This window comes from Lycorma delicatula, chromosome 1 (assembly GCF_047948215.1).
Source record: "Lycorma delicatula isolate Av1 chromosome 1, ASM4794821v1, whole genome shotgun sequence".
NCBI lineage: Eukaryota > Metazoa > Arthropoda > Insecta > Hemiptera > Fulgoridae > Lycorma > Lycorma delicatula.
Window position 1 is genome coordinate 251,406,693 of NC_134455.1, and position 66,535 is coordinate 251,473,227.

Here is a 66,535-nt window from a genome sequence, read left to right on the forward strand (position 1 = left end):
TGTACAGGAGATAAAGCTGAACAAGTGGTAAAAAGTCTAAGTAGACTGTTAAAAACTACTGGACCGTGGGCCTCAATTAGGAAATTGTTCTCACATGTGGTGAATTCTATATTGTTATATGGTGTGACAGTGTGGTACAGGGCTCCGAGAAGTGACAGTAATAGGAGGTACTTAGAGCGAGTACACAAAAAATAGCGTTACGAATAGCATATGCCTATTTTTCGGTGTCAACTAGAGCATTGTTTGTAAATAATGGCGTGTTACCTTTACACAAGATGGCTCGAGCTTGGGTAAAAATTGATGAAGGCATGAATAAGGAAGACGCACAACATGAGTTAATAGAGAGTGGCAGACAAGGTGGGTCACCTCACAAAAAGGTGAATGGACCCGGCGTTTAATAGGTGAGATCGGGCTGTAGATTGGGAGGAGATTTGGTGAGCTGAATTATTGGTTCAGCCAATTCCTGACTGGCCATGGCTCATTCCGAGCCTACCTGTTCGTTAGACACAAGGTAGATAATCTGGGGTGCCAATATTATGGTCAGAGGGACACAGCTGAACATGTCTTTTTCCAATGCGTTAGTTTGTAAAGAGAAAGAAGATGATGTATGGTGATTACTGGTCAGACAGACATAGGCAATGTTATTGGAGTAATGCTATCAGACAGTGATAAATTCTCCATGGTATCCAGATTTGTATACAGAGTGCTGCATAGGAAGGTGCAAGATGCAAGGGGGTGAAAGACAGCCTCTCACGGAGCTGTTGTTCGTCTGTGTTTACACAGATGGTCGGTGGTGTTGAAGCGGGGGGGACTCTGGTAACCCATGAGCAAGCGACAAGTAGTACCAGTATCCCAACTGAGGTATCGAGTGACATACAAGTATGTGAGTATCAATTTCAAGATGAGTATAGTTGCAGTTCTAGATTGAAATGCAGTAGTCAGAAGTGTAATCAATAGTCCTTACAGCACTCAGTGGAGCCGTCATCTGTCTGTGCTTGCACCTGTGAAGCTGTGGGACTCCTGGGCCTCCCTGCTTTGGCACCCCCAGGATTGTGCTATACTTAGATGCAAAACTGACCCCGGGTGGAGAGCAACGAAGTAGGAGTTTGAGACCTGTGGAATGCATCTTATGACACCTTGAATATGACTGAGATGCCGGAGGGCACATTCTTGATTGGATATGCGGCCAGTCATTTCTGCTTGTAGTGCCGAACTTTGTCGCTCAAAGTGAGCCAGGTGATGGGGGAGGGTACATCATGGATGACAGATCTCAACTCCAACTAGCCCTTTTGATGAACAAGACTGTCATGATTCCTAGAAGAAGAGTCCCTACCATCGTCCTTATGAAAGTGAGCTTTGCGAGATCTGCACAAGCAGTTTGGCGAGGTACCTAGGGGTGACAGTTGACAAAAAATTCACCATGTAGGCTCATGACCAGAGGGGCATGCAAGAAGGCGATCTTAGTAAACTGATGAGAGTCTAAACCTATGATGAGAAGGATGTCAACTTTGTGGGGCAAGATATCAGCGAATGTCCTGGTGGTTAGGTAGTACTGCACTCGCATGGCCTCTGTACAGTAGAGGCTTTAATGGTTGATTGTTTGTACAGATGATATCTAAACACGTTGGTGTTGTCTATGGTGATTCCTATTGACTTGTTTGCTTGAGAATGCAGGGAACTCTACCAACTCAGCCAATAGACTAGCAGAGCGGTGGTAGCTGGGATGATGGACAGGGTAGCAGAGATGGCATGTTGCAGTAGCAGGGATGTGAACAGTCATTCCATTAAAGACCTGAGACGTTGAACACAAAGTGAGGTGAATTTTTATCCCATCCAGTTTGAAACAGGAAATGGCTACTTCCACAAGTATCTTCCCATAAGCTGAAAGTTAGCATCTCCCTTCCTTGCTGGTACTGTTACAAAGAAAATGATGTCATACTTTTTGATTGCATCAAGTATGCCCTGGGACAAAGGGCACTATATATATTTAGTGTTAGGGTAAATTTTCCCATACAACACTGTCCAAACAATATTGAAGAATAAGTTAGTTTGGAACTCTGTATCAACCTTTAGGTCCTGAGATGTAGCAATTTCAAAAACAGGAAGAGAGCTGCTTAGCCGATTTCTAGATGGCTAGGAAGATGGTAAGAAAAGGAGGGTTACTCTAAGGCAACAGACAACAAGCTCCAGACATAAGTAATGCAAAAATGGTTCCAGCCCAGGGAAAACATGGGTGAAAGAGATGAGTAAGAATCCAACACAACCAGGCAATACCACTATGCCTGGTTACCTTTGAAAGATTTTTTCGCTTCTCAAAAAAATGTTATAAATTAATGAATCGTGTGATATTATTGTCAATTTAATTAACTAAAAAAAAATTAACAGAAAATATATATCAAATATAATTTGTGTTTGTACTCATATGTAAACATTTATAACTTAATTACGTTATTAAACAGACATTGAAAACATTATCAAATGGAAAAACCAAGAAAGTAATAAACTAAACCTCACATGTACTCAAAAATAAGTTGAGCAACTAAGTAATAATAGTTTACATCAAATTTGAACAATAAAATGATAGAAAAAGTAGACCAGAGTTGTCTCCTAGAAAACAGTAATAATTCATTACATATTGTGGAGATTCAGAATTTTATATAAAATGTTATTCACTCCTTGCCCCAAACTAGATTTTTGAAAAATTGTGATACATGCTCTTTTTTATTTTCAAATAAAACACCAATTTTCACAACACAATTTTCAGCTTTATATAGTTATATGAAAAACTCTGTTATCTTTCCTTTGCCACCTATAAATTGTATTTTTAATAAGTGGTGAAATCCATTTAATTTTATTTTCAATTAAGAGGCTAAGTGATTCAAACTTGCTTTGAAGAGCCATTCAGTCAAGACATTTTTTTTATCCCTATGTGTACATTGCAATTTGTTCCACTTGTGAACAGTAACCAACCCCATTGAGATGAGGATGATATACGAAGGTTATTTTTTTTCAAGGTCCAATCGGTCGCGAAATAAAAACCCGTGCAAAAATTGGATGAACCTTTGCGCATATGTGTTGTGCAGTGTCACTTCGTTTAGTTCTGAACACACAGCTAGCACATAAACATGTCTACAATAATAGCATCTCCCGCCAAGTGTGAAGTGCGTGTGGTAATTCAATTTCTTCAGGCTGAGGGGTGTAATGCAGCTGAAATTCGTCGATGAATAAGTAATGTGTATGGTAAAACTTCAATGAGTGACAGCAAAGTGCGACAGTGGTACAGGAACTTTAAAGCAGGACGTACAGATGTTCATGATGCAGGCGGTCAAGGAAGGAAGCGAGTATCAACCAATGATCTTGTTGAGCGAGTGGATGAGGCAATTCGAGAAAATTGTCGGTTCACAATTTTTGTATTGAGTGATTCGTTTCCTGAAATTTCAAGGTCAGCTCTCTACACCATTGTGAGTGAGAGACTTCAGTACTGCAAACTGTGTGCGAGATGGGTTTCCAAGATGCTGTCCCACCATCACAAAACAATGAGAATGGATGCCTCCCTAATATTTCTCCAGTGCTACCACAATGAAGAAGATTTTTTGAACAAAATTGTCACAGGGGACGACACATGGGTCCATTTCGAAACTGAAGAAACAAAAGAACAATTCAAAGAGTGGATGCATTCTCATTCTCCCAGTAAACCAAAGAAGTTCAAGCGAACCTTCTCCATCAGAAAGTGTATGGCTACTGTGTTCTGGGACCGGAATGGAGTTCTCTTGGTAGAATTCATGAAACATGGCACGACCATCAATGCAGCCTCATACTGCGTGACTCTTCAATGTCTACAAAGGGCAATTCAGAATAAACAGAGAGGAATGTTGTCATCAGGCATTGTCTTTCTCCATGACAATGCTCGGCCGCACACTGCAGCTGTAACAAAGAAGCTCCTGCAGTGTTTTCGTTGGGAAGTGTTTGATCACCCACCATACAGCCTGGACTTGACTCCATCCAATTTTCACCTCTTTGCTCACATGAAACGCTGGCTAGGAAGACAACATTTTGGCACAGACATCAAGCTGCAGACCAGTGTAGAAACATGGCTGAAAACACAGGCAGCTCCGTTCTATGACGAGGGTATTGGAAAATTGGTACCACGCTACGACAAATGTCTAAATCGGAGTGGCAACTATGTAGAGAAATAGCATAACTATGTAAGTACTTATAACAAATAAAAAATTTTTTATTTTCACTGTGGTTTTAATTTTGTGACCGATCAGACCTTGAAAAAAAAAATCCTCGTATATGACATGTAAATGAGGAGGTGTGGTCTTGTACATACTTGGGGTGACCATTCCTGAGATTTATACACTAGTGTCCACTGTCTAGTATTCAAATATGTGTAAAAGTGGCTTACCTTTACGAGGTTAAACATTTATATATTTTGTTGTATACATCATTCTAATAGACTTTTTTTGTGAAAGAGAAATGTTATATAATCTGTACAGAATAGCTGATTACTTGCTATTATGAAAACATAAACTATGAATTTCTGGGAAGGAATATGTTATCATTTTCATTCAGCATAGTATTCAAATTCTACAATTTAATTTTAATTATTATGCACACATTTAAACAAAGTTTATTCTAATAGTTTTGTAAATATTCTTAACAATGAACATTGTAAAACATAAAAATACAATTCACTTTAGTTAATATCAATATCATTTGAAAAATTTAAACCACAGTACAGCAAGCCCCTGTCAAATTAATTTGGATCTAAGGTATAACAGAAAAAACTAAAATATTTATCAGCAAATTAAAGCATAAAATTGGTCTAGTCAAGTTAGATGGACTACACTAAAGAACAATTGATTAAAGTGTGCACATAAATACAAGCAGTTACATAATTACATATTATTGTATCCATTTGTTTAAACTAGAATGGACAGATATAATCCTCAATACTGGAAAACTATCTGTAATAGCAGCAACTATAGTTGGTAACAGTGACATGCAAGGCTTCATTCAACCGCTCTTTGTCTTAATATTTCATGTTTACTGTCAGTACTTCTAAATCAGAGTACACATTTTAGTTTTCCTTTTAGAACAATCATATGAAATTCTACAAAAATATTAATTTCTCACCAATGGAATTTATTAACAAATCTGTAATCTGTGGTTTGCTTATTTCCTTGACATGCTTTAATTTATTTAATTTCTTTTAGCGCTTTCCAATTTTTGTTTAATGTGTAATGTATACAATTTAAAAGTTTTTGGATAAATATGACAATATTGTTCATGAAAATGAGTACTCAGTCAATGACAGCTAGAAATTTTTGATGCACGTGGGCTTCATAATAAAATCCTTAATTTTTTCTTGTGCAAGATAAAATACATATATTTTTATATTTTCTGTGACTTAAAAAAAAATATATATTTAACAATTTTAAGCAATACTGTTTTATGCAATCACTAATAAGATTAGTTATTAATTTATATCAGAATTTGAACTTTAATAAATGAATGTAAAAGAACAGGGCATGAACCAACCCCTGATTTTTAATTACATCTTTGGTTCCAAAATACCTTGATTTGTATGTACAGTCAGATTTATGGTAGCTTAAAACCAAGTTTCATCAAAGTTTTATTATAAGTACAATTCTTTAGTCTCATGGTTCAAATAATTAGGTAGTCTGAAGGAATACACCAAAACAATATTAATAGATATTACTTGTAAAAGTTTAAACTCAAATGAAGTGCAGTGTTCAAATGGGTAGCTTGACTGGTGATTGGCTTCCTATGAACTAAATATACTGGTCATTATATACAATTCCTTTCCATTGCACTATTAGTAGTGCCAACAATTCTTTTTTTTTAACTTTTTGGAAAAATTAAAGTTTTGACTTTCCTCAAAAAGTTTTAATATATTCCACAACCAGGATTTTAACATAAATCAACAAAATATTTATTGACATGAAATAATTCCAAGCCTTCTCAGAAAATGAAACCTATTACTATATTATTTTTTAATCTTATGTAACTATTATAACTTATGTAGACTGTAGGTCAATTTACAGTTTGGTGATCAGTTATCCAGTCTCAGAAAGTTTCTAACACAGTGCCATTAATTTTAACATAGTTACTGGAAATATACTGGTGGATAGTTATTCAAATTTAAAAAAAAATATCTATTCCTTTAATTATTACATTGTCATTGCCATCATCATGTAAAAGCAACTATAATTAAGCAAACTGCATTATAAATGGTACCAAACTATACACAAAAGGTAAATGTAGATCTTTATAATGACTTAGAAGCACTGACAGCACATAAATAAAATTACGCAATAAACAGACCACTGATTTTTATTTATTATTTCAAATATAAGTTAAAAGAATGCCATTTATTAGTCAATGTTTGAGTATGTCCCTGTCAAAAGACAAGCAAGTGCACCCCATATTCTGTATATCAATGGAAGCTGCCCATTACTGGTAACATATCATTAGGGGGATATTGATGACAGTAGCTTTGATGTGGTCCTTAAATCCCAATATAGTGGCACAAAATGTTTGTTAAGTCGTCTGGCTTGAGGTACTTCCATAAGAAAAGTTCAGAATATGCTAGATCAGGGACTGGGCTGGCAAGAGATGTTATAATGGTGAGAAATCTATCTATGTGAAAAGGTTTTTCACAAAAATTCCATGCATATGGTTGTGAGGGTGATGACAGGAATGAAAGCATTCAAGCAGCATTCTTAAATTACTTTTACTAGTGACAGTTACAGAAATTCCTCATCTTCTGCTAAAAAATGTGGCCTGGTAATTCCAAAGGAAACTACTCCACACCACAGGTGGGAAGGGCACTCCCCTTCATAATTACATCTTTGGCCTACATAATTGATGTATCATTCTAATAACGCAAATTTTGCTTATTTACAGAACCATATAACTCACAGCTGATATAAGCAAAGTGTGTAACATCTGTGAATTATTTTAAAATATTTCAGACAAGGATCTGCAAAACTATTCACAAGTAACAAAATCATTCAGACTTAATTTCTTGCACAATTTGCAGTTTGTAAAGATGAAAATGAAGATCCTGATGCTAAATTTTTCTGAACAAACAATTGAATATTTACAAAGCTGTAAAGTGTTACTGAGCATATTTCTAGGCTACACAAGATTGCAGCACAAACATTTTCAAAAATTTCTAGTGGCCACACAATACTTTTACTCTCTCTTCATGGTTACAAGGAGATACTGATAATGTCAACAAAAAAAAAAATCCACCTTGCAATGTTGTGATCATCTGGCACATTCCCAAGGTGTAGCAAATTAAAATGCCACCTGAGAATATATGCTGCATAGCAACTACAGAATCATTATTTTTGAAATAAGTTTATAGTGAAAGCATGATCTCAGCAGTCCAGCTCTCCATATTGAAGATAAACAAAATGGCAGCTCATAAACAAAAGGATGCCGTGTCCTCTCCGGTGCATTGATACATTATGAAATTGTAGTACATAAGTCAAAATATGCTATGAAAGCTGCTGCACGTGGTTCACTCACTAAGAACTTCAAATATTTTTGATTCAAGAATTGTAAGTTTGTCACACTTATTCAAAAGAAAGTAGTACACTGTAATTTCTATAAATAATAAGCACAAAAAAAATTAGAAATCAGCAATGGAATTAGAAATAAGCAATAAAAAAAATAATTTCACAAATTATCCTTTCATTGTTAAATAATTTTTCATAACAATAATTTGAATTGCTGATAAGATGAAAAAGTAAGCAGTTTCAAACAGAAGTAACTAGAGTAAGAAGTAATTTCAGTAAAAATTTATATTTTAAAATAACTGATATCTGACAAATTTTCTTTTATGTAAATGAATGATACATTTTTTAAACACTAATTAAATGTAATGGTTCAATAAAAAAAATCATAGTTATGTAATAAGTAATGAAATTACAAAACTAGAAAATAAATTTTATGCAGAGTAAAAAATTTTACAGATCAAATAAACTAATAAAAATTTATTGAACGTATTGAATAACATTTGGAGTTATCCTTAAGCATACAAACATTTGGAGTTATCCTTAAGCATACAAATTCAAATGGCTAGACAATCTATGATTAAAATAATTTCACAAACTTTAAAATTACAATAAAATTATGACTTAGGTTCTAATGTATTTTTCAGTTCTCCGGATTCGTTGAGTTCTTTGATAATGTCTAATCCTCCAACCAATTCTCCTTTTACATACACTTGAGGGTAAGTTGGCCAGTTTGAATATGTTTTCAATCCTTGGCGTACTTCTTCATTTTCAAGTATATCAAATGTTTCAAATGTTACCCTGTTTAACAATTAAAATTACAATTTTTATTACAATCCTCATGTTTATTATAATTTTCATGCATATAATAACAAATAATCATCCTCTTATAAAGATGAGATTAGAATTATTGTCCAAAAACAGATATTTACAATTTAGGAGAAATAGGAAGCCAGGGGTTTACCAGATAGGTACTTCTGCAGTTAGGATTATTGTGCAACCACTGGGCAAAAGAGTCTCACAAATGGTTCACCCCTTATCAAATAACATCAAGAGTTCATTGGATGTACAGAAAGAGGATGTAAAAACGCACTCCAACCAAAACTGGTAGAACTCTTCACAATTATGATCTAGATAATTTTAAGTTTCTTGCAGAAGAATAACAATAATTTATAAGTTTCCTTCTGTCAGTAAATTACATGAGATAAATTTATTAGTTTTGATCAACTTAAAAAAATAACAATTTTGTAATTTGAGGAAATTTAAACAATATTTTTCTTTAATAAATTATAACAGATCACTCCAGCAAAAAATCTAATTTAAGGAAAACAATGTCACATGCAGAAGTAAAATAACAGAGATTAAAGATTTCAATTATGACAAACTACATAAGTAAGAAAAGTTACTAAATAGAAAATATAAAATAATTTTACTATAAATGATAATAAATCTAGATTAGCTATTAAATTTTAGGTACAAAAATATAACGCATTTTTAAAAACAGCTATGGCAATAAGATCGGCAAATTTTACTCATAAATGTGAATCATTTAGTGAATCTGATGTAGCTAAATGTGAGATGGATGATTATGATTTATATTTAAAAAAATCAAATTTATTTAATTAGGGTTTTGTAGCAAATAATAGCATGTTAAATTATATAATAAAACTTCCAAAGATGCAATAAAATCATTGGGTAAACAGCAGATTGGGATATACCTCTGTAAAAAACCAGCTTGAGGCTATTGCTTAATGTTGCAAATGTTTTATCAAATAAGTACCTAACCACTATTTCTTTTGATAATTTAATCTCATGAGAAAATTTGCTTTTGAGAACCTTTAAAGTATGTAGAAATATCATTATTTAAGGAGGGCTTAAAAGAAGAACCCTCCTTAATTTTCTGAAAATTATCATCTTTTAATTTTTTACGATTCCCAGAGGTTGTGGTGGTGATCTGAAAACTGTGACAGGCAGTTATATTGTCTTGTATAGGTTGGTAGGATATTGTCTATGGGGAACAACAGTAAAGCTAAAAATTAATACAAAGGTGATAAGGCCATTGTGCATAAGATGGAAGGAATCTAATATACATTAGACTCCTATAAAAAAGCCAACAAATCTTTCACATGAAGATGGAAGATGTCTAATAAGAAACAGATAGTGTATAGTAATACAGCTGGCAGTAGGTGAAAAAATGCTCTTAGGCATGGTGTTTTCATAGTACTGAAGGCTAAAATATAAGGTCAAGGGATTCCTGCAGGAAATTTGCAGATACTCCATTGATTTAGTCGCCATTGTCATAACAGGGAAAACTAATCAAATGCAAGCTGGATAAAAATATGTTGTTAGGAGTGAATGAAACAGAGGGGAAGGATGCTGGAAGATAAATAAGTAGGGATGGTTTTGAACTTTATATTGGAGCAAGAAATAAAAGTATTTTTCTCTCTACCCGTTGTACTAGTTTTTATTAAAAAAAAATATATATATAACTAGTTTTTTTAGTCTATGATTATCGGAACCATGATAATATACAATGATGTCATGTGTGCATTATTAGCAACCAACCCATTACATTGCTTCTTGGATATATTTTTCCATTTGTTTTTAGATAATATTCTATGGTTTTTAAAGTGTATGGTTTAATATTCTGTCAGAGCAGTATTAGGCAGACCTTTTAGGTTATAATTTAATATAATAATTTCCCAAACAAGCTTCTACATATTCATGTTAATTTTTTTTTCTTTTCTGAGTAATAGTTTAATTTGAAATAAAAATTATAAAAATTTTAGAAGGTAAATGGTAATTAATTTTAATTTTTTCAATATAAATAGACCTAGCATTAGTTATGAGTTATTAGTAGATGGCTTTCATTAGAATACATAACTATGTTTATAAAAATTACAATTCATGAACATTAGAACAACAGACTGCTTGACTGGTTACTAGAAACCACCTCAGATTATTTACTGGTATTTATCAAACCCACAAAAAGTGGCTACTTTTGATTCTTATATGTATTTCTTAAAAAGATTACAAATAAAAAATGACTTTGAGCAAAATGACTTGTCGGTAAATAAACATCAAAAGTCACAAGCTGAGTAAGCATTCTGCTGTTTGTGTTATTTTTTACTGTGACTTACTGAAGAAAATGAGTTAAAAATAGTGTGTAGTGCCAGCGTGCACAAATATGTCAATAAAGACATCGCAAAAACTATTTGTATATGTTCCAATGCAAAATATAGTGGATAATTCAACTGTTTTCTTCTGTGAAGACCACTTCGATAAAAGTAAACATATTATTATTAATGAGTATTTATTGTAAAGACATATTTAGATTATGGATGGTGTAGTTTACCAATCTGTTTGAGGGTAGAATTCAATGTTGTCTTACTTAAGGGGAGTCCTGAGTCAGGCCCAACTGATCATTTAGGTGCTCTACTACTCTTAGCTTAACCCAAGATCATGTACTGTAACTATACCAGTAAATGTGTAGTCTTGATCAAACTCAGGCCATCCATTCCTAAGACAAATGATTAATTGAAACCCAACCATCAAAGAACACCGATATCCATGAACTAGTATTCAAATAAAAGCAACTACCTTGATTAGGATCTTAACCTGAGAACTCTCAACTTCAAAATCAGCTGATTTACAATCATTTTACCACTAGAACAACCCAGTGGGTTGTTCAAATTCTTAAATTAACAAATTCAGAAAAACAGATAAGTCATGTCAGTTCGATCTCAACCTATACACATTTTACCATAATTAAAAGTAATATGTGCTTTGACTGCTTTTCTGTTTACAATTTACGCCATCTATACGACCATTCAAGTACCACATAAGTATGATAATGTATTTTAGTGCTGATTAAAAAACTCTCTAAAGAATTAAGTATATGGATGAAATATATATACATATATATACCAAGGAGGTTATATTCAACCTCCTTGGTGTGAAGCAGAAATAAATTTGTGGCATCAGTTTTCATTTTGTGAGCAAACAATAAACATGAGACAAAGAAATGACATAGGATTTATTGATTTATTAAATAACTTGAGTTTTGGTGAAGTTATAACTGGCCAATTGGAAATGCTTTGCAAGAGGAGGATATCTTTAACAGACAAATTTGCAGTGGAAATGCTGTAAGAATATTCCCAACTATTAAATTAGTTGATGAATATAATCTAGTATGACTATGATATCAAAAACAAATAGAATTTATATTACTAATGTTATTAATGAACAACGAGAAGCTGTCATAAATAGGAAAATTCCACCTGGGAATGTTATTCTGGTAGACATCAATAACTGTGGTGGCCTGTTGCATAATGTATAATTGACTGAGGGTTTAAGATTTACATTAAAGCATAGTATATTGATTTCTGATGGTTTAGTTAACGGCACTATGGGAATTGTAAAGAAATTCAAATGTTCTGCTCTACGAGGACCAACTGGAAAGGAGTTTTCAGAAGTTAGTTAATTAAATTCAATGATGGAACAATAAGTACAAAAATGAAAGATGAAGATGATTATATATGTACCAATTACACCAGCAAGTACAACATTTCAAACTACTAAACAATATGGAGATGTAGGAAGACGTATCCTACATTTAATTTTAAGTTGGGCTGTACCAGTGCACAAATTGCAACGTGCAACATTAAATAGAGCTGTAGTAGTGTTGGGGAAAAAAGTACATGCAAAAGGACAAGTATGTTACTCTAAGTTGAGTCAGAAACTTGGATGGTTTAGCTTAGTTGTATGACCTTGCGAGAAACCATAAAAGATGATGTAATGTAATGCATGTATATAGAATTATAAGATTTCAACTGTCCCCACTGATGCTGTGTATTATATACACAGTCTGAAAAGATGAAATATTTTGATTTTTGATGATTTTATTAATGGTGCTACTTATATATCTTGTTCAGAAACTCACGTTACCTGCCCTACAGAAATCTAACTTCATACTAACATGATGCATACACATACAATATAATGTTTCCCACTACCCCTATCTAATGGTGAAAAAACATTTTTTGTCAATTTTCAGATGGATTTGTCTAAAAATTTTTTTCAACATCATGGTACCACCGCAAAAAACAGCTGCGTCGACTGCAACAAGACTCTTATTTCAACTGGATTAATAGGAAAAAGGTTATGCGTGAACAAACATAAAAAAAATATACATGAATCAAATACATAACCTCCTTTTTTGAAGTTGGGTAAAAAGTAATTTTTTAGTTTTGCTATTTCAAAGAATTTTTAAAAGAAAAAATATGTTCTAAACATTTTTTATTACTATGTTAATATTAAGCATTTTTAAAATAAATTAATAAAAAATAATGAAGAGTTTAAAAAAAAAATTGCACTAATATCATTTTCAAGAAGTTGCAAAAAACAATCTACATTGAACAAAGCCATATGAATATAACACAACAAAATAGTAACAATGAACTACACAATCAAACCGGAGAATCCTTTCTCATGCTAATACATAATAACAAAACTTTTACCAGTTGCTGGAAAAGAGTGGGAGAAGATAGAAGAATGCCCTTGAAACCCTTGACACATAGGTGGCATTATGCATGGAACAATTCTTTCTCTATGATGCCATCATGGCAATGTAACATCAGTAGGTAAAAGTAAAAAGACTCAAAGATTATTGTAAAAATTATTAAAAAACCACAGGATAACTTGAAAAGTTAATAGTTAAAAATACTGAAAACAAAATGGTAGAATGAAGTGACAAAGGAAGATAGTAATAAGAGTGAAACAGTACCAGAAGAAAGTTTGTAAGATGGTCGATAAAAAGAAAAAATATAGGAAAGATTTCTCTAAAAAGTTGGAAAGGCATTCACAAGGTAGTATAAGATGGGGTACAATTGGTAAAGAATGAAGATAGAAAAAACAAGGGATAAAAAAGTAAGAAGTCATTAGAGAAATGGAAGTATTAAAATGATGGGAGGAGTATTTTAAAGAAGCTTTCAGATAAATGAGGGGAACATTCAGAAGACAGCAATTTGTTCTAATTATCCAAAATAAATAATCTGAACAGAACAGAGGACCATTTGGAAAAAAAGACAGAAATTAGAATAGAAGAATTTTAATTAAAACAGAAAGTGGCATGGAAAATATGTCAATAAAAAAAAGTAGGTGTAATGAAATCAAAAAATGTAAGGAGGCAGTGCCCAAGTAAGTTATCTATTGATATGCTAATCAGTTGGGGCTGACAGTACACATCAGGTGTACAAGCTTTTAAAAACTGTTTAGAGAAAAAAACTTAAGGATTCAAAAAAGGGATCATACTTCTTGTATTAAAGAATTATGGAATGAAATGTGAGAATACAAAGTTATTTCATTATTGCCATATACCATGAATTTATTAAAACATTTTTAGATACATTGCAAAAGTGATATGAAATGAAAGACAAAAAATTATGATGGATTCTGCAGAGATGAAGTTCAAGAGAAGACAACAAAAGATAGATTAAGGAATGGCAAGGTGGGAAAATTAGTTTGATTACATAATTATCTAACATCAAAACTGTCACCACAGAAAACTAATGTTATATTCTAATGAGGAAGACTGATGACTAAGGATGAAGTAGATGAGCACAGTGACATGAAAAATGGAGAAAAGATGCAATATTATAAGAGTAATAGAGAAAAGATGGTGCCTAGATTAAGAGATAGAAATAACTGAAACCCTTAATCCAAGGACACAGCTTTTATCAGGTTGTAATGATGATCTATTTGCTTACTTTCTTGAAATTTAACATAAGATCACCAGGTACAAAATGCATAATTATGTAAAAAATACTTTAATATTTAAAAAATAGGTTAGGTTATAGGAGGGCTAGAACTATACAAATAAAATTAATAAATTCATGAAAAAAACAAGTTCTTCTTTGGGTAAGCCTTATGAAAATCAGTAACATTTTAATACTATTGATTCTGTTAACTGTTCCTTTCTGATAACAAAAACTAGCCATTTATTAGGTCAGGGAACCTGCTTTGTTATATCATCTAATAGAGAAAATAAATAATTATGAGGGTTAGTCAAATATAAACTGGGCTTTTGTCTTCATGATTTGTGTACAAACATGAGTTGGTTGAACTGGATGTATCAATAGTAGAGCTGTGGCGACGTGATGGATACACCAGCTGCCTCAGTATTTGTATCTCTCTGGTCATAACAGAGTAAAAGATTCCATCGTCAGTTGGAATGTATTCTCACGAGTTCCTCATGAATGAAGGTGTCAAACCGTCCAAAATTTTGACTAACTGCATAAATAGTTTGGGAGATATAGTGTTATCACAACACATATCCTAATCTATGTATGACTGGGCCAGCAAATTTAAAGGAGGCTATAGAAGTGAAAATCACAATACGTGTTCAAGGACAAGTGTGGCTGAGAACAACATTCAATTGATCCATAATCTCACTGAAGACAATTGTTATGGTTGATGGAATTGCTTCAAATGTGGGTGTCAGTCATGGAAGTGTCCATACCATTATCACAAAACACCTTGGGTTATGTGAAGTTGCTGTGGGGTTTGATCCAACAGTCAAAAATCACAAACAACCCAGATAGAAAATTTGCCAAAGGCTAATGAATTAATTTTGATAAGAGGGAAATAATTTTTTTATTTTGAATAGTCAGATGTGATGAGACAAAGTCCATTAGTACACGCCTGAGTCAAAATAAGTGAATATGAAGTGGCATAGGAGTGGAGAGCCTTGCCCTTTAAAGGCAAAAACACTGTAAATAAATCTCTTTGTATCTTAATTCTCTATATTTAATTTCTACTTTTTCTTCAGTTATTCTACTCCACTTTAAATGGTAAAGATTTTTAAGGTATAACTTTCTCTTTCTCTTTAACAGGAGCGTATCCAAAGTAATTAAAAATTCTATCATTATTCCAATACAAAAGAAAGAAGACAAAAAAAAAAAAAAAAATCCAATACATAAGAGTAGGGATAAAAAATTATCCTAATAAAGAAAAACCTATTTATTGCTTTATTATCAATTTCTTCCAAAATACCTGAAAAGTTCATGTGGATTTGTTTAAATAGTTTTTTAAGACATATTTCTACAGTAATAATCAATTTGGTTTTAGGAAAGGCTGTAATACTGAATATGCAATGCTAAATCTCTTCTCTGGTATTTATAATAGCATAAATAGTGACTGCATGGTCACTGCATTAAAATATGCATGCAATTAAAATCTGTAATGAATTATGTAGATTGAAATATGTGATACTCCCATACAGGATTTTTCTCGTGAGTACCTAATTTCTCTTCACCTTTAAAAGAAGCTGGTAACAACAATCGGTGTCAGAACTAGAGATATTAGAAACTTCATTGAAGTTTCTAAACTAGTAATATTATTAATGTTACTAGTTTTTAAATATAATTAGCAATTAAGTAAAATTTTTTATATGAAAATATAATGTAGCTATGAAATAATGTAAAAAAGAGAAGAGGAGAAATATTGAATAAAATATAATAAAAAAAATAAACTTTAACTTTTTTTTCTAGTCTTGAATTGGTTTTCAAATTCTTTTCCTTAAAACTACTACAGCTTTGTTTATCATATTTTTTTACTTTTTTTTAATAAATTATCCTAATTGGTGATTTAGAAACAAAATTTTAGACACATCTATTCCTGTTTTTATTGTATGGTAAAATAATGTTTTTATTGAAATCAGAAAGTGATTAACTTCTTTTAAATTTTATATTCATAACTTCTAGTCAATTCTATTTTTCACAAACATCACAGTAAATCTGATGGAGTTTGTCATTCAACTCTCTCAATTTTATTCTTATTTTTCAGAATTTATATCAAATTTAGTTCAAAGTCTCCACTAAAAAATTATAAGCTTCTTTTTCCCCTTCAGGTACTTTTTCTCAGATAATTTTTCTCATCTGTATTCTACATACGTAGAATACGTTTTGTGATATTTGATCTTAAGTCTGTAGATCTAGTCTCTTTCTTCAGCTGGTTCAAATTTTAACAGCATTACAAAAAATTAACAAGGTTTTTAAAACACAAAATCCAAATAAAGTGAATCAGAGCCATCATAAGAACAACCTGTGATTATCATCTTAACACTAAATTTCATATAAAATTCCTCTTACTGTCACTTTTCATTAGTTTTTTTACTCTATTTATTTTCAAATAAAATTTCTCTCTTTAAAGTGAATTCCTACCATTTTCAGAATTTCTTCTTCCACTCAATTTTAGTTTCTTCCAAGAAAACAAGGCTATCAACAAATTAGTTGTTAAAATTAACTGAATTAATAAAATTAAAATATATATATATATTAATACATCTGGATGAAGAAAAGAAAGCAAGATCTGAACGGATGAAGAAATACTGGGCAGCTCGAAAGAGTAAAATAACACGCTTTTCTCAGAAAAGATCCAACTAAAATTGACTTAAGTGGTCCCATGTTGGCCGTAAAAGCATAATAATAATAATAATAATAATAATAATAATAATAATAATAATAATAATAATAATAATTAATACATCTGCATGAATGTATTTATAAAGACCAAGAGAAACTTTACTTACCCAATTTCTTTAAGTATTTCCATTAGCTGTCGGCTAAACCCGCAACGAGGAATATCACGACTGCCTTTCATGAAAATCATTATATCAGATTTATGAGTAAGAGCCTTTAGCCTAAATGAAAAAATGTAATTCATTATTTTATGCCACTACTCTAATACTAATATTTAGGATAAATTTTTTTCCTGAATAATTATTAAGATTCAGAAAGAGTAGAGAGTTTATTATACAGGGTGTCCCATATAAAACGCAACCCATCAATCACTCATCCATGAAATTTCAAAAGTCAAGCATACTCCCCTACTCGTTACTGAAATGGACTCGTCCAACATCTGAACATCGCGGCGACGCAGTAGAACACTACCGATAGTAACAACAATGCAATCATAACATTCAGTGTATTGCTAGAGACAAGATGGTGTTTTCGCTAGATGAACGTGTTTTCATTGTTGAGTCGTACTTCAGTACGAAATCAGTGGTTGCAGTGCAAGATTTGTTTTGCCATAAGTACCCAGATAAACCAGCTCCTAACAAAACATCAGTATTTAGGTTAGTTGCAAAATTTAGAGAGACTGGTTCTGTTAATAACAAGGAACACAAAAGATCTGCGTCAGTGTTGAATACAGATACAGTCACTGAAATCAAAGACCGATTACTCACCTCGCCAAATAAATCGATCAGATGTTTGTTTGCAGAAATTAATTTGTCTAAATCAACTGTTCATCAGGCGATCAAACAATTACAATTACGACCTTATCGCATTCAAACGGTTCATCGACTTCTTGAGCCCGTCATAGAAAAATGGCTACAATATTGTCAATGATTCCGTCGATTTCTGCGTGAGGTAATTAATGTTATGGATTCGTTATTTTTCACAGATGAAGCACGATTTCATTTGGATGGCTACGTAAACAGCCAAAACAGTAGAATTTGGAGTGCTGAAAATCCCCACGTTTATCACGAAAAACAATTACACCCGCAGAAGTTGGGCGTGTGGTGCACGATATTGCAGAAGAAAATAATCGGTCCTATTTTTTTCAAGTACACCATTAATGCAGAATGATATCAGGATATTTTATTTTAGTTCATTGCAATCTTGGAAGAGGAAGACAGACACTGCTGGCTACAACATGACGGTGCGACATCGCACTACGCAGGTTCAACTTCTGATTTTGTAGAAGAATTCTTTGGTAATCGTGTTATCGATCGAGGCTTGTGGCCACCAAAATCTCCAGATTTGACTGCGGCGGATTTTTTTCTATGCGGTTACCTCAAAGAAAAAGCCTACAGCAACAAACCACGAACACTTGAACAATTGAAAGTCAATATTGAACAAGCTGTATTAAATATCCAGCCACAAACTTTGAAAAAAGTTGCAAGAAACGCTGTAAAAAGAATTGAAGCTTGTATTCAAGAAGATGGCGGCCACTTCCAACATTTACTCTAAATGTAAGGTAATTGATGGTAATAATAAAATTTACATTTACATTTACACATGCCTTTTTATTATTTCAATAACTACCAATATAAGGTTGGGTTGCGTTTTATATGGGACACTGTATAATCAATTCAATATATTAACAATATTCAGATAACCAAAGGATTAATCTTACTAGAAAATCAGAGGTAACTTTAAATTGCTTAATTTTAAATTATACAATTAAAATTACAAAATATTATAATGTAAAAACCAAGATAAATAATTCAACCCAATTCATTCTCATGAAAACTGCTAAGCTGGTCAAAACCCAGGCCTTTCTTTATATTTGTTATTACTGTTATTTATTAAATTAGATATTATTACTTCTTTGTATGAAGCAAAGGAAGTATTGTGATTGCAAAAATATTTTGGTTTTCAGATTTCAAAGGAATAATCCATTTTGACCATCCCTGAATCCATTTCAACTAGTTCTGGCATGATGTCTGTATGTATCTTACATAACTCAAAAACGATTAGCTGTAGGATGTTGAAATTTTGAGTTTAGGACTGTTGTAACATCTAGTTGTGCAACTCCTCTTCTGATTGCAATTGACTGGACCAAGTGTCAATTAAAGCCCAAAATAAAAAAAAAATTGAATTTTTGACTTTTTCTTAACTACACTAAGTCCACATTGAGAGCTTTTTTCAACAATATATCATAAAAGGTACTTATTTTAATTGGTTCCAGAGTTACAGACAAATAAAATTTTAATGAAATATTTGGATCTTACAAGGGGAAGGGGTACATCGGTTCAAAAGTGACTTTCTCCTTTTCTTAACTTTTTTTTTTTAATTTAAATATATTGATTTATTAATCATTTTTGTCCTGATTGTAAAAAAAAAATAAAATAAATAATAATTCAATTACGTAAACAAACAAAAAATATCACAAGTTATAAATGAAATAACATTTCACGTAGTTTTCATTTTTTAAAAATGGGTATATGCAATTTAATAAGCGTACAAGGAAGTTATGTGGTGTCCACATCACTTCCTTTTTTTTTTTTTTGAGGATAGCTTACTCCTTGTTCTATTTCTGCATAGACATAGATGTTGGAGCAACGGTTGGCTAGATGTTTTTTGATTGACATGTAATGAGTAAGTTTCTTAGAACTGTTCACCTATTCAAGCTTTGTCTCCTTGACAGATCAAATACCACAAAACGTATTAAAGAATTAAAATTTTATTATACTAAGCAAAAAAAATTCAACACAGCAGTGGATAATCAATCAGCATATATTACTCAGAGTTGCTCTATCCTTGTTTACACGTTTCAGATACTCTAAAATCTCTTAAAGTAAGAGGTTACTGGTTTTAATTAAAACCTATTACTCTGATACCAACAGTATAATTTATCTAGCAACAGGAATAAAGAGGTTCATCTGCTCCAATATATCTATCTGAATTAAGTTCTTTCCACATCTATTCTTCATTGCGAATATTCCTATTCTTCCTTATTTTCAATTCTGCTACCTCTTGTATTCTTTTTAATATTATATTACTACAATTTCATTTTTATCTTTCACAGATTTTTTTTTTTTTTTTTACTTCATATTTTATTACATTTTCTCCCCACCTCTCAGGTTTTGTTTTCATGAGTTTTTCTCAAGATGTCTATTTATCTTCCCATTAGAACTAAATATTCTAAACAATTTTCTTAAAACATTAAAAAAAATTTCTTCTCAATTCTGCTAAAAAAGATTTCTGACTAATCAAGTGTTCTGATGTCATAATAAGTGATACTTTCTCCTAAAGTTTGCATTCATTTTAATATTTTCTATATTTATTACTTGTGCATGTGCATTTTTAATAAAATAGTTTTGTTATTAGAAAAATTAAATTTAACATCATAATATTCAAGTTGAATAAATATCTCTGCAGTTGTGAATGCACACCACTTTATGTAATATACAACTCTACAATGTATTAGCCATGAACTTGCCTATTTACAGTCTGTATGGATTGCAATATATCTGCAAAAACACATTTACTCTGTTCCCTAGTTATTGAACTATTAATATGGTATTTATACATTTAATATCAAAAGGTATTTATAAATTTCTATGTTAATGTCACTATCTCTCATTATACTAAACCGTTTGTCTCCAACTAAACTGAAATATTTATAAATTATGTTTTTAATTATGAGTGAACAACTTGTAATTAAGGGAGATTGTAATTTTGAGATTTCCTCATCAATTTCCCTATTTCTAATCCAAAGATACTTAAATTGTTTTTTCTTTTAATTTTCTTGATGTAAATGGAACTTCACATTTTGGTAAAACCCAATTCAAGGTAACACACTGAGGAGTCCAATTTGGCTCCTACAAAGCATTTAAGTTTACAAAGAATTTCAAAATATGCAGATAGAAAAGGTTCTGCAACATTTTTGCTTCAAGGGCTCCTTTAGAAGAGTTGGGGTTTTTGCCTTTGTGAAGGATATTCTTTAATTTTTAAAGGGTTCTATGGATTTTAGGTAGTATATTATACATTTTCATACCTGAGGATTCGGATTCTTCTGGGTCAAGGTTCATACTTTATACTAGCTACCTGTCGCAGCTTCGCCCGCGCTATATGGTTACTTGTATTTTCCATAGCGGTCAATCTTTTTATTCTATGTTTTTTGGTAAAGTAAATGGAGGTAGGTGCAGCCAGTAATGGTGGCAGTGGCTGTGTTAGTTAAGCCACAGTGCCATGCATCTTCGCATCCCTTAACAAAATCGTAATTAAGAAAACCTCAAATGGTTTTTAAATATTTATTTTAAGATTATTTACAAGCACAAATCTACTGAATATCTTGTTAACTATGATTGGGAAAACTTAACAATCATTTTTCAAAATATTTTTTACCTTTCTTCATCACCATTCAAGGTAGAATTTCAAAAATCTAGAAATTGGTTTATTGACATGAAGAATGCACTAACCAAAAATCAGGTTGAATTCATCATTTGTAACTGAGAAATTGAAAAAAAAAAACAATAGGGTTTCAAAAAAAATTAAAAAATCCATTTTAATCCTTGAAACTCGGAATTTCAGAAAATCCAGAGATTGGTTTTTGGATATTCATAATCATTCAGTTCAAAAACCCAGCTTATACAGTTATAGACATTTACAGTTTTAAATTCATAAAGTTTGTGCTTCAAGTGGTAAATCTTCACTAATACAAATATATATATATATATTTTGAGATGAAATATAGATAATTACTTTATTTAATGCAAATTTAATTCTATTACTATGTAATATTATACATTCGATTGTTTTGAATCATTCAGTTCAAATCCTGTTCACAGTTCATTAATTCAATTATGTAAGTTTTTGCAGCAACACTGGCAAACCTCCACTACTACATTATTTTTTTCATGACGAAATATATCCAAAAGCCTTCTCAGCTATGTGAAAAATTGGTAAAAATTTAGTAGAGATAGATTAGGTAGTTTTTTGTTTATCCCAAAAAAAAAACTGCTTCCTTGGGAGGGTTATCTATATATTTTTTATTTTTCTATTCATTTCTTGCTATGTGCCTGAAACTAAAGTTTTGTGCAGCAAGTCCTCTTTATAGCTGCTTAACAAGTTTCAAAGAAACAGGGCTCTCAATTATATAAACTAACTAATTAAATTATTCTGGTTGTTTTAATCAGTTTTGAGACATTTACTGTTCTTAGTGTTTCAATCTGAGGCCTCAAATGGCAAAAATGTGTCTGGTATGACCATGCCTCAGGAACAGTCATTCCCTTAATTTCGAAATTTTCCTGTCAAATTGAATTGATGGGGAATGAAACAGACCCATACAGTTTTCACATTAAAGAACTCCTAGTAAGTCATCTATGTTTACTTTTTTAAGACATTTTTAGGGCTGTTTTCCTATGATGTGGTTAAATTTCTATTTTGTAACATTTTTCTACAAGTTTTTATCCTCCCCCCCAAAAAATAACTGCGTAAAACCACTTCAGAGATGCTTGGTCCTTTGTCGGTACTGTGTAATTTTGTCTCTGCTTTATACACAGGAAAGCAAACTATTTTTTATTATAATTTTTTTTATATTCCATAGGACACTGTACGTTTTCCTTTCATTCTGCATGGTACAAGACAAAGAAAGGTTTTTAATACTGTTTTGCTCAGAGGTTTCTTTATACGGTAGAATTTTTACATTATTTAATTAACATTTTCAAAATGTTATGTTTTTGAGAATGACTTCTTCCCTTGATGGTGTTAGATCTTGAGTTTTGTTTTCATTATTTCTTACCTGTTATGCAGCACTTTTGTTATCTGTCATGTGCAAATAAAAACCTCTATTCTTGAACTCAGATGTATACTTCTATTTGTAATTAGATGGGAAAGCCCCATGCAAGCAGATACCTGTTCTAAAATGCCATCATAACAAATGGTGTTAATGGATAGGACAAACTTAAGATAAATTCTGAAAGATTTAGCAGACCTTTAAGTATTGTTAAGGGCATCTAGACAGGCTAAGCATGACTGATGCAGTCAGAACAATACAAACCTAAAGCTCTGTTTGTATCACGAATCCATAACTGAAGTTAAAAAGAAAATCCATAACATTTTCAGTCTATAACTGAAAACAATGGAAAGTTAAAAGGTAATACTAAAATTGTAATTTCAAAGGATTTATTTCATTCTTCTATATTATAACAAAATACAATGACGTTCTCCTAGGTAAAACATTCTGGAAAGAAAACCAGTCCTCCAAATCAGATTTACAAGGGTGCAATCCAAGAACAGGTGAACAAGAAGAACCATGGCAATCAGAGCATGGAATGTCAATATGTAGACTGGTACAGTAAATAATTTGAAAAGGAAGATGGGTAAGTGATGTTTAAGTATAAGAATTAGTGAGGTGAAAAGAAAAGGTAAACAGGATCTTTGATCAGGTAAAAATTAAAGGATTATTAGCATAAAATATGGTATAGAAAATGGTGAGAAGCAATAAAAATGAGCTTTAACACAAATAACCCTGTGAAAGAATTATCACTCCTTGACCGAATGGTAGAAACTCTCTAGAAAAATCCCATCAAGCTTGGTATGTTTTTATGTGCTATAAAATTTATTTTTTACTAGCAGCTATAAAGAGTATTAACCTATAATTTCTTTAAAAAATAAATTAAGTAAAACGCTTCATTCACAACAAAAGCTAACTGCATACTTACTACACCTGTAGTATAGTAGTTACTTCTTTAACAGAAGATAAAGAAACACAAAATATGTTAAAAAATACACTATTTTATCAAGCAGAGATATGAAAATCATAATGGAAGAAGTAGAATGCTATAACTGTTGAAAAAAGATAGAGAGAATGACATTCTACAATCAAATTTGTGTTATTCTAATGATACTAAACTAAACAAAATACTTCATTTCTTCAAAAAAGTGGTCTTTTTTTAAAAAATCATTTAATCAGTTTAAGATACTTATAAAAAAAGTTAAAGTTAATAACTGTATGAACTTAAAACTTCACAGCATTATTAATATTATTAATTAATATAGTTACAAACATATTTTATTTTGTGGTACTTTTTTTTACAGAGTAATAACACACCAATCATAGCCACCAAATTTCACTATAGAGATCACCCATCATCCATAAAATGTAAGCAGTAAATTTAGGTAAAGAATCATACCTGTCTTCCAATTTCTCTTTAACAGGAAGCATTCCCTTTAATTCACTGGATTCTACTAATTCTTTCACTATGTCCACACCACCAATCAATTCTCCATTTATATAAAGCTGTAACATTATAAATCAGAAATAATTGTAAATGATTTCCAATATCAATGATCGTATTACATTTTAAACAAATTAAGCAATTGCTGTTCACTTCAGCAATTCTCTGATTTCTTAAATAACCCCAGGCATTTATTATTTTTTTTAAAAAGTTAAAATTGGAATGAAGTATCACATAGGTATGCAATATTTTAAAGTCATAATCTTGTACTCAGGTATATATTAAGTTTTGCACCTTTTTTCTACGCCTACATATACAAGGTTTGATAAAAAAATATGTGCAATTTTAGTTTTTCTCAAAAAATCTATATGTAATCATCAATATTGATTTTGTTATCTTCAAAGTACTCATTTTCAGATAAAATACATTTGTACCAGTGTTTTTTCCAATCTTCGAAGCACCTCTGGAACACATTTTCCAGTATGGCATTTAGCTCCTTCAGCAATTCTGTCTTTGTCTTCAATTTTGGCTAAACATAGTCTTTCATGGCTCTTTTTAGCTTGGGAAATAGAAAGAAGTCACAAGGAGCCACGTCCGACAAACGTGGAGATTGAGGCATCGTAACTGTTGTTTTTGTCCAAAAATTCATGAACAAGCAGTAAGTGTGAGCAGGTGCATTATTATGTTGAAATTGCCAAAAATTGTTTTGCCACAAATCTGGACGTTTTCTTCATATTGCTTCATGCAAACAACGTGGAACTTCCAGTTAATAATCCTTATTGACTCTCTCCTTATTCAGCAATTGTCCATATTCTCTTCGCTTTTTTGACGTTGTCATCGGTTGTTGATGTACTGGAACGTCCAGGGCACTTAACATCTTCAATATCTTCATAACCCTCTTGGAAAAGTTTGTACCACTTGTAAATGCTTGTTTTATTCCTAGAAGAATTGCCAAAAGTAACATTCAACATTTCCAATGCCGTGCTGCACTCTTATTCTCTTTAAATCAAAATTTAATGTAAATTCTTTGTTCTATTTTTTCAAGTTAAAAATCACCAACTATATGAAAATGATGTGTAACCTTTTCAAAAGCCAACAATACACTATGCATCCAATGTAAATATATGTTAAAGACAAGTGTACCCACACAGCAAAAAAATGTTGTGACAATTGGACTTATACAGCCTGGGAAATAAAAATTCTGCATATTTTTTTTTATCAAACCTTGTATGTAATTTATTTTTTCTAATTAATCTTAGACATTATTTTTGGAGATGTTTGGAATATGAAAATACATTCTTCTGAGAAGAAGATTCATAATTTAGAGTTGTTTAAAGATATAACCAATGATTTTTATTTATTTATTTATTTAAATATATACAATATAGATTAAAAATATTGAAATTTCAAATTTCACCAAATCGCTCCGTGATGTTCAAAATCCATTGAGTGTTTTTATACTCCTAAGAGGGTCAGGATTCACTATGGGAATCATTACATATATAGTCAGTTAATAGTAATAACACTGTAAGGAATAAAGTTTTGGTTAATAAAATTTGTGGTGAAATGTGCCTTTCTTTACTAGAGGATGCAGATAAATATGGACATCAATATAAACAACTTGATCAATGAATTATTTTACCAGAAACATTGCATGTGGAATAAAAAAAATTTATAATGACATTTGATGATGGCACTGCTTATCTGTCATATTTTGATAGGCAAACTGGTTATTTTCTATCAAATTCAATTTTTTATTGTCCTTATAGCGAAAACTATTACAAGAAAGTTTTACCTCATCACTAACAATTATTCCTAATGACATTTTACTTAATACTATCAAAGTACAGTGCATACAATGAAAATAAAAGCTTGTTTGGAGAAGGTTGAGATTGCATTACTACAGAACCTGAAAACATTTACAATCTAACAGGACAACAATTATAAATTGTTGTACATTAATTTCTGCATGTTTAATTTATTATAGTTGTCATGTTTTATTAGTTATAATTCATTATTATATAATTAATATTAATAATTCAATAAACAGAGATTGCAAAAACAAGAATTTTAATTTAGGTGTATTTTTAACTAAAAAAACTCTTAACTAGTGCTTGAATGTGTATTATATCCGTAATTGCATTAAATTAGATGTACAATTCTTTTTTGTGCAATATTTAGAATTTTCAAATTTTTTTTATATGAACGTTTTCATTGTTGATAGTGCTATTATTATTATTATTACTTAACTGAAGTTTGCATTATATGTCCCGTTCCTGTTTAAGTTTGCCATCTTTTGTCTTCAACAGTACAGTCACTTTCACTACCACTGTCTATATGTATGATAAATTTATCCATCATTTCATCGATTAGCAGTTCCATCTTCTTATACTCAGTTTCAGTTTTTTTTTTACATGTTTGGAATAAGGTTTCCCATCATTCTTTCCTCAGCTAATTTTTTAATATCAGGCATTAAAAATGTTATGTTATTACTACTAACGTATCAAATTGGGATGGTAAGGTGGAAATCACAGAACCTGATGCTAATGTTTTTTAATAGTTCATCAAAATGATACTTTATTTTTGAATTTCAATGTGATTTAATTATGTCATACAATTGTAGTTTTAACAATGCTTTGTTAAACGGAATATTGTTGTTCTTTTCTAACAATTAATCAAGCCACTTTTCCTTCATTTAAATTCAAAAGCTTCTCTAGAAGTGAATCATGGTATGGAGCATTATCAATAACAACCACCTACTAGGAGGGAAGACTAGGAATTAATTTTTCAGATGTCAACTTCATGAAGTTGCCGTTGATGCTGTCATGATAGTCACTGCTTTTTGAACTCATTTTCCAAGTTAACATCGCATTTGGAATACCCCATTTTTCCTTCAGCATGGAGTTTTAATTAACCAACTATGTTTAATGATCAGCACTTTTACTCGTGCACCACTGTCATCAGACCATGATTTTGTTCTCTAATGGGACGTTAAAATATAAATGTTCTGTCCAAATAAACAATCAAAGAATTTTCTTTTCTGTAATATAGAATATTATTCTTAAATATTCTTTCCTCTTCCTCTGGAAGAGGAAAGAATACTGCCTACAGGCAGTTCATTATGTTTTGTATGAAACTTGTTAACTGTTTTTTTTACAACTCCTTGATCAAAACTATCTAATCCACTATTTTTTTAACGTTGTTTTTACTTTTTTTTGGTGTGCTGATTAAGCACAACTGCAATTTAAATTTAAGATACTGTTTTTCTTTTTGGAGTTTTTGAATTTATAATCTTGAAATCCAAGAAGCTGCAGCAGTTCTTTCTTCACATTTTTGAATGCATATAAAATGCTTGTCATCTTATATTTTTCCTAACTTATAGGTTCTTTTTTCATAAAATTGTATACATTATTAACTTTTCACAAGCTTGACTAAGTAGTTTTTCATTCTTAACTATTAATTTAAATTCTGCCATTGCAAAAAAAAATTCACTAACAAAAAATGCAAAAACATACGAATTCATTAATACACACACAAACATTAACTAACATGCCACATATTACAGAAGGAAATAATTGTACCACTCACACTGGGACACACTAAGCACTGAACTGAATCAGTTTATTGAAATGAAAAGTAAACATCAGTATTGAATAATAGTCAACAATGCAAAAAAAATTACTCTATTATTCTATGAATGCATAAAAAATGATTAAGCTATTAATAATTATTATAATTTTTAGGGTATAGACCTATTATTATTTATATTTTTATACAATTATTATGGCATAGATGAACGGCATAGATGAAGTCCTACGCACAAACTATCGCATGAAAATAAACAAGAACAAAACAAAAGTAATGAAATGTAGTAGAAATAACAAAGATGGACCACTGAATGTGAAAATAGGAGGAGAAAAGATTATGGAGGTAGAAGAATTTTGTTATTTGGGAAGTAAAATTACTAAAGATGGACGAAGCAGGAGCGATATAAAATGCCGAATAGCACAAGCTAAACGAGCCTTCAGTAAGAAATATAATTTGTTTACATCAAAAATGAATTTAAATGTCAGGAAAAGATTTTTGAAAGTGTATGTGTGTATGTTTGGAGTGTCGCTTTATATGGAAGTGAAACTTGGACAATCGGAGTATCTGAGAAGAAAAGATTAGAAGCTTTTGAAATGTGGTGCTATAGGAGAATGTTAAAAATCAGATGGGTGGATAAAGTGACAAATGAAGAGGTATTGCGGCAAATAGATGAAGAAAGTAGCATTTGGAAAAATATAGTTAAAAGAAGAGACAGACTTATAGGCCACATACTAAGGCATCCTGGAATAGTCGCTTTAATATTGGAAGGACAGGTAGAAGGGAAAAATTGTGTAGGCAGGCCACGTTTGGAGTATGTAAAACAAATTGTTGGGGATGTAGGATGTAGAGGGTATACTGAAATGAAACGACTAGCACTAGATAGGGAATCTTGGAGAGCTGCATCAAACCAGTCAAATGACTGAAGACAAAAAAAAAAAAAAACAATTATTATTTAATAATGATTTTTATTACTATAAACATCATAACAATACTAATATCCATTACAACAGGTACATATAAATTTAATTGAAACAAAATATTTTGATAACCTTCATATGTATAAAGTGGTCATTCATTTTATGACTCACTTGATGGAGGGAATGTAATAATAATCTACTACTACAAATATAAACTATTCGTTTTTGTACTGTATACAGTAAGAAATATTTATAAGTACGCTAAATATTTTAAAAGAAATTATTGTCTGAAATCAAACAAAATGATAACAAATTTTAATTGCGGAAAGAATTTTTTTTACTTTTTATGAAAATAGAAACACATTTCATTGCAGAATTATCAGTTTCTGAATGAGCCTAATGTTATGAGAAAATAGTAATATAATGCCATGCACAGCAACTGTCTGCTTCGTGCAAGCAAGGTTTTGTATTCACCATATGCACTACATATTTTTTATCAGCAGAAATATGTATAAGAGTAAAGCAACACAAGCAACCACTTAAAACCAAGGCATTTAAAACATGATATTACCAAATTAAAAAAAGTTGTAAGGAATTCTATCAAAAACAACAATAACAAATACATCTACAATCCACATATGGAAGAATAAGTACTTTTACACTTTGCACTTTATATACCAAAACAAGCCATCTAATGTCTAATTCATTCTAAACTTTGCATTGGCAATGGGAGAATAAGATTATGATAAAATTTTATCTGAAGACTTAATTATATTTGCCATGCATGATGATCTGTATCATTGAAATGGGAAATCCTGATATTTGAGGGGAATCCTACCACTATGAAGCGGAATCAACAGTTGGGTACCAATTCAGCACTTTGGCCTTCTCTTTAGCTAAACAGGAAGAATATTTGCAATTGCTAGATAATCATCTCATGCACAAATTAATACCTCACCTTTTATGGGAAAGGCAACACTGCAAGAAGTGATTTTTTTTATTAAATTAATTGGAGGTGACTGAAGTCTTCATCTGTTTAAGAACACAACCAGAATGGGTTCTTCAGAATGTGTAGCTTTGTAGTGAGTGGGGAGCTAAAGAGATGATTGTACTATTCTTCCATACAGGGTTATGACAGACCTTTCTATATCTTCTCAATTACAACAGACCATCAGGGTAAACATCTGTATTCAGAAATCTCACCTTCAATTCCACCAATGGTGCAGAAAAGGAAAATTATAAGGTTGAAAGTTCCAATGAAAATAGCCAAAAGGATTCAGTTCCAAAATCATAAAAGAAGAAATATGGAAGGATATATAAATATAAATCTACTTGCAATAGCAAAGGTAATTATGGGATTGTGGAAGTCTAGTTAAGGGTACTAAACTGCTGTTAGATTCTATATAGATATTGGAAACATTCAAGTGATATGTTTGCTTGACATTTAAGAGAGTATGAAATTAAAATCACCATTGAGAAAACATACAGTTCTTAAAGTCATCAAAAGTTGTGGTACATCATTGTAAGGTGTAAGGGTACAATGTAACATGCACTATGCATTCAACTGTTTACATATGCAAATGTCATGCACATTGATGTAATTAAAAATAACTTTCAATTAATAAAGTCTTGACTAGACCTAATGCAGTTAGCAGGTATTACAGAATGGAAATATTTAGTTACGAGACCTGAAATTACATTCTAACCTACACACATTGCAATTAAAAGGCAGCAGTTGCTTCTAATTTGGAACTTAGGTCTATCCTAAAACTGCAACACAATTTTCAGATTTAACTTGATGACTTTTTGTTTGCCAATTTATTTTTAATATTTCACTATTAAACTTTGTAAAAAACTCATGTATTCCAATAAAATAACATGGCATTAAAATTTTACAAATGACATTAAAGCAATAAAACATAAAAAATATTTGTGACTTTCATTTTCCACTGTATCACAGCAAATTCAAAATTTTTTTGCCCAATCAAATACTTGAGTTTTTTACCGGGTAGCATGGTACCTCTCACTCAGACATTCTGCTATTGAGTGGGAATGTGACCTAGTGTGGCTGGCCGGTTGCTTTCCTCCACATATCCATAACATAACTAACTATCTGCAACACCCCACCACATTCACTGCTCTTCCTCAAACCACACAGAAAAATTCTGGTTTATATTTGAATGACCCTCATAAATAAATTGTAGTTTTGAGTTTATGTGAGGTAAAATGTTTATCCGATTTCTAACTAAAGGTTTAGCCTGATTGCAGATACAATTTTTTTTCATTTCATTTAATATAATTCAGTATAACATTTTTTTAAATTTGCTTATGAACATAAAACCCCTATCCAACCATAATTAACACATATATCCACCTATAAACTAAATTTCAATGAAAAGTATTTACAAAATTTTCACAGAAAATTTCTTAATATAATATTTTTTAAAATTGAATATTATGAACTGTATCAATCAATATAAGATCATTCTTTCTTACTTTCCTTTTTTTTAATTTTCACAACATTGATGCACCATCCACATGTATGTACCATATGTAATGTACCAGTTTTAGATAACATGACATAATATATACTGTAAAATACTTATAATTCTAACTAATTTCAAAGCAAAATAAAACAAAACTAACATGTGGATAAAGAAAGAATGAAGTAAAACAAGTTGTTCCTAAAAAAATAACTCTTACCACTTAATGCTTAAGTGGAATCTCTTATTTAATTAAAAGATTATAATTTAAGTTTATTTGATAAAAAAATAATGCACATGTTTACATATTTTGTTTCAATATTTACAGAATAAAAGTCTTGGAAATGGCTTTTGAATTTTTTCACAAAGTATTCCATCAACAGGTCCTTTGAATTGCATGTCCTCTCATTTCTTTTCATCAGTAGAGTTAATATTTTTTTTTGTTAGGATAATTAAAAGAAATAAGTACATACTCATAGTGTATATGTGGAAGGTCTGGGGGGTAACAAAGATGATCCAAAATATCAATTTAGATTTTGTGACTAATATAGTAATGTCTACACTTTTGGGAGCTGAAAATATGATTAATGAAGCAGATGTTTCACATTAACAACCTACTGGATCGTTTTTAACAGCTATTCAAAGTAACTTAAAAGTTCATAGTTAGTGGTAAATTTCTTCCTTTCATATTAGAGAAACAACTTGTAAAGTGTAATTCCCAGTTGACAAGATTTTGGATAAACTCATCAATTTTAAAAATTGTTTTATTCAAAACAGTTTAAATGTAATCTGAATCTTGAACCATAAAAAAAGTGAGCCTAAAGCACATCAGTAGCTAACTGAAGACAGTTAGTACTTTCCCAATGGATGAGAGGCCATGTGCCTTTACTTTTCAGATAAATATTATATTACTTTTATAAATCAATAAAAGAAAAAAAGGAACAATGAAAGACCACAGTTTTTCACTCACTGTTACTCATGGAATTTTAAAAAAATTTCTTAAACTTCTATAAGTTTCAATAACTCAGTAACACATTTTCTTGTTAGTAAAAATTTTAATCTTATTTAACTCAAATACAAATTCTGTGAAAAAAATGTTTAGTGATAAAAGTATATTACAAAAATAAGTATAATTTAAAAGATTATTTCAAAATGTTAACATCAAAACATGAGATAATTTCCTACTTCAAATAATGGTTTTAGAGACCTTTTATTCAAGATTATATTAAAAATATTAATACTTTACCTGTGGGTAGGTAGGCCAGTTAGAATATTTCTTGAGACCTTCTCTAACCTCATTATCAGTTAAAATATCAAATGTTTTATAATCTGCATTAAATGAGTCCAGAATCTGAACAATCTGACGACTGAAACCGCATTTAGGCTCCTGCCTTGATCCTTTCATGAATAACATAACAGATGCTGAATTGATTAAAGTCTTTAATCTTGTTTCCAAATTAATAGGTTTTTGATCCAAAACAGATGCAAACTTAGCAACCTGTAAGTTGGATAAAAGATAAATCTCAAGAAAAAATAATATTTAACAAGTATTAAAAGTTTATTAATAAAAATTACATATATAATGCATAAATATGTATTTTTAAAAGCAAAGTCATTTTCTGTAATTAATTTATATTTTGTTAAATCAATATAATTATGGTGCATACAATATTATAATAGCAACTTAAACCTCACCAGAATTTACAATTGCTTAATTAAACTAAATACGACATTTAAAAAAAAGTTAGTGGCTCTATATCATATTAATAAGCATTATTAATATTAAGTGTATCATGCTGTAAAGTCTTCTTGTATTATATTGTGAAAATTATTAGAAATAATACAGTTTTAAATTTAGGAAAATTCCTTTTCTATTATTATATAGTAGAACAAAATTATGTAAAAATAATTAAAGTAAAAAGGGTTGATTAATGAAAAATATGTAACTAGAATAACTATTTCAAGAAAATTATACAAAACAACATTGCTAAATTATCAATATTACTGTTTAACTTCCATAAAATTTTAAATAATTTTAGACCCTACAATAATATGAATTAAAAAAATGGCAAATATGTTAACCGCTACATTTTGTGTTTTAGGTACGAAATCCTTAAATACCTTTCAACTAAATTTTATTATTTATCTTAAAATAACTATTAATCGTATCTCTCTCTATCTCTTAATTTTATGTTCAATATCTTTAATTGTATAATTAAAGAAAGAAACTTTCTTCAGTGGAAAGGGCTTTCCACTGGTAACATTTTGAATAAATGATAAAACTTACTACATTACAAACAATCCACAAGAACATCATCTAAATCGCACCTGACTGTGAAGTGATATTCTAGTAGATTGGTCTTGCTTTATGAGTCTTAAAGTTTAATTTATAAGCTCTGAATTTTCTCATATTCTTTTCTGTTGAATTTTAAAATAGTAAAATGCAAATTCAGTGATAATAGTGCTCACAAAATCTGTAAACACATACAAAAATGGCTTTAAATGAAACTCAGTTTGTATAAAATTATCTACAAAATGGTCAAGGCTTACGTTCATAATGTGGAAGATAAAATATTAACTTTTTGGCTTTTAAAGTATTCCAAAAATTATTTTTTAATCTTTCAATCTGCCAATCCCAAAAATTTAAGACAAGCCAATAGGTGTCCTTAACCCAGCTTCCTATCTTATTATTTTCTTGGAGGAAAGTCTCTCTAACTCTGAACTAAATATTTAATAAATGTAAAAGAGAAATTATAAAATTCAAATGAGGAATACAACACTGTAGTTTTTCCACTTCTGCTTTTATCCAAAAACATTAGATGGATAAATATTTCCTAATATAGTACTCACTAGTGGGCATACAGATTTCAGAAACAAATTTTTCAAACATTACATCTAATTACAAATAGATTCTACTTTTATGTATGTTAGGCAATTCCTAAATATGTGTGACTTTCATAGTTTCTATATAAAAAAAAAAACAATTTCACAAGCTCTATTTTATAATTTTGAGCCTACCCAAAAAATCTACCGATAAGAGAGCTTTTGTTAACCAAATTGTAACACAGAGTAACAATAATTGCACTTACATGTGCTTTAACCTTCTTTGATAGCTCAGTAGGATTTGCTCCATCAACTCGATCAACAAGTTTACCAGAATGTAGAATAATAAAAGTTGGAACTGCTGAAATGGCAAACTGAGCAGATACTTCAGGCAATTCTTCAGCTTGGCATTTAGCAAACTTTACAATCTGAAACAAAGTTATGCCTCATTTAAATAAATTCTGAGTAGATATATAATCTATTACTACACAAGTTTGGATTTTTAAAAATACAAAAGTAATTATATCATTAATATGATTCAAGTAGTACAAGATAAAAAAGTATATTTATTTAACTTTTTTTTTTATCAATATACATAATAGTGATCACAAATCAATTACAGTATATAAAAGAGTAATAAAATAAGAACAATTATCATAATGCTCATAATATTAATAACTTTGTAATAATATATGTAAATATATATATTCTTGCAAACTTGTACCTATAATCTTATAGCAACTAGGATTTTTTTAAATATGTTATTCGTGGTGAACCTATTGCGAGAAGATGTGTCCAATGGCTCGAATTACCATGGTACCATTGCCTAGAAAGTGTAATAATAATGACTAATTGCACATTTAGTGACTTATTGCATCTATCTTGTACCTATTACCTTATAGCGACTAGGATTTCTTTAAATATGTTCTTTGTGACGCACCTATTGCGAGATGTGTCCAATGGCCTGAATTACCATGGTGTCATGGCTAGAAAGTATAAATAAAGATGACTTATTGCACATTTAGTGACTTATCACATCTATCATAAAATACTTGTGTATTGTGTGTGTGTGTGTGTTTATGTTGTATGTGTTGTCTGAGTATGTAAATGTAGTATAATAATTTTACCTGTAGAGATTTAAAGAAATCCTAGTCACTATAAGATTATAGTGTACAAGTTTGCAAGAATATACTTACGTGTATTATTACAAAGCTATTAATATTATGAGAATTATGATTATTATTCTTACTGTATTACTATTTTTATATATTATCATTGATTTGTGATCACTATTATATATTATATTGATAAAAAAAGTAAAACAAATATACTTGGTTTATCTTGTACTACTGAATCATATTAATGATATAATTTATATTTTTATTAGTATAACATTTATGTACCTGATATTATAACTTAATTATATTGATATTCTCATATTATTATAAGAAAAAAGAACTTCTTTTTTGATGGGTAGTATACTCAGATTTAATTTGTTTTCTTTGTCCTCTTGCTTAATGTAAACATCTCCTGTCATCTTCTTTCTTTTAATGAACCAGCTGATCTTAATTATTGTTAGAATTAATTATATGAATTTACCTTTCCTTTAAGATGTATCAGCAACATCACTGAATTTTTACTGTACTAGCTAGACATATTTAACATATATTTAAAATGTGAACTTAACTAAAAACATAAATTATTATAACTCATTGCAATGTTTAATTAATGAAGTATTTATTTTGAAAGTAAATAAAGGAAGTGATTATTAATAATTCGTTATCCGGCATTACTTAATGTATACATACACAACAAACAAATTGCTCTGTGGCTGAAATTTTTGTATACTAAAGATGTTGATATATTTTTATGTTTTTCTATAAGACATTCCAGATCCTTACTATAATTATTAAAGTTAATTATAATTTTTATTTTATATTTAGTATTTGGTCAATGAGATGAAAATTGCAAGAGCCAAGGAGGACCATGCCACCAAAGTGACATACCAATTAATTTACTTGAATTGCAACCTTTAGACAATACGTCAGCGGGATTTTGAATTTCAGCGATTCTAAGGAGATGGAAGTCCACGAATCCAGGACAATGTTATTAAATATCTGAATACAAATGTATTTCATCAATATGTATGTTCAGAGAATTTACTGTCTTACTAATAAATGTGAGAGTAATAAACAACCAGATAATTCAAGCCTGGTAGTGTTAATTGTTTAAAGGAGCAAGTCTTGATATGGAACAAAGTAAATTACATGAAATTGTTTGATTAGGAAATAAAGTTTGAATGCAGATAAAACAACCGTAACCCTTCATGAAGGCATTTGAAAATCCGTGTATTTGGATTGAGTTAACCTCAGCACCACTGTTGAATTTAACTGGAAGACTTATCTTAATTAATTCAATTAAGTGCAACTGAATGTAAAATTTAAACCATTGAGATAACATCGTTGTGGGTAATCTACCATCCCAATTAATTTTAAGTTGCCATAAAGACTGCTTGAAACATTTATGATACAAAACAATAGGACCAACAAGATCTAATGGGTCAAATACTCATACTCCTGCAATAGAGAGAATAATTATTTTAGTATAAATTTTAGTATTAATAGATAGAGTAATCTGAAGTGATAACATGTTTGTAGAATTGTTTCATAAAATGCCTAAAGTACATAACTCATGTTTATGTGCTAAAGGAATAGAGCAATTATGCTCAGGAGTAGCATTATTATGACTACAAAAAAAAAAATTTTAATGTGTCTCTAAGTGTGATACAATTTCTTGAACTGCTTTTTTTTCATAGATTACAGATCTGTAAATACAATTTATCTATCACTCTTAGTTTTAGATAAATTACACTTCAAAAAAAATTAAGGGAAAATATAGAATGATTTCGCTGATGTTTTTCTTTTATAAATAGCTACAGGCACACCCCAAATTAATGTCGGCTAGCATGTTAGTATTCCATTTCCCTTTATAGCGGTTTTCTGTCACCAAAATGTCTTGGCGGAAACGTTCACAGTGTTCATCACTTACGTCTCCAAGGTTGTTTGGGAAAAATCCAGATGTGAGTGGAGGAAATGTATTTTCAAAGACATATTACATCTTACCTCTGCAAGAGGTAAGAAGTTGATTAACAATATCAAGGTAATTGTTGGATTTTTGTTAGCCAAGAAAAGTTTTGCAAACGTCTTTAAATGAAGCCCAACCTGCACTTTCTACATTATTTAACACCGAGTTAAATACATCTTTGAACCAACTCTCTTATTTGAGGACCAACAAATATTCCTTCACTTACATTTGAAAATTTCTGCCTGATGTATAAAAATCCAGGACTATCCTTCTTCATTGCTTTTACAAAACTTTTCATTAGTCCTAGCTTGATATGGAGAAGGGGTAAACATTTTTTTTTGGGTTCAACTAAGGGCGCATGAATAATATTTTTCCCGTTTGGAGTTATGTTGTCTCATTTTTTCCACTCTTTGGTAACATAATGTTTATCCCTAACTTGGCTGTCCCATTTGCAAAGAAAAACATGTACTTAGTATAGCCTAACTGCATGCCTAACAAAATAGCTATAACTTTTAAATCACCACATATGATCCAGCTATGTTTTTTATAATTAATTTTTTCATCACATTGTATGTCTTTCAAATTAATACCATAAGTGATTGGTATCGAAGGATATTTGTTACCAATATGTAGTAGAACCACTTTTAAATTATACTTGGACGAATCTATGAAAAGGCATCAGTCCTCAGGTTTATACACTTGTCAACAAGTGCAACGTAAGCTCATCAATATTTGTGCAATAAACCAAATTATTTTCATCAATAAAGTACTGAGAAAGTTCTTTTTGTTGGCTTTGAAAGCTTGATATTTTTTTAAGTAAATTCCAACCTTGCAGTCTTGACTAACAGTTCAGCTTGATTTTCTGATAAATTTAAATCCCTAACCAAGTCATTTAATTCACCTTGTGATATAAGATCTGGCTTATTGAAAGATAATTGAAAATCAATTTTGTCTTCCTTAGTACTGCCTGATTCTTCATTGCTGCTTTCAAAACATACATTCTCAGGCGGCTCAGGAACTGGAATAATTTCACTGTGAGGTACAGGCCTGATTGCAGATTGCAATGAAGGATATTAACAGTATGTTTAGATTTTTTAGAAATTCCAGACATATTTGTTAAACAAAAGTAACAATTGGTTACGTGATGCATTGGTTCATGTCAAACCATAGGTACACCAAATGGTAAAGCCTTCTGTGTACCTTTCAGCCATCCTCTTAAATATACAGAACAATTAATGCATATTATATGAAAAGCCCACGTATTTTGTGATCACCAATTTTATACTGAAAGTACAAATGATACGCTTTTTTAATTAAAGGTGTAATTTTTTTCTATTTGATTTTACAGTAAACTCACCAAATACATAACAAAAGGCATCCACATCATTTACACAATTTTAAGGCATTATGACACTGTGCTATTAACAAACTTAAGACAGCAATAAGATTGAACAAAATTAATTCATTCCTAAATCCAGTGCTTAATACAAACAACACAGATGTGTTTTCAGCTACATGTTTTGACCTGCACATGATAATTCTTGTCCATGAAGGCTCACTCTTCAGTATTAGATATGATGTAATAATATGCGACTATGATATGATTTAATTCTATGACTAGTATTTTTTATTTATAGCTTACAAATTATGTTAAAGTTAAACAATAAAAAATAAACTAACAAAACACAATTTTTTTTTTTTTTGTTTTCAGTCATTTGACTGGTTTGATGCAGCTCACAAAATACAATACAGAAGCTTAAAATGCTAACTATACGTTGAAAAATGAAAAAAATCCTTTAATTAATATTTTTAAATGTTTCAAAAATGGTGGGTGATAGAAAGAGTTTGAGTTCATATTCGTTTTCAGCATCAAAAAAAGATTAACATCATTTATTGCATGTTAGGAAACAAAAATTATGTTTATCAGTGTTATTAGAGAACCATTGATGAAATGGAAAACCATAACGTTGGAATAAATTAGAAACATCAACCTTTAGTTGGATAGCTTCATCTAGATGGTCAGAGCCTAAAATAAAATCATCAATAAAAAAATCAATTCTAATAGCATTGCCTGCTAATGGGAAATCTCTTTGGTTTTCATTTAATATTTGAATTAGGCATCTAGTGGTCAAGTATGGAGCAAAAGCGATTCCATAAGTTATAGTTCAAAGTGTAAAATGTTGTAGTTGTTGATCTAGAGATCCATGCCACAAAATGCATTGTAAATTAGTGTCATAAGGTTTAATTAGTATTTGATGATACATTTTCGCTATGTCTGATGTAATGACATAATTATGAATTCTAAATCTAAGTATTATTGAGAATAAATTCTGTTGGACAACAGGCCCAATTAACAGTGTATCATTAAGAGATAAACCATTAGAGGTTTTAGCTGAGCCATCGAAGACAAAAAAACTTCTGGGCTTAAATATTGGGTAGTAAGGTAAGTAATATACATCTGATTCCTTAGTTAATACATCATCAGAATTAAGTAATGACATATGACCTAAGCTTATATATTTTTGCATAATGGCGGATATAACTAAATTAATTATTACTGCTGAGCATTTACATCTTTTACATTCTGGTATACAATTGATGTATCACTCTTTATGCCAGAAATACTGGATCTTACATGCCAAAACAATCATTTCATCAATCATTAATAAATGTTTGATTTGTTTTTGTTTTAATGGAAAAACTCAAATGCAACAAATACGTCAGTTACCACCTTTCAGAGTAGTACCTTTTCGTCCATTGTCTGTGCAATAGACTATGGAGGTCCACTTACAATTCATCATGGTAGGCATTGGTCCAAAGCCTAAGTAGATCTTACCCAAGAGGTATTCTTACCCAAATCTTTTCCGAAAATGGTTCCAACTTAGTTCTGCCAAAAATATTTTATATGACATATAAATTCTTAAATTCAGAAAATCTGAAATTAAACATTCAATTCTTTTCATCCAAACAAAATATATCACGGTAATTTATTCCACCTTCTTTGCCCCATTTTGGCGGTTTATGGGAGAATGCAATTAAAAGCATAATGTTAATAAATGTAAACTTAACTAAAAACATAAATTATTATAACTCATTGCAATGTTTAATTAATGAAATGTAAATTTTGAAAGTAAATAAAGGAAGTGATTATTAATAATTGGGTATTCGGCATTACCTGATGTATACAGTTTACACAACCAATGAATTGCTCCACGGCTGAAATTGTTGTACATTATTTTAATCATTACTAAGTAGAAAGAATCAAAGATTACTAAAAAAAACTCAGCATTAGGTTAGAAACATCACTTTCAGAACACACTAACTTGCATACACTTTAATTAGAAAACAAATCTTTTTCAGTGAAAAAGGTAAATTATAATACAGTATAAAACAATAGAAAAAATGTCACCTTTTAATAAGATTTGTTGTGCACTTTTGATGGCTTATCTCTGATTCTGTGTAAAAACTATCCTTATTACTTTTAAAGTCTGAAGAACTTGACATAATGCTAGTGTTTTTATATAGCAAGACTACTGGTTTTTGGCATTTTTTCCAAAAAGTTCATCTAGTTCATTACCTGTAGTCATACACTTTTCTTTAAATTTCTACGCAGAATTAACATTCCTTGAAAAACCTCATGGAATTTTTAACTTCTATGTCATGTCTTGACTTGCAATTCATACGCCATTCAGAACTAGGCTTAAAATTGGTTGATCCAACTTATTTTTTTTTAATGTATTTTTGTTTTAATAGGTTCACCAATTTCTATCAATGTGTAAACTATATAACACTACATCTTATGAAGAATTTTTCTAAAACTACATCAAGAATTACTACAGTAATTCTTTTTCTCTTAGAGTCTAGTATCAGTGCATTCTCCATTATGCTTCCGTTTTCCTTATTACGTGATTTATAGATATCAAAATCAAAATACAATTGAACAAAAATGAAATGGATACAATTTTTTTATATAAACTTTGTGCCTGCAGATGAATCTAAATTGTTTAAATTAGTATTTATGATTACCTTCTTAGATTATAATATTTACTGCTAATATTACCACTGAGATATATAAACCATTATCTAAAATTAAATTGCGAACTACTATCACAAAATAATCAACAACAAAACAGAATAAAATTAATTAAGTATGAAAGATTAAATAAAGGCTTTTATTGGTAACAAACACAAACAAAAATTTTGCTTTTTCCAAAAGCAAAAATTTCTACAACTTGTCACACATAACTATAATGTTTGCCAATATCAAATGTCATGAATTTTCATATATAGAAGGGTTGTCTGAAAAGTTTTGAGCCTAACATAGAAAGACATATTTTTTCTGTCAAATATAGTTTTATTTTTCAACAAAGTCTCCTTTCAAGTTGATACACTTTTTCTAGTGATGCTCTAACTTCTTTAACCTTTCCAAATAATAATTGGTGTCTTTCTCTGCAAAATAGGTGTTTATGTATGCAACAATTCCTTGTCTGATGAAAATTTCTTTCCTCCCAGTGAAACTTTAAGGTTAGGAAACAAGAAAAAGTCGCTTGGAGCTAGATCTGGTAAATACGGTGAGTGGTCAACCAATTCAGAGTGCAATTCATAAATTTTAACCACGGTGACCATCAAAATATAAGAAGGCATATTGTCCTGAAGGAAAAGCACTTTCTTTTTCTTCAAATGTGTTCGTTTTTTGCAATTTCTAACTTCATCTTGTCAAGTAATGATGCGTAATACTGCCCCATTATTGTTTTACCTTTTTGAAGATAATGAATAAACAAAATTCTGTTACTATCCCAAAAAACAGTCGCCAACACCTTCCTGGCTGATGGAACCATCTTCACCTTTTTCGGAACAGGTTCACCCTTTGCAGTCCACTGTTTTGACTGTTGTTTCATCTCAGGAGTGTAGTGGTGGATCCATGTTTCATTTACAGTTATGAATCAATGCAAAAAATCTGACTTGTTTTGCTTAAACTGCTCCAGCATGGCCTTGGAAATGTTCATTTGAATGCGTTTTTGGTCCAAAGTGAGCAAACACGGCATCCAATGTGTGGATAGCTTACGCATATCCAATTCTTCTTCAGTTAATATATGACAAACATGTATTAACATGCTATGAGCATGTCAATATGCTCATAGCCACTGTTATCTCTCTAATTTTAATTCGTCGGTTGTCCAGTACCATTTGGTGAATTTTTTCGAAGATATCGATGGTAGCTGCAGGTTTTAGCCATCCCAAACGCCTATCATCAACTAAGCTGATCGGTTTTAATTTGTCTAGACATATTGTCTTTCAAAAGCAAGTATTTAATCATGGTATGATATTCAATTTTTTCCATTTTCACAGAAACACTCAGAATGACTAACTCAAACGATTATCAAATAACATCTGACCATTCAAAATGGCTGAAAGTTTAGTGAGTACCTTTCAATGCATGCGCAAATACATTCCCTAACTTTTTTATGAGTGCTGCATGCTCATGTTCATGTTGAGGCTCAAAACGTTTCGGACAACCCTCGTATGTGGCTGATAATATTGAAATATGTAGTCTGAGGAAATTGATTTTTTTACATCATCACCCCTAATGTTTGATTTAAACCAATTCCTATGGTGTAATACATTTAATAGGTGCACATACTACATAGGCAGATGCAATTGAGAGCTCTGAAATTGGCAAAAATGCATAAAATGTCTAAAGACTGCTATTATGCACTGTGCGTTTCAAAGGTGTGTAATATTTCTCAAGTTTCACATACATTGATTAATTATGCATGAAATGAAAGAGCAACTCAAAACAGTTTTAGCTGTGTGCAAGTTCATAAACTGTTATAACCTGTATTTTTCATTTGAAAGCACCAGTAGCAAAGATGACAACCTCACGCAACAGAAAGCATTCTCTGTTTTGCAGTTTTCAAAGTGTGAATCTGTAATTACTGTTCAATGTGCATTCCTTTTGAAGTTTAATTGTAACCTCCAAGTGACAATAACATTCATAGATGGTATAAAAAATTTGAAACCACTGGCTATATTTGTAAAGGGAAGAGTACATGACGACTAATGTGTTTGAAGATAATGTTGAACGTGTAAGAGAGGAGGTCTTTTGTGCATAGGAAATCTGTAAGGAAGGCTAGCTACAAATTAGTAATTTCAGTGACATCTGCGTGGTGGGTTTTAAGGAAATGCTTACAACTGCATCCATATCATTTACAGCTGTAACAAGCTCAAAAACCTACATATTTTGGTTTGCATGCTAGCTTCACAAATGAAATGTTGCTGCACTGAGATAATGAAAACTTTCCGTAATGCATCATATTCAGTGATGAATCAATATTTCATGTTAATGGAAAAATGAACATTCATAATGTACTGATGTGGAGATCGGAAAACCCTCATGAAAAATTGCAATGTGAATGAGCCTCTCCAAACTACGTGTTCTGTGCCTTATCCCGACGGCAAGTATACAGGCCATTCTTTTTCATGGAAGCAAGCGAGTCTGGAATGGGCTAACTTGATATGCTACAATTATGGCTCTTTCCTCAATGGCAATATGAACCACAAAACTTTATTTGGCAAAAAGATCAAGATCGTGCGCCTCCTCATTGGCATATTGCTATACGTGATTGGTTGAATGAAATTTTACCGAACGTTGGATCAGTCACCAGGGTCCAGATGACAGGGCATGTTTGCTGTAGCCTCCATGTTTGCCTGATCTAACCTTGTGGAATGTTTTCTTTGGAAGTTTATAAAGGATGAAGTTATGTGCCACTGTTACCAGCTGACCTACCCGACTTGAGACACAGGGTTGAAGAGCTGTCGCAATCAATTACTCCAGACTTGTTGATTAAAGTATGGGATGAACTTTCCTATCGGCTGGATGTGTGCCGTGTGACTAATGGTAATCACGTCAAACACTTATAAGAATTGCTCTCTCATTTCATGAATAATTTATCAATGTATGGTAAGTAAAACTTAATAGATATTACATAACTTAAAAACCCTGATATTCATTTTGAAATACACAGTATTACAAGAATCAACCAATCAATCAATGTTTAATATATCCACCGTAAACAATGAAATATTTTATTCTGCAAGACACTCAAAACTTCCAAAAATATATATTTTTTATAAGCATTACATGAACAAATATTTTTTGAAAATATTACAATGTTTTAATTACAGTATTATTGCAGTAAAACTTGCCTCAGTTATGAATGAAAAGGAAAATGGGATTGATGAACATTTTTCAGATACTCAGTTATTAGAAATTAATCAAAATAATGGTTGATGTTTCCAGTAGTTTTAGGGAGAGAAGGTAAGGTTTTGTCCATAAAACTTTTTTAAAAATTATACAACTTTGTATAATTTAATTTCTATTTGGAAACTGTAAAAAATACGATAGTTTTTAAAAAACTAGCAGGAATGTAACATTTTCAAATATTGCTCTTTTCTATAATATATAAAATTACAAAAATTGTGGCAGCTTTTTAAGTTATGTTTTTTTATTTTTTTTTATGCCACTCTGTATAGTTAAACAATGCAAAGTTATAGCAAAAATTTTTTTTTAAACAAAAATTTTTATATACATTTAGAATTTAAAATATCAAATTCTACATTAACTAATTAATTTTTTAATTTTTTTTATTTACTTACATTTTTAAAATGTTAAAAGCATATTATTTATTTCTTATTCATATACTATTTTAATATTATAAAAATTCACCACTGAAATAAAAAATACAATTTAACTGTATTGTAATATTAAGTGTTTCTATGAATGAAATAAATAATTTCAATTATTTGATAGACAAAAGTATTCAGACTCAACTAAGATACAACAAACTTCTAAAATATATTTGTCAATATAGAAATTATAAATATGCAAAGTATATAAATTGTTGACATTATACACCAACTGAATAAAAGTATTTATATTATCCTAATATAATAGTACAATTAATGAATAGCAGTATAAATTAATCCTAATTTCAGGATCCGCATTGTCCTGGTACTGGAGAGATGACAATACTCCTATCTTGGATGCAAACCCAAACTTAGAACAATAAGGTGCATTTGTTTTTTTATTTTATAGAAAAATTCAGTTAGAAAATAGCTTTATCTATTAAATTTTCTTAATTATAAAATGGTATCATTTATTTTACTCTCATTAGACTATAAAAATATTTCTTTTTGCATTTGAAAATAAGGCAAATCTTTAAATATTAAAACCTAAAATTTAACAGAAAATACCTGTCAGCAAATTTTCATCATTTACATCTTAGGAAAATTCAGAAAAAAGCAAATTACAAAAAAATTTATCTTTTGGTATGTTTTTTCCATGACAGTTGCAAGTGATATTTTGGACTGTAAATTTCTGAAATGCCAAACTGAACCAAATTTTCCAAATAAATTTTTTTAAAAGAATTTAGACAACATTTTCAGTCTCTCTGGCAACTATCTTCAGAAACTAGTGATGGTCTTCTCACCCTGGCATCAGCTAACATTCAGATTCTTTGTCAGCAATATTGATCTTTCATTTAATGTAAATATAGATAAATAGATTCTTTTTTCAGTTTATTAACTTTGGCAATTTATGTCAACAGTTTAATTAAATGTTGCTAAGACTATTAAAAATACATAAAAAATAAATGTGGTTACAGAATGCGGTTTCTTGATTATTGCTGTCTGAACTAACTAGCTTCATCCTTCCCTATTTGGTAAAAGCTGCAAGTCTACAAAGTATTGTCACAACTTACTTTTTTAGTTGAAAATCTAGCTATAAACTGATTTCATTTTCAATAATAAAAGACTATATTCTATTATTTCCAAAGTAGCTTATTTTGTTACGTAATTTGGTTGAATAATGTATCAAATAAATAACGATATGGAAACTATGTTTTTCTTGAACCTAGTATAAGTGAAATCAGCACAATGAATAATATAATATGCTTATTACAAAGGTATATGTCATCAATCATCATAATAATCCATTAGGGCTCTTATTTTATTTATGAGTAAGGCTACAGAATAATTTTATTTTATAAAATATTTAATATTTGCTTAGTGTTAATATATGCTATATTGTACTTCATTTGTGTTTTGTAATTTAATTGATTTTAAATTGTCATATATATAAGTAATTAACATCTAATTTCAGTACTCATGATCATATAATGAGTTATTAGAAAATACACCTAAAAATAATAATTCTATGCTCGTGTCAAGTGTTTCTCCTAACATCAAGGAATAAATAAATGTTGAAACTTTTAGTTACCTTTAAATCACGAGTCAATGATAACTCTTCCAAGACAGTATTCATATGCTGGCACTGTTCAGCCCAATCTGCATAGAAGTGAACTACTACCAATTCACTACCACTGGAAAAAAAAAATATATTTTTTTAAATAAAATTCTATTTTAAAGTTCAAATCTAGGTAGCCATAAAAGACATCAAAATATAATACTAACAACCTCAGGCAATTTTTATATTTACAATTCTTTTTAAGTATGCTTTAAAATAAAAATGCTAAATGTAGGTTACTATGTCAGACAATACCAATAAATATTAAGTACATAATACAAACCATCAAGAAGTATTATTGAACTTGTAAGCATAATAAGAAGCCGTTGAACAGAAATGTGTTATTTACATAAAATCTACATCCAAAAAATTTCCCTACAGTGAAAATGAAAGCACAAAATTGGATAGAAATCTAATTAGTAATTTTTTTCTGAAGCAAAACTACACCATCAATAACAACTGTACATACTAAAAATACTAGTTTAAAATTGCAGTGGCAATTTTTAAAAGATTACATTTTCAAATTTAAACCAATTTGGTTTTATCATTTTATGTCAGGTCTATTGAAGATATTGCTTATCTTTAACCCAAGATGTGGGTAGCTCAATGGGGTTTATCACAAGGCTCTACCGACTAACCAATTGTTAATTCTAAATTAGGAAACAAACATTACCACCATCTATAAACAAAATGAACAATAATTCTGATCTTACAATAAACCCAACAGCTTTATTTTTTATTTATAACACTGTGATATCATATTAATTTTACTTTATCAAATCAACTTTGAATTACTATTAAGATTTACTTTAATTTTTTAAATTATTAGATATTTAAAGAATCGCTTTTAAAATAATGAAACTTTTGCTTCCAAAGGACCTTTCAGCATTAATTACCCAGCATCTTCTTCAGTGGCTTAACTGTTACTGCTGCTGTTAATGTCACCTCATGTTAAAACACTTAGTAAATCTCTAAAAAGTATGTTGTGTTCGTTAATTGTTTTGTTAAGTGTGTTGAGGTCTTGGTTTCTATATGATGTAGGTAAAAAAGTTCATATAATCTCTTTATTCAGATGTTCTGTTTCTATCAAAAACTTTACATAATTTGATTCTGTGCTTATGTATGGTGTCTGTATGTGTTCTTTGTTTACATGGAGTGAATGTGCATTTAGGATGGCCAGTGTAATATTTAATGCAATCTCTTCAGATTAATTTTGTGTACAATTGTGTTGTATACTACCCATCACATACTAAATTTGTATTATGCAGTAGGACCATTGTGATTTTTTGTTAATTCTAGCAATTATTTATGCTGAGCCATCTAATAATAAAAACTTTGTTCACTGTAATGAAAAAGGAAGATTCCATTCCAATTTTAAATACAAGTCTCTCATCAATGAGAAATGACAGTATTTTGATTGATTAATGTCGCATTTTAAATATTGTTTTTTACTTAATTAATTAATGCGAAATAAACAAAGTATAAAATTATTAGGCCACTTTACGATAGTTAATAATGAAAAAGAATACCTAATTTTTTACATTTTTCATGAGTAAGGTTTGTGACTATGTTAGCCAATTCATGGGAAAAAAATTCTTTAAAAACAGGTATTCTCATATATATTTTTAGAATATTAAAAAATATTCAACCCTGTTAATAAATTACTGAGCAGAAAAGACAGACAGAGAATAGTCAGGTTCAAAAGCTCATACAAATTGCTGAATATTGTTTAGAGTTCTTCATAATATTACTTTTTTCCAAGTTGTTTTAATTTCATATTTAAAAGTGGATGACTGTAGTTTCTTTCTTTAAATTTTGAATATAATAAAACATGTAACAATAATCATAAATTCTTAAAAATAATTATATTATGTTTATCATTTATGTACCAGAATGCTAACAATGGTCGCAATAAAATTAATGCACTTTTGCAACTCAAATGATCTCTGGATATGAATTTTGGCTTCATGTTACTACACTCATTAACTACAAAACACACACTGACTATTACACTCGTTGACTACTCTGTAAATCCAAACTACAAAATTTACATGGTCTCTGTTCATGGATCATTATTTACTTACAGAGTAGCGCACAAAATGATCCAATGTTTACGTTAATAATTATTAACATCATTTATGTTAGCAGAAGTGACAGCAGTTCATGATCATTAGTTTCTTCTCTTTCTGTGTGTACTGTTTGTGTATCGTTTCAAGATGGCTGATAAAGGAAGACTGACTGTTGAACGGTGTGTAAAGACTGTGTTGTTTTTTAATGAAATGAAAAGTGTGGTGTTTACACAAAGACTGTTTCATGCACATTTTCAAACTCGATGGCTGCCCTCATTTAAAATAATATGTAGACTACGAAAAATTTAATAGTGATGGTCCAGTATTTGAAAGTAAGTGCAAACGGCCTGCCAATAATTGTTTTCAACAGAATGTCAAAGCTATCAGGGCAGTGTTGCTGTGGAGACTGGACAAATCAACAATCAGCAACACAACTTTGGATTTATAGGCGATCTGTGCAGCGAATTTTAAAAACTAATTTGGATTTGTATCCACACAAAAAAATACTGTTGCCTAAATTAAGGTTGACAACAAACATTAAAGAATGGAATTTGCTCTTCAAATTGTTGTTAATAAACAAAATGTGTGTTTTTGGGCTTTTGAAAATCCACACATGCTTCATGAAAAGATGCACCATGCTCCAAGAATTGGGGTATCGGCCGCTATCACAAGTCTTGGGGTAGGGTAATAGGCCATTCATTTTTGAACAGATAGTGAACAGTGAACGTTATCTAAACATGCTGTGTAATAATTTTGTTTGAGCCAGACCACAAACCATTAATGTTGTTTTAGATTTTCTGCATGCAAATTTTAATGCATATATCATTTCAAACTGATTTCCTAATTGTTTTGCTTGTGGACAGAACTGTCTCCCCTCTCTACGAACAGTCCTGATTTGAATCCGTGTGATTATTTTCTTTGGAGATTTCTAAAGGAAAATATTTTCCCTAAACATCCTTGAATAGTACTGGAACTGCGAGTGCTGATCATTGAGGTGTGCGATGAGGTAATCGAAGATATGTGTCATCGAGTTATTAAAAACATAGGAGTTCATGTTGAAGTTGCTAGATGTGATGGTGGTCATATTGAACACGTGATAAGCAGAACATAATCTTCAGGTATATAGTAAATATGTTGTATTTTACTTTTCTGTATTGTGATTCAAATAAATATATTTTAACAAACCCAAATGTTAGCTTATTTTGTGTCACGCTGTAGATTGTAACTATACACAATAGGCTATGTAACTAAGTAAATATACTGTATAAGAAAATTGTATACTACTGTAATTGTAGAGTAGCGTTAATATAAAAAATACTCAAAGAAAGATGGCAACGATCTGATAATGGAATGTTTTTTTCTTTTGATGTGATAAATGTTAAAATTTTATATTTACATATATGAAAACCATAATGGGATGATTATTTATTGATACTATCAAGCAATAAAATTAACTAACACTATTAGTAAATAAACATTTTTTAAATAAATAACATAAATGATGTAACAAGTTCATGTATTTTAGATAATCCATAAATATTTTACTAGAAATTATTTTTAAATTATCTCATATTTTCCAATGTGCTAATATTAATATGATGCGTTAAACAATATATATAATAATCTATCACATATAACAGAAAAGTAAAAAAGATAGTGACTATAGGTAGTAGTATTAAAATCAGTTAATATATCAGTCTGCCAATACATACAGTAGCTGCCTGGATTTTCTAACAACTAAAGAAATCCATACTTTTTACTGTATTTTACTCTCATATATAGAAAATTTTAGAATGGTTTAAAATTTCATCCAGATTTTCTTTAATATATATTAAAAAAAAGAAGAGTATTTGTTCCAATGGAAATTTAAAAAAAAAAAAAACTGAGTCACATGTTCTCAAAGTTATCTGTTTGAGAAATTTAGTAAAAATCAAATACTTTTTTCTTTATTAAGACACCAACCATTTTTACAAGGGTATTGCACATTAGTTAATAATAAAAATAATAGCAAGCTTTAAAATGAGCCAGGAATTAAATTGTTATGACTTCTCACTGATAAAAAAATGTGGCTTCATCTTTTGCTTCACACATTAGAGAAAGCAACATAACATTACATAATCATATTTTAAAATCTAATCCACCGGGTTAGTATAGTAGTTAAACTCATTATCGCAGAATCTGCTGATTTTTGAAGTTGAGAGTTCTAAGGTTCGAATCCTTGCAAAGGCAGTTGCTTTTATATGGATTTGAAAACTAATATGGATACCTGTGTTCTTTGGTGGTTGGGTTTCAATTTACCACTTTGGCAAGGCAATTGCAAATCACCTGTAAAACCTGCCTGGAAAATTTCAACAGAAAAAACATCAATACCTATGGAATCACCAAGGGTTGGACACAACTGAATGGCTAAATTTGATTTTTTTATTTATTTTAAAATCTAGAAAAAATGTATGTTAGATTAAAAAGTCTCAGTTCACACTTATATATACAAATAATATTAAAATAAAAAATAAGAGAATTTTATTAATATATAAAAATCTTTTTAGCAGTAAAAAAGTAAATTTGTAGTAGTGCTAAAGTACACATTGGCATTTTTTCAAATCATCATTTGACTTTTATGGCCAGAAATACTCTTCTGTGATCTATGCTGAACAACAGAAGCTCTTGCTCAAGATTTCACTTCTGATTAACTTACGTCATGATCAATTGCACAAATGAAAACAATAGACTTGTGTATCAAGTCTGTCCTAATGCTGGGAACCTGTATGGTTCCCAGCATTAGGGCAAAAATCATAGGATTACACCACACTGACATCCTTCCCAAAGTTTGAAAACAACATAAAAAGATGAAATCATAGAAAGAAATATATTAATATAATTCCCAGCCTCCATTACAGAACAAAATGTGACTCAAGTTCTATTAGTACATAGGTCAAATTTATATATCTAAATTTCGGGTGATGAGTGGTATTGGATGAACATACTTTTCAATACATCTACAAATTTGGCAACTTTATCAGAGCATTGGCTAACCAATAAAAAATCAACCTTACCTCTAGACTTTTTCTCTAATCAAAAGATTAAGTTATGAATATTTTTATAATAAAAACTTTTGATAAATTCTTTTGCAATTTTCAAACAATTAAGGAAGTTAACAAACTTCACACTAATTAATCTAATCTGACTTATTTAGCACCAAAGGCAAAACACCTCTTGGGTTCAACAAAAGTCACAGAATATAATTTTAAAAGAAAAAATAATAAACGTGTATATCAGGCAGTTAGTAAATGATGAAAATTTTGGGAAAGGTTAAGGATTCCTTATAAGTATTACAGACAACAACAATTAATCAAACAACAATCAAAATGCAGATGACATCCAAAATATATACTATCATAATCATTCTATTTATTAAACGAGCTGGCTGTACAAACATCACTATTCACAACTTGGATCTCTTGTACTTCATCAGGAGGTTCATTTATTTCCAAACCGTAAACCCATACAAAAGAGAGGGAGAAATAAAGCAATGAATCAATGTGCCATTTCAGTAGTGAAACCAGGCATTATATAATACTAAAAAAGATATTCATTGGATGGATTAACTATCCAAAATGTGAACAAATTAGTGTGTAAATCAAGCTTTTATATGTGATTTAAAAAGCATGAAAACTAAAATTTATACTTTTGAATTGACATTCAACATATTAAAAAATAAATAAATTTGACTTTCAGTAAGAAGTAAAAACTTGTATTTTAAATAAAAAAAAAACATAAATATTCAGTTGGTATTCATGAAATTTCTATTCTACTTTAAAAATTTACAAATGTTCCAATTATTTTTCATATTAAAAACTTAATTTTACTAAACAGTTGAACAAATTGTATTCTAGCAGCAGAATGTAATTATTTATAAACTTAATTATGCCACTCAACTTCATTTAATCCTCCATGTTTAATACTTTTGCAGAGATCTCCGTTTCATTAGGATGTTTGTATAAATTAAATTAAATATATTCTTCAGTCCATTAAGTCCAGTACACTGTATAGCCCCTCTAAAAGGGGCTATAAAAGGGCCCTTGGTATTCACCTACCCTTAGTAGAGAGGGGGCAACAACTGTAAAGCACTGCTAGTATATACAAGTGGCTAAAGAATAAAGGGACTAAATTACTTCTGGTATAAGGAGTATCCCTTATTTCTAGTACCATTGGCCTACTCATCGGGTGAATAAGGTAGTGGGTACAGGGCACTCCATTACCCTGGGGGTGAGAAATTGCCCCCAAGAGTAGTGGAATTTCTTTAAGAATTCAACAGCATTAGAATTCAGCAGGCAATAGAAAATCATTGTATTAAAGATTCTAGTGATAATTCCTTATCCAAGAGAGATGGATGAGAATAAAAAAATGCCTTCATAAAAATAACAGAGGATGAAGTAAGCTATAATAAGAGAAATAAAGCTAAGAAACCATAGGTAGCAATACAAATGTTAAGAAAATGAAAGAAAGAAGGTAATACAAGAATAAAATAGTAGACAATGAAAGAACAATGTATCACAAACTAAACAAAGAGAAGGAAGGAAACACAAAAGTTACAGAAAGGTGGTCGAATATTGGTGGTCTAGATATTGATCTAGAAAAGAGAGGGCAATAAACATTATGCATACAAAGGTGAAGAACATTACATGGAATAAATGGAAAGGTAATGATGAAGCAAGAGAAATTGAAGATAAGGATGATAAAATGCTACATGAAAATGAGGTAAGAGAAAAATGAAAGGAGTAAGTGGAGGTTCTGTACAAGAAAGAAACTTGAAGAATTAAACATAGAAAAGGAGCAGAGTTAAGTGAAGAGGATGAAGGACCATATTAAAATTTGAAGTACAGAAAACAATTAAAGAAATAAAGAATAAAAAATTGATTGTAGTAGATGAACTTCCCACACGTTATAAATGATCAAAGAAGGAATGGAAAAATAGTTGAGATGCATAAGATATACTACAGGAAAGTGACTGAAGATTTCATGAAAACGGTAATGGACACCTATTCCGGAAGAAAACTTGCACCAGAAAATGTACAGAATAATTAGTTTAATAGCCCATGCCACTAAAATATTGTTAATAGTCCTAAACAGCAGATTGGTAAAAATAATGGAAGAGGATTCAAGAAAGGAACAGTTTGATTTCAGGAAAGTGAAAGGAACCAGAGATGTCATTGGGATACTAAGGATGGTTGGAGTAATATTTGGAGAGAGGAAGAGGAATAAGTCTGTGTTTTATAGATTTAGAGAAAGCATTTGGTAAGAGTCAAATGGGAGAAAATAATGGAGGCTCTTAATGAGAAATAAGTAGAATTAAAGAACATGAGACAAATTGAAACAATGACAATAAATAAGAATAATGATAGCCTGGGGGGGAGGGGTGTATGCATCGAGTTATTAGGCAAGGATGCTGCCTCTCACCATTAGTATTTAATATTTACATTTAAGGTATGTTTAGGAATATATTAGAAGAGAAGGAATAAGCATAAGAGGATGAAAAATAAGATCTATAAGTTTTGGTGATAATATGGTAATTCTAGCCAATAGCACACACATTCTTCAAAGATTGTTAAATGGAGGAAGCAATGAAAGAGTAAGGAATAAAAACAGATATGGGGAAAACTAAAGTAATGGAAGTAAGCTACAAAAAGGATTTAGTGGGAACAACAAGTGAAGGAAGAATTTAAAAAAAATTACAGATAGGTATTAGGTATTATGGTAGCACAGGTCTGGAGAAACACAATGAAAATAAATGAAAAGAGAGAGATGGCAAAGCTTTCAGTAAGACGAGGGAGTTACTATGTAGTAAAATTCTGGACTAAGAGTTAAGAAGAGGTAAGCCAAATCCTATGCATGGAGTCTTGTGTGGCAGTGATGTACGATGATAAGACAAGGAAGAGGAATTAGATTGAGAATTTTGATATGGATATGGAGAAAATAAGATGAGCAGATAAAGTGAGGAATGAGGAAGTAATGAACAGGATTAAAGAATAAAGAGTATTTAGGCAGGAAGTACACAAAGAAAATAAAAGTGATTAGGTTAGTAAAAGGTAAATAAAAGTGGACAAATGAAGTAAAACCTTGACAACTGCATTGGAAGGACCAGTAGAAGGAGTTAGGAAGTGAGGAAGAAGAAGAACAAAGTTAATAAATCAGGTGAACATTGGAAACTAAAAAAGGATGAAGGAGAAGGCTTAGGACAAAAATGGAAGGAGAAAAAGGATGGCATAAGGGACCTGCTTCCAGCAGATGTTGATAACGTTATATATAGATCATGGCAACAAAGTGGTAGTTCTGCTACTCTAGCTAATAACAAGAACTGTTCCATCATTTGTGTATAAAGATATAGAAAAGTCCAAAAAATTAAAAATGTAACATCATAAAATAATTAGTGATGTAAATATATTGAGAAAATAAAAAATAAAATAAAATGTACAAACAATTACATACATTTTGAAGGCATTAATAGAAAAATGTCTGAACATTATAAAACTATAAATTTTTGAAATGACAAACCAAACCAAAATTTTATAAATACACATGGTATTTAACTTACTAAAACTTGCTAAAAAACTTTTTCATCTAAAACTTAAATATTTTTTAAAACTTGAATATTTTTCAATAACTTATGTTACAGTCTGGTTATATTTTTTCTATCAGTTTTTTTAATTAGAACACATCTGAGATAAAACGACAAACAAAAATGTTTTCACAAATTAACATTTTTATCTTTCTTATATCCTTACACACAAATGATAGGACATTCTTGTTATTAGGCAGAATACCGGTACTAATATTTTCTTACATGATCTATGTAACGAACTAGATTGTTTATTACTAACAAATACATAGAAGAAACTAAGTCAAAACTATCAGTGCAACAACAACCAGAGCAAAAAAAAAAAACATCTAAATAATACATGAATAAACAAAATGTTTTTCTTTTGGTCTGTATTAAATGGATAAGAGAAATTTCAAGCAGTTGTAACAGACTGCTTTAATTAAAAAGGATACAATGAACCTTTCAGCCACTGTTTAAATTACAAGCTTGTTCAAATTAACTACACAAAATAATGTAGATATCGGTGGTAATACGGTAACTCAGAAATGGATTTAGAAATAATCAACACCAGTGATTAAAATAATAGATTTAAAAACAGAACAAAATTGAAAAAATACAAAAATTTACATGCTACAGTTTTTGTAATACCTCAAAAACCTTTGCTCACAACATTTTTAAGTAACAAACATCTAAGGCTTGGAAACTATTTTTAGCATAATAATACTTAAAAATGATATATAATTCCAGCGTGCATGTTCAATTGTTGTTATTTACACTTCCGATCAAAAAATGGAGATCATTTTAGTAATAACAATACTCACGAGGTTTCTTTATCAAATTCCTCTTTTCTCGACAAATCTAATACAACCATTTCAAAATCCTACTGTGAACAAAATTCCAACATAGAATAGTTTGGAGGTTATGTTGTATAGAATGAAAGACACTAATGCGGGCAGATTAATGAGTAAACGTAAGAAATCTGCTGGCAGCAATACAAACTAAATATTACGATGCTTGTTCGACCAATTTTTTTACTTTATAATTAATTACATTAGAAAAAGTCTATTTCTACCTGTGATTGAATCATTTTGGATCTATAAATAGGTAAAATAATCATTAGGTTAAACCAAAAAATATGTCCCATGTATAAATGGGTTTTTATTTATTTAACTCGAATGAGATTTTGGGTCGTTATATTTTTTGTATCAATTTGAAAGTGAGTAGCGGAAAATTACGCAGTTACCGTGACCACAAGAAAGTGAAATATATATATAAAAACCTTTGAACTGACGTTGGTTTTGGTGTCTGGGGAATGTGAAACGCAAAAATATATCGAAATTTTCCGGAAGTCGAATCATGGTACCCATTACGATAGGTAGCTTTCTAATGAAATCTACCTAATACTGCGTATCGCTGTTGTGCGGATATAATTTTTTGGTATTAGTGTCTATAACCCACCGGCTTGGTCTAGTGGTGAACGCGTCTTCCCAAATCAGCTGATTTGGAAGGCGAGAGTTCCAGTGTCCAAGGCCTAGTAAAGCCAGTTATTTTTACATGGATTTGAATACTAGATCGTGGATACCGGTGTTCTTTGGTGGTTGGGTTTCAATTAACCACACATCTCAGGAATGGTCGAACTGAGAATGTACAAGACTACACTTCATTTACACTCATACATATATCATCCTCTGAAGAATTATCCAAACGGTAGTTACCGGAGGCTAAACAGGGGAAAGAAAGAAAGTATTAGTGTCTAAGTCGTATAAGTTTCGAAGTTGAGAGTTCTAAGGTTCAAATCCTAGTAAAGGGAATTACTTTCATACGTATTTGAATAGTAGACAGTCGATACCGGTGTTCTTTGGTGGTTTGTTTCAATTAACCACACATCTCAGGAATGGTCGATCTGAGACTGTACAAGATTACACTTCATTTACATTCATATGTAATATCCTCATTCATTCTCTGAAGTAATACCTTACAGTGGTTCCGGAGGCTAAATAGAAAAAAAGAAGTATTAGTATCTAAAAATGTGTTTTTAAGCCTTAGATTTTTATTACTGTAAAAATGTTGTGGCCAAAATTTCTTGCAGTATTAAAAATCTTCGTATTTTTTCAATCTTTCTCTGTTTTTAAATCAGTTATTTCTAAATCTATTTGCTTGTGGTGATGGTATTTCACGGACTTTGTTTTTTTTAAATTATTATTATGAGTATGTTGCAGGGATAGGTAAAATTTTTGTAGGAATATTAAATATGGTTTTTTATCTGAGCTTATTTAAATTGATTTCCCTACGTCGTGCAATGCTGAAATTTTACACACTATGTAAGCCAGGTGACAATACAATATCCATTGTTAACAATATTTAATTCCATTGTTATTTCTATAATTTATATGTAAGTTGTCTTGATACCAGGGAAGAATCTTGAGGAAAGAAATTTTATATTTATAACATTTATAACACCGTTTCTCAACTTGAGGAGGGTCACGGTGATGTTAAAACGAGGTCATAAAATTAGCCACCAACTTTACACGTAAACAATAATGAAATCATTTTATGAGAAAAATAGTCATTCATTATAAATATTTTATTTATATAAGTACACATGTAACGAAAATAAATTAATTTGACGGTTGCGTTTATTTTTCATCTAAAAGTTTCTCCATGCATAGAACTACGTTAGAAACACAAAACAGTTTTCAGGTAATAAAAGATGATTCCTATATTTAGTTTTTAGCGCAACGATAGATGAATAACACTTTTCACGGAATAAGACATGGTAAAAGGGATTAATATTTTCAACGCTTCTGTAACTAAATTTCTATATTCACTTTGACGAGCAAGCCAAAATATATCTAAATCTTCAGATGTGAATTGTAATGTTTTATCGGCAGACATTTCGATGAGCTGGTCGTGAATCTCAACTGGTAACTTAGCAGCTCGAACAACATTAAATGGATTCACTACCCGTCTCTTCGAAATCAGTTTTATTTTCCGGGAAATATTCAGGCAACCGAATTTTTAGCTCATGAAAATGCATCTTCTGCTATCCAAACTGAGGTGAATATTAATGCCTTCTTCATCCAAGTTTTTCTCAATACAATCGTAAGCAAGTGGAAATATATCAATATTTTTGCTTTGAAGGCGAATAATCCAGATATCAAGCATCTTAATGAAAGCATGAACTTTGTCATAAATAAAATGTTTTTACTACATCTAACAACTAACTGACCAACTACAGATCGGCTGCGGACATTTTCTTGAAAAGTACCCAACACTTTTCCTCGCAATAACCATGTGACTACGTCATATTGGTAGTGGTTTTAGTCAGCTCCGAAAGAATAAATTTATTTGTGCTATGAATTTTGTTGTTTGCTTGTTAGTAAGGGTGTAATTGTTTGATCATTTTTCTTTTCATCTTCGTTTGCCCTGCCACACAGAGCCGACGCACAATTAAGCATAACTATAGCTCCGGGGGGGGGGGGGGTTGCCATCGCCTCAAATTACCTCGGCAGAACTCAAGGTCCCACCCAGGTAGCCGGGACCTCCGGTCTTTTGATTATTCACCATGCCTCAAATGAGGGGATCCCGAAGGTATACCCCCACCGGGACTCCGGTGTTTACGCCTTGCCTTTAGTGAGTAACCATCAGAGATACCCCCTACCAGGACTACGGTCTTACATTCCCCTCGCCTTGCCTCTAATGGGGAAGCCCCGAAGGGATCCCCACTGGGACTACAGTCTGATTTCCCCCCCATGGCTCCGCCAAGAGTCCCCATCCACTCATCGGTGATGAGACGCCGGAGCATCCCACCCCTCCTGGACGAGCCAATCCCGCGTACACGAGCCACCATAATTCTACGCTCGATAGCCAGTACACCTCACTTCCGGTGCACATTTCTGCAACCTCGGCCCCCCAAAGCGTGGCCAGAGGTTTTGTAGGAAGTGCAGCGAGTTTCCTTCTGGCAATTCATCTTGACATGGCCAACCTCCCCGCAGTTAAAACATTGGGCGATCCTGTTAGAACCACTACACAGTTTCGCCTTGGACATTATTTTCTGTCTAATAGGTTATTTCGAGTTGTTGTTGCTTGGGTAGTTGTTTAATAGTTGCTTCGATAATTTATTTAAGTTACACTTCTGGGTGACTTTTCTTTTTGATTTGGTGTATTTTGTGATAAAATACAGTTGTTTTAGCTGTTTGTTTGAAATTATATATAATTCAAATAAATTTGTTAATTTATCAATTGTGATTTTGTTTACACTGGCAATGGTCATATTGGTTCTTTGCGATTGGTCTTTTTGTTTGGCAGCGGCTATCTTACATTGATCTGATTGGTCTTTCCTTTGTTTACATTGCCATCTTATTTTTTGGACTTGTTATTGACAGTGAACAACTTTAAATTAATTTAATAGTCTTTGCTTTTATTCGATTAATATTGAGTATGCCTGATAAAGGAGGTAAGAAGGGTAAGTCCAGGCAGGCAAAATGCACTCCTTGTGAAGTAATAGCTGAAGTGTGGACTGATGAGCCTCCTAATCAAGAGATGATGAGCCAAGGGTCGGACTGTGGTATCGGGTATCTCTACCGGGGTTAAGGATTTTGTTCAAGCGACAGGACGAGTGGGAAGTTCTGCTCTGCTTGTGAGGTAACATAATGAGCAATATGAAACGCTTATGCAGTTCTTAGAATCTCAGGAGCAGTTCAGGTAAGATATCTGAAAAGGCTATCCACAAAATAAGAGAATTCAAAGCAATTGTTTCTGCCGTCGTGGAAGAGTATGATGTTAAACAACTGGAAAAGGTTTATTGATTTTCTTTTGGCCAAACTTTGTATTTTGGATGGGAGTGTGGATAATCTGAATCTGGAAGACCTGGCAGAAGCTTTATCGGTGGCTTTCGTGCCACCGAGACTTCAGTTCCTCGTAGTTCCGATCGAGAAAGGCTCGCTCCATGGTGGAGCAGGGAATTGACTGTTATGAAAAGGCTGTTTGTTGTTCGGGAAGAGCATCTCAGTATGAGAGTGATGTGGAACGTTGGTTGAGAGGCCTTCAGATGTGCGTAAGGTGATTGTAAAGGAAATGGTTTCTGTTCCAGCTGTGGTGTCTCAACGTAAGGATTATTTTCAGATATTGAAGAAGAAATGGGGGACCAGTCTGTCTCGAAAGCAGCCTGAGGTTGTTTTCGTTAATTTAAAAGAAGGGGTATCGGCGAAATCTAACAAGGAATGCATGGACGAATTTCAGGTAGTCCTTTGACAGAAGAGGTCAAACCTGAGAATTCGAAATATACGTGAGTCGAAGAAGGGGCTAGTCATTATTGCCGGTGACAAAGAGACAATTAAAGTTATTTCTTACTCCCTCGAGGTCAGTAAAACCGACATGAAAGTCACTGCTAAAAGGAAGAGGCTAAGGTCATTGTGTTTGATATTCATCGACGTCTATCTGAGGAGAAGTTAATGACTCTCATACGGGAGCTGAGAGGGCCTGCAAGTGTGATTATCGATTGTTATTCAAAATGGGTAGGCGCGAAGCAGAGCGTTATCACAGTGTTTTCGAGGTGAGTCCTGAACTATTTAAAACCTTCGTATCTGAGGGCAGGTTGTTTACTGACTTCTCTTCGTGTTAGGTCAAAGAATATGTAGATGTTCAACGTTGTTTCAAGTGCTGCCAGTTTGGATACACAGCTAAACTGTGTAAACATCTGGTGGTAGTGTGCTTCCAATGTGGTGATGAGGGGGACACAAATGAGAGGAGTGTCCTAATTAGTCGAAAGACCCAACTTGTGTAACTGCAGACGTCTTTGGAAGAACCATAATAAGCGTTCTATGAATAGTAAGGATTGTGCTTGTTATCACAGGGCAGTCACAATGTATTACAATTCAATATCGTTAGATGGTGAAAGTTGGGCAATTAAATGCACAGGGTGCTTACATTGTACAGATTGAACTTGGCGAGATCGCCATGTTCATCTTGTCTTGTTGTAGCATCCGTATACTGTGTCCGGTAACAGCCAGTCTTTTCTCGTTGGAAAAGATTCTATTTTGGTTCTGAAACATGGCTACAGTACTATGCTGAAGGGAAATTGACTGTATGTGTCTTCATTTGACAGCTCTCTAACGATAATCATGCCCATGTGGATGTCCAGAACTTACATCTGTATGTTGCAGGTTCGTATTTTCAATATAGAGATCCTGCTGATCGTCATCTTGAGGTCTGGGATAAAATCCTACGATTTTCTTACACCAGTCCAATCCTTATTGGTGCGGATGTACAAGCTAGGTCACTTTTGTGGCCTAGCGGCTTCACCGATGATGGCGGTGAATTAATTTTTAGCACAACATAGTCTGCAGGTATATAATGTACCTGGTAAGTTGCCCATCTACGCAGGTATGGTAGATGGGCGTCAGGGTTTTGGTGGCACAAACATCAACGTTATCGTTGGTAGGTTTATTCCTGCAAGTGTTTGTAACTGGAAGATGGATGACGATAGCTCAAGCGATCATCGATTGATTGTGGTTTTTATGGATTGACTGATTTGGGGGTTTGAGTGAGTGCTGCCACTGTAACATTCCGGTTCAACAGGGTCGTTTCTTGCACAGGCATGCAGACTGGAAAAGGTTTGTTAATTTTCTTTCAGCTAGACTTCGTGTTTTGGATCAGAGTGTGAATGTTCTGGATCTGGAATACCTGGCAAAAGGTTTGTATTCAGTTCCTCATGGTTCCGGTCGAGAGAGACTTGCTCCATGGTAGTGCAGAGAAGTGACTGTTATGAAATAGGCTGTTTGTCGTTCGAGGAGAGCATCTCAGTGTGAGAGAGAACCGGAACGGCGGTCGGTCGTGTTGGCAAATATAGAGATCTTAGATCTCGATATTTTCAAAAAGTTCGGACAGCAGGAAGGGATTCCTGTCATTCCTTTTGCATGAACAGGGGAAAAAGGATCCCTGGGGAGTTGTGTATGCAGTCTCAGGACACAAACTACGAAAGGACATTCTTTTGTCCGCTCTCCCGACCCGGCTCGGTGTAATTTCAGACATGTCTGAAATTTTGCAGACTACTTGACGATTTACTGCCTGATGGTACTGAAGTAGGTGAGACCGCATACCATCAGCCGGTGAAGCGTGAAGTTGCTCAGTTTCGCGGAGGTGCAATGTCTTTGGAGATTACTGAGGCTGAGGTACATCAAGTTATCTGTAGTCTAGGTAGAGGTAAATTGATGGGATAATGGTGGAGTTCCTTGTTCGCTCGATAGGGATAAGTGTGAGAATTATCACATGGGTTTTTAATAAATTCTTATTTGAAGGATACTTCCCGGTGTGTTAGAAGAAGGGGATTGTGAAATTATTGTTTAAAGGTGGTGACAAGGATCCCACTATTAGTTCGTCATATAGGACCTTAACATTACTGCAGGTTATTGGTAATGTATTTGTAAAGGTACCTTCATTTAAAGAGAGGTTGACCTCGTGCGGTTTGCTAATGGATAATCAATATGGGTTTCGTCCCAGAAAGGGTACCGAGGATGCCATACTTCGTGTGATAAGTGTGGTAACCTCCAGTCGGGAGGAATATGTCCTAGGAATCTTTCTAGACATTTCTGCGAAATTTAATAACCTGAGATGGCCTTCTGCTATATACCAATTACAGAAGAGAGATTGGACAGTGAGTGAGTTGCAGGTTGTAGTATGCAAAGTTACTTCAGTCATAAGGATGTGCTGCTTCACGCAGGCGACCGTGAAGGCAACCATGAAGTGGGGAAGACACTGTCCAGGGTTGTCCGCAGGACAGTGTGTTGGGTCCCTTATTGTGGGTGGTAGAGTTTGATTCAATTTTGTGGCTAAGGTTGTCTAGTCGGTGTCGCATCATGGTTTATGCTGACAATAGGCTCCTGCTGGCTGAAGGAGGTTCGCAGAGGGGGGTTGAATTCCAAGCCACTCAAGCATGCAGGATACTCAAGCTATGGGGTCATCAACATAAGATGTCGTTTAGCCTGAAGAAGACCACGATGATGTTCCTCAAAGGCTGTGAGTTCGCATATTGATGTCAGTCCAACGTATTAGATATGTTCAGGTTCAAAAGTACCTTTGGGTGTTCCTTGTTAACAAAGTGCACTTTAAGAAGCACCTTCAATGTGTCGTGGCAAGGCCTGTAATAACTTCTTTGGCATCTTAATTTTAAGACTATAAGTATGTTATATAAGGGCGTCTGCTAGGCAATTATGCTATATATGGCGCCAGTTCGGGCAGAGATAATTAAAAAGTTATCAGGATATTTTATTATGAGCTCAACGCCTTATACTGCTTATGGTAATGGGTGGTTACGGTATATTCTGTAACGGTTGACTTTTAATAAATATAACCATTTTTAAAGCTTTATAGAGAATTTGATTGAGATTTTCAAGCATATTTTTTGTGGCAAGAGCATGACTGAAGGAAGCAGTGCATCCATTCTACTCTTGTTATAAGCGATCTTTTAATTTTTTCAGAATCCACTGTTCTTTCCTGTTATTGCCTTCGCAGTATACATACTATTTGTCTTGTACTATTTTGTTTCGCAATACATTTTGTCTATTCTTTGTTATACTTTTTAGTAGCTTCATTAAAAACATAAAAAGACATTGTCCTGTTACATGACCAGGAGGTATTCATTTGCAAAAGAGCATATTTTCGTTGATTGATCTCTCCCTTCATATTTCACAAAAGATAAGAACTGAGAAATGTTTGTCACATGTGTTGATTCATCAAATTGAATACTAAAAAATTCAGTTGCTGAATCATCTGACCATGAACATCAGCAACCATGTCATCAATTCACCTTGACAGTGTGTTGTTAAAAAGCAATTTTTTTTTCAGTTTTTTGCTTCTTCTATGCCTATTAAAACACTAACTATATTGATTGCAGCAGACAACATGAAATTTTCTGATTGTATGGGGTTTAGACATCTAAGCAATTATTAATGCAACAAGGTAAGATGGTTCAAGTGACCTTTTATCAGCATGGCTTTATTTACAAACAGAGCTTGTTGATTTCTCAAGGTTCTTAATTTTCTTTCAAAAAATTTCAAGGGCTTGGTTTTGTGACCTGGATATTTAGTTTCCAGATGCCGAATTAATTTTGACAGCTTCATGCTTTTTGGAAAGGACTTCAAAGCAAACAACGCACTGAGGCTATCCACCCATTGAGGTAAAATTATAATTTAAATAACTGTCAATGTACAAGCTTGTCTTTCTACCAATCGGTTTACTAGATGTAAGTGGCTCACTTCATTTTTTTCATAAATTTATCCATTTTGCATAAGAATCTAATGGAATGTCATCTGGATCCCTTTCCCTCCAAATCAAACAGCTGGTAAACTAAGTAGTTAAAAAGCAAGTCACTACTAGATCTCAGCACCTATCAAGTTTTCAGTTATAAATCCATTAAAGGCATAACATCATTTTTGCAAAAAAAAATCACTTGTACCCCTTGGCTTCTGGACCCCTCAATTGTAAGTGACTATTTGGTATCGAGTGTTTATTGAGAACAAGCTTCTTTGGCATTCAAGTGTTTGTTCAAAGGGTGGAATTACAACTTCCATAAGGAAACTACATGCAGGCTACAAATCCATATAGTCCAGTGTTTGATGGTTTTTTGCTCAGAATTCTTTTGGACTAAACCGACTGATGTGAAATTTGGACAGTAACTAGGAAATAGCTCAAGGAACAAAACTTGTATTGTGCCGAAGCGTGCTTTTACCCTGGGGATGGATGCCACCTATTCTCAAGGATGTTAATTATTACATTCAAACTAACTGCAGAAATCGATGGAGGAATAAATTCTAAGCGAAAAATATTCTATAAAAGTTTTTGTAGAGTCAATACTTTTTGAGTTATTTGTGATTGAAAATGTTGATTTTTCATCCAACCATTGAACGATTTTTCACGAATACCTCAAAAACCTTAGGTTTTATCAAAAAAATTATTTTTTTATAGCAAAAATGAAGCTTATAAATTAAATTAACAAAGAAATTGTTTTTTTGTTTATTTCTGTTGATGCAATACGAACTGAGTTACATCTCGTTGAAGGTAACTTTTTGTTCACCGAAAACTTATCAGATATTTTTCAAAATACTTGAAAAGACCTTTAAAATTAGCTTTGGTAAAAGTCATTAGCATGAAAACTAACAGAGTTATGATGAAAATAAAATGGTTGTCTCGCTTTTTCAGAGAAAAAAAATCAGCAATGAAACAAATGACTTTTCCGCAAGAATTGGTATTGAATGTAATCCTTTTACAATTTACTTTATTTAAGTACTAACAATATGTTATAGAAGTCTGACCCCTTTGAAGTGACTAGATTTGAAGAAAAAGGTTGATTCAAATTTGTTGAAATTTCTTAAAAAATTTTCTTTTTTTTTACAATAATTCAAAAACTAAAGAAAATATGTAAAAAGTGTACAGTACAAAAATTTATTATTTTTTTTACTAAAAATTTGTTTTTTTTATTTCTGTAGAATAAAAATTGATTGAGATATCACCATTAGAAGTTTGCATTTGAGTTCAAGAACCACTTTCTCAAAGTCCTTTAAACTCAAAAATTTCAAAAAACGACGGTTTCAAGGATCTGAACTTTACAAGCCTTGCAGCCCTTGACATTCCCTGCAAAATGGTTTTTTGAGTGATTGGATAGCTTAAAAACTAAAAAGTTATTGCTGAAAAACCAATCGCATTTTTTTCAGTGAAATTTTCAGAGCATGTAAATTTTTATATTTTTGACCGTTTTGGAGCATTTATGAATACATACGAACATAAATAACTATATCTACATATGTATAAGTACATCCTCATACACTCATATCTGTGTATATATAGATGACACTATAGGTAGAGAAGAAAAGTAACACAGCACACTGTAGGCAAACACCTGCTACTGATGGATGACAGAACTTTGTGTGCATAGATGTATATAGATATATTGTACATGTATATCTCTTTTATATGGTGTAGTGTCAGTACATATCCGAACTGAAAGAATAAACACGTGGAGCACTTTGTTAATATTACCTTTAAAAAACTTTTGAATTAGTTATTCTTTTTTTAATAAAAAAAGTTATTTTTTTTAAATAAAAAAAAAAGGTAGTCTTTTCTTTTTATTAATAAAAATGTAAGTATATCAAACTGGACATTTGAGATGTTGCAATAAACTATAAATTACATTAACAACTGTAAAAAGTTTATAATTCATTATAAATGCACCATTAAAACATTTTTAGCTTTTGAAAACTAATTTTTTTTTTCATCATTAGGGCGGGTTCTAAGGGTTGCAACGTTATAACACATCATAAATTATGTTTCAGAATATGGAACAATGTCTATTCTACACATTTAAATGATTTTGA

The 66,535-nt window shown here is 31.4% G+C and overlaps 1 protein-coding gene across 1 annotated transcript; it reads right to left on the minus strand.

Moving 5' to 3' along the window:
* Positions 1-8,015: 8,015 nt before the first annotated feature.
* On the minus strand, positions 8,016-56,146 carry Grx3 (Glutaredoxin 3). The gene is made up of 7 exons (XM_075375580.1): positions 55,988-56,146; positions 46,473-46,575; positions 34,378-34,539; positions 32,535-32,786; positions 24,256-24,362; positions 17,140-17,250; positions 8,016-8,351 (listed from the first exon to the last, which is right to left on the minus strand). The coding sequence occupies exons 1-7, from the start codon at positions 56,035-56,037 to the stop codon at positions 8,168-8,170; spliced, it is 969 nt and encodes a 322-aa protein (XP_075231695.1). The 5' UTR covers positions 56,038-56,146; the 3' UTR covers positions 8,016-8,167.
* Between the last annotated feature and the right edge of the window lie 10,389 nt (positions 56,147-66,535).

Bases quoted from the DNA above. Each gene is read 5' to 3' on its own strand.
- Grx3 (XM_075375580.1), bottom strand. From the start codon at position 56,037: ATGGTTGTATTAGATTTGTCGAGAAAAGAGGAATTTGATAAAGAAACC. The intron at 46,576-55,987 runs GTGAGTATTGTT...TTTTTTTTCCAG, and splicing joins GAATTTGATAAAGAAACCTC to TGGTAGTGAATTGGTAGTAG. The intron at 8,352-17,139 runs GTAAGTAAAGTT...ATTGTTAAACAG, and splicing joins GAAATACTTAAAGAAATTGG to GGTAACATTTGAAACATTTG.